We start from the raw sequence: 52,983 nt of genomic DNA, 5'->3' as shown, positions 1-52,983 counted from the left end.
AACACACTACACATTCCGAGATGTAAATCCTTATTCTGTCAGTCCGTGTCACCCGCTGCCCGGGGATGTCCACGCTCGAATATGTCCACATTTCAATATATTTATTTGTTGATCTGAAAAGAAGAATTAGTAATGAGTACTTTAAAATATAACATTTTCTAAAGCCTGTGTTAATAATTATTAGTCTTTCATTCACATTGCATTGGACTGTCTTTATTATATGATATTTATGTCTGATGATAGTAAGGAGGTTAGAATGGTCATAGGCTACGTTTTGGCTTGGTGATATTACTCCCTCCACTATGCGGACGAAGCCGCGGAACAAAAGCTAGTAGGTAATAATTAATTAAAAAGAAAGATAACTTATATCCTTTAGAGTATGTATTATATCATGGTCTTGAAAATTCTAACATAACAGCGAAAAAGATAATTAAGAAAGACGAATAACATCATATCATTAGAAAGACCTTGGGAGTTTACTTTCTTTTACGTCAGATGTAAGTTATTTTAACCGACGTAACGTGACATATGATAATGGTTAGTGCCAAACTAGCTCAGAAGTTGTAAGACTCGTTTCATGTTGAACCAGACTTCTATTGAGATTTCCACTTTATATTTGACTTTGAGTCGACTCATCTTAATAACATCCAAGTATTTGAAAAAGGATTCTTTCCGAATTTGATAAATGTGCCATAATGCAATATATGACAGAGATTAGTATATGTATATAAAGATTAAGTAATAGGTATTGTTTTGATACCTTCATACGTTTAAAATATTTTCAAGCAGAGTCGGTTATCAAACAAATTGTAGAGAACCAAGAAAATTTACAATGCAATTGCATTTGTGGTATTATGACAAATATTGAATAATTTTGATTTGTAAGAAACATTTGGATTCTAGTTGGAAATAAAAACTCGGTTTTGTTTGCTTTTGGTAAAGAATATATATAAAATTCACCAGTGATTAAAAAGTTTTCTAGGGAACAAAATATAAAATGTGATCATTTTCAAAATGTAATAATGGAGTAGGACTACTAGAATGTGTGTCAAACGATATTATTGTACAGTCCCCTTAAAATACGAAAGGCAAATAGAATTGTACTAAATTGTGAAGGGTTCTTCCCTCAGGATGATGACAATAGTACTTTTTTAAGGGCTCACTTTGTGGATAGCTTACGCAAACGATTATTTTAATGTGCTCTATGTTTTACCGCTATTATTAAAGTTTTATGCTGTCAATGTTTTTTTTTAATAAAAGAGAACATGCCTTTTAAACATGATAAATAATTGTGCTAAAACGTTTGCCATATTAGTAAGTATTAAAATTTTACTTACCACATGCAAACAATCCATAATAAATTCAAAAATATCACGGTTTTAGCAACATTTGTCGAATTATCACATTTTACAACACCACAATGAAACGTTTCGTGTTTATTTAACTCATTATTTTTCCAGTCACGAATTTTCCGCTATGAATTGCAACTACAGGCCTGCGCACACGCAGATCGCTTACTGATGTGTTGTGAACATACTATGTGCGGTCTTGAACCCTTTGATAAGAATTATGACATGAATTACACTATTTATTAATAAATAACGATGCACTCACTTTCTGCATAGTTTTAGTTTTGTCTATATTATATTTGTTTGTATTTTTTTTTCAATTCGTATGTACCCAGTATGTTTAAGGAAATAGTGTTTTAACTTCAATGATTATTATCTTTAATACTTAAAAAATGTGTTTATTTGCGTTTGAATAGACAATACTATCTACAGTAAATAAATCGCGATTAAAATCTGTTAATTGTTCGTCAGGCTCTAAATAAATGTTGGTTTTGAAATTGTTTCATCATCATTTTAAACAAGACTAGAATAATTATATATTTATGCACATCAATTCTTTGGAACGATTTATTGGAATTTCTATATTGCCTACAACGATTGTGCAATTGGCTTATTATGAAATCAAATAATTTATAAAAAAAAAGTCTTTGTATTTACACAGTCTTGAACGATTTGCGTTATGAAGCGTGCAAAAAGCTAGACAAAAGTACTTCGATAAAAAAAAATCAGATTTTATTGACATGACAAATTCTTGTATAGTTGTAAGTGATCATGTGATGAACAAAGGCAAAGTATAAAACCTTTTGTGAATGCTTTACAACATGTGAATTCATTTTATCATTCGGTACACAAAACCGCTTTCACCAGTTAAACTATAAAACAACGTTATATTATATAAGTAATAGACCTGAACGAAATACATTTAAATTAAATTCCTCGGCTTTCAAAGAACGCATTCAAAGTAATAGTACTTTATATTTATTACTTGAGAGTAAATACTGCTTTTCATTATATGTAAAGAATTTTAAAGAAATATTTTTCATAATATTTGAACATTTACTTTTCTCTCTATAGAGTTTTACTTAATATATAGAGAGGTACTTCATTTGAAAGAGAATTATAAATAAACATGGTCACAGAGCATTAATAATGTTTATTTATAAAGAGTGATATAATTGCAATCACGGGGCTCTTTTATTATTATCCATCGTCTGTCTATCCTTTTGTGTCTTCGGTCCAAGGTGACAAAAAAAAGTAGAGAAATATTATCTTTTGATTTGACTTATCAATGATTTCAAAAGAGTGAGAATGTTTATTGGACCGTTTTGTAATGTATCATCATCATTTTCATCAGCCCATTATGTCATCATCATCATAATCATCACCATCATCAGCCCATTATGTCCCCGCTGCTGGGACACGGGCATCTCATAAGGGAAAAATTTGCAATTTATGTTTTAATTTGTATTTATTTTAAAAAGTTTGTAATGTATGCTAGAACGTCATAATTTTTGTTTTATAAACGCTTACGATTTTCATTAATATTGAGTGTTCAAATCGTACTTCACTGCTTCGGCATCACTTTAGTTTATTTCATTGAATCGTAACATGATTTTATATAGCACAAAACTATCAACCTCAAGTTGGTCTTACACAGAAAACATGAATGAAATTTGGTGTCACGCGCGCCATTCGTCATGCAACCCGTATCCATACAAAAGATGTAAGCTCAAAAGGGATTTAGGATTAGAAAGGGATTTTGTGAAGAAACCACAACACTAAAGCGCTTGAGACTGGTCTTTTAGTGTGAGATTTCACCGATACTAATAGGAATGATTTGTATAATATTGTCTTTATATTGTGACACCGGACATTTAGGACAAGATATTTTGGCTACTACTATTAGGTGTGATATATAATATTATACTTAAATTGTGTAAAATGAATAGCCACCGGCAAAAATGTTCGGTTTAATAAACAACAAATATTATGTTTCCGAATAACAAAATGAATAACGCTCTGGATTCATATTTCGCATCAGATATTTAAGTTATTTGTTTGTTATCGGAAATTGAAAATTCACAGTTCATCGTAGTTTCATGTTAATCTTTTATTTCGGGTATAAAGTATATTTTATGAATAGGTATCATATTTCCCATTTCTGATGTGAATGATGAGTCTTTTTAACATGTTTTCAATGTAAGGTTTATTTCGGATGATAATAAACTAAGTATATTTTTATTTATACATACATTTACGTAAATTAATAAACTTTTGAAATAAAGCTAATCAACTGTGTAAAAATATATTATGTATCTCAATTTTGATTTTCTTACATGTGATTGAGTTTGATGGCCTAATACCGCGCACGATATTATACGCTCTTTATAACTGATAGCTAGTTACTCGTATCTGCTCCACACTGGGTCATTCATAGCTTAGTCTCTGAATTACTTTTTGCGAGAGGTTATTTTGGTAAGACTATAAGTCCGTCCTATTAATGAAAATGGGAAATTTATTTTGATTTAAGTGTACCTACCTAATTACACTTTCTTTCCAATAATTAAAGACTATCAAGTCAGAAGTCAGGGCCCAAGTCAAGTCAATCATAAAAATATAAAAATATTTTGATATTTATCAATCAGAAAATAATCCGAATATAATTATACTACTATTACAAACACATAAATATGCTGTCGGATGAAAGCTAATCGTTATTAATTTTCACTCAATGCAAGTTTATTTATAGGCATCAAATTTCCAATAGTTCATAAAATGTATGGAATTCCAGAAAGGTATTTTGCGTATTACGTCACAAATATCGTGCAATGGAAGCGGAATGATCTAAATTGGACTTTATTTTAAATATTAGTCTACTAAACTTGATAGTTTAGTTCTATGAACTTGGTAACTTGATTGATAAGTCAGCTTTAAGTCGCAGTTGTGTGCGTGTAATATTAATAAATATAGTTTGAAAAACTAAAAAACACGCTTTCAAGATAGATACAATTAAAAAGTAAAAAATAATTCTTAATCTAGGAATCAAACAATAACATAGTATATTTGTGAAAAAAGCGTGGGCGCTTTTCAAGGGCTGCATACACTGTCCTCGTGCGGCATACACTATTACACCCCACTCTTTTTTCACAAATATAGGTAGATACTATGTTTTGGTTATTGTTTGATTCCTAGATTAAGAATTATTTTTTACTTTTTAGTTGTATTGAAAGCGTGTTTTTTAGTTTTTCAAACTATATTTATTTCTAGTAAATTTAGTAATCGTATAGGAGCTACCAACGTTGACAAGAGAGCATTTTAGTATAGTTGGTTCTTTGATATACTGTTCCTCTTGCTATTTCGGTTAGAGTCCGGGCTGTCTGGCTGGTCGCAGTGGTTGCGTTTATTAGTGCGCATCTTATCTGCACAGGAAAATATCCTTAATTTAAAGTCATTTTTTAACGCGTAATTTTTAATTTTTCGCCTTTAGATAGATCCATGAGTAATAATTTTTTTATTGCAAGACGTTTTTTTCGTTTTTAAATAGGTGCCAGACGCAATTTTTTATTACAAATTCATTAAAATGTCATCGAAATAAGTAAAATTCCATCAACTCTGCGTTTTCTTGAAGTTTTTAAAATTTGCAATAATAACTCAAAGCGCAAGTGGTATTAACCGTTTTTTTACAACGTTTACATATAACTTTCAAGCATATTTCACATCATCACTATCATTACATACCTACTATGAAACAAAGGCGCTTCCCGCAGTCTTTCTGTCCCTATTTAATATATGCTTAGTCTAATAAAAGAGCGTGAATGCCGAGCACAAGTGTCAGAATTGAAACTTCTTTGGCAAGATTCATGGATACCAAAATAGTCGCCATGATGTGACGGTATTGCCATGACGCGACCCTAAAATTTACTCTCAACGCGCCTAAAGAAATTTCACTTCAAAAAATGTGTTTTAAAATAATACATAAAGAAAAACATAAAATATTTTTAATCGGACTGTTGCGAAACTTAAGTATTCTAAATTGCTTAATGATTGGACTGAGTTTCAAGGCTCATATAGTGCGTGTCCGAAATTATTTTGTTAATTATAGGAAACTAGAGGTCCGCCCCGGCTTCGCCCGTGGTACATATTTCGCAATAAAAGATAGCCTTTCCTTTCTCGGGTATCAAAATATCTCCATACCAAATTTCATGCAAATTTATTTAATTAATGCAAAATTAAATAGTTTAGGCGTGATTGAGTAACAGACAGATAGACAGAGTTACTTTCGCATTTATAATACATATTAGTATGGATTACTAGCTAGTCCGCGACTTCGTTCAAACTATCTTATACCTATATTTTATGATTATAGTGCTTACAGACATTAAGATTATTAAAATAAATCTAGTTCTAGAATTACAATCTAAGTAAATTTAAACGTAGTAAAAGTTACGTTTAAATTTACTTAGATTGTAATTCCTTAATAGGTTGTTTGAAATAGAGAGCTTTTTCACTTTGAATAGAAAGTTTATTCACAAATGTAAACACAGCAGTTATCTTGCGAGTAACAGTATCGTAGATAGATAAATAATGGATTTCAAAGGACCGTTTCAGTTTTTCCTCTCTCGAGCTATTATTCTCTCTTTTTATCGTTCTCTATCGTTGTAAAATCCGATATCATTCATTTTTGAGGCACGTTCGTGACGATTCGGACCCCACACCACATGTTGGGGTAAATCACACAAATACGGCCAGACGGCGCACAGATGCACCCCTATGCAAACCTAGTTAACTAACATTGAAGTGTAACCCAACGGGATAGGGATTAGAATCCTATTTTTAATGGTTAAACTTTAAAAAGGGCCGTGAATGAAAGTTTAGTCGTACGCTGGCATTTTGTCGACAGTTCTTCCGCGATTAATAGCTCGAAAGAGCATTTGAGTAGTATTTTTGTAATATAAGGTGCAATTGTAAGGTTTACGCAAGACGTCGAGGGGCGATATCAGCAGGTGGGATTTTTTTTTCTTTCGTGTGTCCGTAGGATATAAGTTGGCAGGTTTCTTCGACGAACTTGCTTGTTATTCATTGACTTCCGAACTGGGAGTTTCTAACTCAATCTTGCGTAAGAATTCGAAAACGGATCAATATTTGTTTGTTATAAGATATCTTCTTATTCGGAAGTTTTAATATCATTCAATAATTGTGTTTAAATATTTTGATCGATTTAACAATTTTAACTGTCATATTATTAGATATTCATTTAAATCAAGTATAGAAGTTAATTTATCTGTGACCCGTTATGCTTGTGTTGTGGGTGTTGGTTATTAGTATAATATATATTTTATTAGTATATGTATAAAGTTATTTATAGTTTGTTTGACGAGCCATTTTATTCCCGTGTCCATTTATCTATTCAGTATACCTACGTATTCGTTCAGTCTGTTTGCGCATACACGGTTGTTTGTTTATCGGGTTTACAGTCTAAAATAGCCATATTTTTCAAACTGAAAAACAGTTATTGATATCTCGTACAGCTAAATAAAAAAATTCAATTCACTGAGTCCAGATTTACTAGGTCGATAAGACTCATTTCCGCTCGAATAGAAACAATAACAACTCACGTTGGAAATCGCTGCCGAAAATATTATAACTCTTTTAAGAGTTGATGCTTCAATCAATTTTCGCCTTTATATGTTCTTTTTCGTTCAAAAGGAAAAACGTGTAGGAGTTATTACATTTATTGGACGGTTATTCAGATTATTGATGTAGGATGCCGAGTTGAATGCTCTATCAATTAAAAATGTGATTTTTATAGCCCCTATCACTTATATTCAAATATGTATTCAACAATAATTACTAAATATATTTAAAAGTAACATTCAGATTGAGACCGGTGACAATTACTGATTCTTATAACATTTAGTTATCATGATAAGTGAAAACATGATTTAGTTAACGCCTTATTTATAAACTTTTAAATTATTCGTGAAACTGATTATTATAATGTTCTTTTTTTTCATTTTTAGACTTAAGAGTATTCAAACCTGAGGTATACGCTTAAATTTAAAAATATTCGTCATTTTATTTGTAGTATGAGTAAAGGCATAGAGGCTAAAATGTCTAAAATTTATCTCGTTATAAAAATAGAGAATATCGATGACAAAAATGTAGAGTAATCTCATTGGCTGATGTAAATGAAAGTGCTTTTAATACAAAGTTTAAAGCCCCTATCGATTCGGGCATCACAAAAGCCAGATAAAATATGTGATTGCATAAAACTACGTCCAATGGACGTACAAAACATTGTATTGCGAATGTTAGGATGTCGCGTGTACGGAAAATTGAATTTTAAATACAAAAGTGCTGATTCGAAATCGCATTTCAATTTACGCTACGTATAATTAAGCGACTACTCATTATGGACGTAAATATATGAACGAGTTCGTTTGTTAACAGTCGGGCTCTATTTCTATGTACAAATTGTAATTGCAGTCATGTTATGTACTGTTGTATATAACGTGGCTAAAACAGAACCGAAAAGTGGGCAGATTTTAGGCAAAACTTTTTGATGAGATATTTTTGGTCGGTAAGATGCAATTTCTGACAATGGCATTTTGGCGACTGTAAAGATCCGTAATCAGTTATATTGTGACGACAGGGTAGTTGATTTGAACTGGCAAATTGTATTAATCTTCACATAATACACGGAGGGTTTGAATTTTCTAAGAACGTTATCTGCCATTCTGAGGATATCAATGAGGATAATTTTATTGAGATCATATTTTATTCGTCACGTATTCTTTCGACTTGATGTGGTGGTTTATGAATCTGATTTACGGGTGGATGTCGTAGAAATATTTGAGAAATATAATATGTGCTTATATAGTTATTGTACAATAATCTTGTTAATTCTCTAAAATTTTTAGGTAATGTAAATAAAGAAAAATACTTTTCCATAATACATATTATTAACCTTTCTTATTTATCGGAACAAGATTCTTTGCTTTGCAGAAGTGAAGCTAAGAATATTAATTAAACAATATCCAGACACTTATAACTACCAAACTATCATCGCAGGATTGGCTCGTCACTGTGAAAATCGTAATGAAAACAGTATTTTTTAAATTTCATTTATATACCTTCCCCAAAACCACTCTAGTTCTTAAATTATACAATTGAATGTAATTCTTTTCACTAATAATTTAATTCGTAACATGTCTATCCATACACCAATCAGTGATGCTATATTTATACTATAGTTAGTGTATTTAAATGGTATCTTGAACGGGGTATGTCACTTTTAATCACGGGAAGCGTTTAGTTCCTAAGGGAACGGCTATTGAAATCGGAAGACAGAGATTATACCGTGCTGCCTTGGTTTTTAAAGGTATTGGTAACATTGAAAGTTCTTGTATGAAAGAAAAAAAAAGTATATTTCTTGCGTGTGTGGCCTCTACCGTTTGACTTGATTTATATAAAAATTAATTTATTTAAAGTAAAGTTACATGTCTTGTGGAAGCCAACAGAGAGAGAGGTAGGTATACTTTAGAGAAAAATCGGAATTATTTGTCCTCTATGTCATGCAAAAATAGAGATTTATCAAATAATTAATTATCGTAACAAATTATTTCTTCATAGCATCATATGTCAAGTACGTTTGTTGTACTAATGTAATGAATTACAATTTAATCTCTACCTATCAAATATAATCACAATTTTTAGTAGAGCATTTGAAAAGCCATTTAATAAAAACAAAGTAAAATTCCAAGTTAATGTAATTTTCGCTTAATTAAATCAACATGCATAGAGCACTCGTATGAACCCATTCGAACAGGTTTATCCTAGAAATCCCCTGGATGCGTTATGATGAAATGCTACGAAAAAAAAATGAAAAGCCAGCCAGTAACAGTACATCCGATCGGAAAGTTGTGTTTCCAGGAATACACTTATTGATTATTGACGTAAATAGCTCTTAAAAAGGATGTGATTTTGAGCGAGATTTTCTCTCTGTTTTACTGCGAAACTCGGCAAGTCGACTACAGCTAATGCATGTTTCTGCGAACTGGCGATCTTTCTTTTTAGATACTAGAGTCTGCTAATCGTATTTTACGTTTTGTAAACTCAAATTAAGGTATTGATTATAGGTTTTATCACGCAATCGGAATTTGTGCATTGTTTATTTAAATATTGTGAATCTTTTTGGCGGAAGTATTAATCAATTAAAAGTTTTGATTTATCGCTATTGTCATTGATAACAACGTTATCTGTTCTTTTTGGCTCATTACTCATTTTTGGCAAATTATAATCGAGGTTTCTTTATTCCTCGTGATAAAATATATAAACAAAGTTAGTATAATCTCATAGCCGTGGTATATCTGAGTTTGTTCAATTTCAGCATGATACCGGAGCCATCGACAGCCGTTAACAAAGGGGAAGTTTTGAAGACAAAGATGTCGGCTCACGATCTTCACAAAGCATTGTCTGCTTTACTTCTTAGTAAAGTGCAGGCAGACAGCAAGCAAGACCTCGAACAAATGAATAGATTGCTCATGGAATATGCTTATAGAGGCAGCAATATAATGTATAGCGAACCGGCCAACTAATGCTGCAAAAGTTATAATTAGTTTCCTCCACTTTGATACGTGGCTATATGGTAATGATTTTGGCAGATAAACTTTGTAGATTCGCACGATTGAGGTATTTATATTACAGCGTATGTATTTGTGTAATTAATAGTTAGAGTAATTGGGTTTTGGGTGGTTGGGAGTTATAGTTTAATTTTCAGAATATGGATAAAATATTTAGATAAATTAAATTGCGATAATAGAGTTTGAAATATGTAATTTGACATAGGAAATGTTATCAAGTACCAAAGATTATTTAGTAAGAATGTATTTTATAGATTTTATTTATTTATAGTATGTAACATATAGTATTTACGATTCATAAAATTATGCAATTGATTATGTTTTGTGAACAAAGAGAGTAAATTAAAATGTCTCTGTAACGTTGAATTTGCTTTCAATGACACAAATAAGCCTCAGCGAAATGGTTTTATTGAATTTTCCTTAATGAAATATCAGTGAAATGGACATGTTTCTCCATTGTAAAAGGTTTAATGTTATTTTAATATCTTTTATGTGAAGCACTGACTAAATAATCAGGCAAATCAGATTGGGGGTTGAAGATGGTTCGCGAGTAGCGTATGGTACGCGGGATCGAATTCGCTTCCATTTTTTTTATTCTCATGTGATTAAATATAAAGTTTTTTTTTGTATGTCCTTATAACCTAGAAATAGTATCTGTATGTCTTTGTATTAAGGGATATTCCTTCTATGAGGAAAATAGATTTGTCATATTATGTTCCATAGTAGTAGCGTCGAATAGGATCATAGGCAGATCCCAGTGCAAAAGCACTGAAATTCTGTTGTAACGTGCAATTCGTGCCGAAAAAGCCACTAACTACTATACTGCCGAAAAAGCCAATAAAATAAAATAGAATAGATACTGTTTGTTAAATGAATAATTTGCTCTTTTGAAAAGAAGTATTAATACCTTATAATTAAAATGATTTTTGGATACAAAAATAGAAATTACAAGTTGCATTTGTAATAAGCTATAATTATGTAAAAAGAATAATGCTGTTAAGACTCATTGTATTATTTTTGCCTGCAATCCACAGGTTTAATAATGTAATTAAATAAGTTTTGTTTGTAGAGAAAATAAATTTTCAGCGGTCTGGAGATAACAGCTTTGTGCATCGGATCTAATTATGAAATGCAGTCTTGTCGACTTGTTTCCTTGGATAACACAATATTAGCTTTTACTCTCAGCTTTTCTGCAATTTCCCTCAAAGAACGTACGGATCGGTTGACTACGTAAATAATGGTTTTAATAAGATATGTGTAACGTGTATTCAAAGATAATCTAGTCTAGGAATGCCATCGATAAATTTAGGAAATGCAATATAATGCCTTGAGTTTTTGGTGGAATTACAAACCTATTATATATTATCTATATCATTGATATTTCTTAAATACAATTAATTGTATAAAGAATGAGTTAGTTAATCATATATAAAATTTTAAAATAACTAAAACTTATTGATTATACAAATAATTAAATATCATCTACTTGTAAGTTGTACTTATATGCGTATAAGAAAAGCTCGTGAAAAATAATTTTAAGCCTTTAAAAGCTCTGCATATCGATAGTCGCTAAAAGGAAAATTTAATCAAGTATGTAAGTCCACTGAAAATTCAGTATATATCTACGAATTAGTGTATAATGTAATTTATATGAATAACCAAAGAATTGTTAAGTAGCTTAAATATTAAACGAAATTTATGGAAGTGTTGTTTTATTGAAGTAGAACCCGAAATTATATGATAATTGACAAGTATGTAAAATTATACATTATTTTTTTTAATATACGATACTTACGTAAACCTCTCATGATACATCTACAATTTTTTTTATTAATTATTAGGGATGAAAAGGGGAAGTATTACGCAAAGCTATCCTGTCGATCAATGAAATCAAATTTGACGATTTCTTATTGTGTTTCAAGCAAGTGCTGTATAAGTTAATTCAATAATTATTTTTTTTACACAAAATACTTTCCACAATTATTTGACAAAAGTATTATTAAGTGCATGTTGACTATTTTACTTATGAAAATTGCCGTAGAAAATCCTCATAAGTCACAGTAACCATGCCGTTTTAATAGAGCCTACATTCCACTAAAATGGCTGTGACATTCGGAAAGAGGCATGATAGATGAAATTACGGTCCTGTGTTTGCGTTGCACAATGGCACCTTAAAAAGCGCAGTGATAGAAAAGAAAACTGCGAACTACACGTAATATCCTTAATAAACAGTACCAAGAATTTTTAATATCACTTTCTAAGTAACAAGCAATTAGTTTGCCTTTTCCACTCAAGAAAAGCTTTTCTTCTAACTACTCGATAGATTCAAGAGCCTTTAAGTTTGAAATTAGTATTTCTCTATGGAACTAAGTGATACTTGGAAGGAACTAGATTGCTTATATGCGAACAATTTTGTTCAAATTAGGTTAAATTATTTCTTTTCATAGATATTGATACCTGGAATCAGCTTTATTGTGATTGAGGTACATTCCTGTATCTATAAGCAATTGATTGGTATGCAATGTTTTTATCTCCAACAAATAAATAAATTAAATTCGTCTTGTAACTACTAAAAATAAATTTTAAGGTAGATATATTATAAATGTTTCATTTTCTCATCTAATTCAATTATTTTGCTCAGCCCTTTTTACCTACATACTACGACATTTTTATAAACTACTACCTGTAAAATATTATTATCAAAATCTAAATCATCGTCATGGGCCATACATTTCACATCTTAGTAAACTGTTTATAAAGCTTAATGGAAACAATAACACTGGAAAATACTTATTACATGTCACATTTCAAAAAAACTGTTTGGTTCAATATTCCGGTTACATCACGATGTTTTCCAAACCAAATAATGAGACCCAATTAACGACTCGCCGAAATACAATAGAAAGGAATCAACTGCAAAGCAATGCACTTCAGTTTGCGCAAACATAAATGAACTTTATTTTTCTTATGCTCCACTGTGACAGGGAAGATTTCTGCTGGAGGGTCGATTGCAATTCTCAGGCTTTACACGAAACATGATTGTTTACGACATTCAAACTGCTGATTATTTACGCAAGTATTTATTAACAAAATATTGTTTTTAGATAAAACTGGAGCCCTGAAACTATTATTATTTAAACAATGAGGATAGGATAACGCGACTAACAATAAAATAGTGTTACAATTGTACAGGTGCAGAGCTTTTTGAATTCCGGAAAAATTTACTTTTGTCATCGTCATCATAATAATATATATTCCCGCTAGGACACAAATCTCCTTTGAGGGTTCATCCATTCACCACTTTAGTGTGTCAATTCACAAGTTAAAAGATACATAAACCAAATAACAATAATGTGTCTACTGTCCATCCATCCTACACATATTCGTGTCTCCTCATACTATGAATACAATACATAAAATTGACAATAGCTGAGCAAGCTGGAGCTCTGAAATTGTAGGGTCAATGGAAATTCTCAAGCTTGATACAAAATCTCTAGACTCTAGAGTATTGATTATTTACGTCATTATAATTTCATTAACAAATTTATATTGGGGTTTATACATAAAACTCGAGTTTGGAAACTCAGGATAGTTAAGATAACAGAACCAACTATTCAAGTAATATATAACAATATTGTACAGGTGCAGAGCTTTTGCTCTACATATTTCGTTATTCAGAGAAAAGTAATTTATCTGTGCTAATGATTTATAATTCACAGAACGTGTCCATCTTAAACGGATTCATATATCCTCATACGAAATGGTGCAGAAAATATGTAAAACTGACAATATATGAGGAAGCTAGAGCTCTGTATAGTATAGGGTCAATGGCAATTCTGAAGCTTGATACAAAACACTGTGTTGATTATTTACGCCAGTAAAACATTAACATAATTTATATCGGGGTTTATATATAAAACTCGACTTTAGAAACTCAGGATAGTTAAGGTAACATAACCAACTATTTAAATAATTGTACAGATGCATTAAAATTTTTTAAAGGTTTTGCTCTATTACAGAGCTTTTGCTCTATTTCAATATTTTACATTCAAAGAAAATTGTCTTACATGTGCCAGTGGTTAATAATTAACAGCATCAAATCCTATATTAACCAAATTACAATAATGTCCATCCCACACGTGTCTTCTCATCAAATGAACACAATACGTAAAACTGACAATGGCTGAGGAAGCTGAAATTTCACTCGTTGCCTCACGTCAGGCTTTCAAATTGATTTCCGATCTCCTTGGGGTAGGATAACAGCTTCCTTCCTATAAGGCTTTTCCCAACTATGCAAATTAATAAGGAAAAGAGGAAATAAACTGGTGTTCACTTTGATTTTTTAGCTTTCTCACTAATTAATGTGCCTTTATGAGTTTATTTTTCATGGTTTCTTACCGTATGTTTCGTACAAATCATATTTTAGCTGGAACAACATCGTTTATTTCAAAATATTTGCTAGTTTAACAGGAGTACATTCGTAATGAACGTGATTTTCTTTGTTAATAACTACATAGTATAAAACAAAGTCGCTTTCTCTGCCCCTATGTCCCTATGTATGCTTAAATCTTTAAAACTAAGCAACGGATTTTGATGCGGTTTTTTTGATTGCGGTGATTCAAGAGCGAGGCAGTATATAATTTATTAGTTTTTAGTCAACGCGGAAATGTCTATTATTTACTTTTCAATGCAAGTAATAACTTCGCAGCTCCTAAATAAAGAATAATACAAGAAATAAAAAGAAATATGTACTGTATAGCTCAAAGTCAATGTACAAGGTATTGTAGGCTCATTTCACTAGACCTAAACTAGTCAAGAAACCAGACACTTATTTCCCAATTATTCATTCTGTTTACAATAATTATTGTTTTAATTATTGATCTATAATATGTATTAACCATAAAAATCCAGTTAACTATTTTCATATGGATAAGAAACTAAATCCTAGAATTTACTTATTCAATCATTGAGTAAATGTTTTTCATCGATGTCCGTTATATTATGTACTAAATTAATCTGACTCTAAGGGAGAGCTTTTTTCTCAAATTATAGTTATCATTTCCACCAGACAAAAATGTATGCTAATGAATTAATATATTATTTTTATTCATATTATATTAACGCGCAATTTTAAAACGACAATATCATGAACACGAGTTGGAAATGAATATGGTCCTTCTATTTCTCTTATTTTGGATTACAAGAAGACATGAATGAACTGATTTGTATAAAACTTGACATGAGTTCATTCAGTAACTCAATAAAATTTATACCCTTATTTATTAAAGTTTTCGTATAATAAACCACTTCGTAATTATTTTATATCGCTGTAAAGATATTAATTTGTAAGTTCTTTGATCAAAAGAAGAAGCTCATTGAAGAATATCTACATTTTTATACAGACTGGCGGAATGCAAGTAAGTAGTAGTGATAATAGGATAAATTTATGCAAATAAACTTTTTTTTAAACGTTATCAAGTCATGTTCCTATGCATAAAATGTTTCTGCAATTAATAGGAGATTAATTATTGTAATAGAGATAAAGATTACCTAATGATAAAGATTGCCTATAAAATACAACAACCCCGGAAAATCTGATAGACAGTATGAAAATACGAAATTAAGAGGAGAGATTGAGATGATTTACATTGCATTTACTTCGATAAGAATATGTGTAAAAAAGGCTCCGTGTTAGCTCTTATGATATCAAATATCTAATGTATTTCCTCAACTTGGTTCAAACATTTAATTATTGTTAGTAAATCTGAACTTTAAATGACTTGAATTCAAAATATGAAAATGAAGCAAACCGTTCTTCTGAAAGTATCTTTTATTTGTTATATTACAAGTTTAAAGTTGAGTGGCAGTAAATAAATTTAATATGTTAATCGAATTTTTTATATTTATGTATAATTTCTATGTCATAAATACCAAAAATATCAAATTCATGTTAATCGAATATCAAATTAAAATTGAGTTTGCTTGCATTGAATTTGCTTGTGTTAAAAAAATTGATTGTATAATATGTAATTGTATTTTCATAACTATTTCATTGAATTCTTTGTTGTCTTTCATCAGTCAAAATAAAATCATTTCGCATTGTTTAAAGAAAACTATAATTGTAATTTTTTATGCTATCTGATTTACATATTAAATTTTTCCATAATTTCTTTTCAGAAATCTAATAAATCTTTAAAACGCCTTATTGATAATAAATCATTTGCATGGCAGCATTTAAAATTATTTAGTATACAGGTCAACAAAGGAAGGATATGAAATAAAAACACATTCACAGTGGACGAATTTATTCGAATGATAATAAAGTTCTTTTTTAACAAATATAATTCGTAAACATTGACTAGATAGTGACTAGACGCCTTTTCAGGCCACCTGTTGCTTCGTTATACAATTATCAACCTTACATTGAAAACCTTAAGAACTAACCAGAGCCCGAAAGACAGAATGTAGACAGAGTTTGTTGTTTAGGAAGGGTACACCACACATCGACACTTGAATAAGCACTGAAGAGATCTGTTCCTGGGATTAGTTTCGGGTGGGCTCTGGGCCAAGTAATACTCAGGCGACCGCCATTTCGCCTATGCCGCGCAAGAGGCGCGAGCGCAGACGTGCAAACACCGGGTGCTCCGTCGGGATGCCGCGGCCGTGCAGGAAGCGAAGAGTCTCTTGAGCGCACACCAGAAATCCGAGTTGTTCAGGGTCCATGTTCACCGGCACCGAATCCAGAAGAGGGTCTTCGTTTTCATCACCAAATACTTCGCGGTCGTCAAAGTTGTCGTCAGCAGAATCATCAGATATGTGCTCGTTCTCTATCTCCACCGAGCAAATTCTTCCAAACAGGCGCTTAAGAGCCTGACGCTTCTCCGAACTTTGCGGGTCATTAATCAGCGGCTCGCTGCGGGAACGTTTGCGGCGCCGCTGCCTTTTCGCCTGCCGCTCGGTCTCATTGTCGCAATCGCGCTTTCGTTTACTAGTCATAATCGCTAACAGCCCGCCGGCGTCGGGATACGAACTGCGAATGGGCCGTGCACAGGGAATTGAAGGGTCTCGATGCGATCGCTGCGAGTAGCGTTTATCTCTATCTGGCGGGTTGCGCTCGAATGCGGTAGAGCGAGACGACGCAGCCAGCTGCAAGAGAAACAGCTGGGCGAGCAGATGCAGGGCGCGGGGTATGCACGCTTTGTTTGATAAAGTTCATTCGGGAAAATAAAACTGTTACGCGATTGCGCGGCCGGCGGGGGGCGGGCGCGCGGGGCGAGAGGACTGGCCCGGACGGCAGCTGCGACGCATCTGCCGCGCTCAGGTGAATTCCCCCTGTCTCAAGGTGCCGACAGAGTAATTAGATGCGAGATACCTGTTAGGCGATAGTATGTAAACAAAACAATCCCGCTCGGAATACGCATGCCCGAATATAAGGAGGATCAACAAATTAGCGTTAGGTATATAAAACCTGAACGTTTATAGTTCGTTGTTTTGTTGCCAGTTCGTATGGAAAGTAATAGGTATCTGCGTAAATTGTAAAAATCAATACTCAGGTTTATGTAGTACCGGGAAACGAGCTGTCAGTTTCATACCTTGGCTTATGTACTGTACACAGCAAGTACATAACTATCGAGTTGCGTCTATGTACTAGTAAGCCGCTTCGACTGTTACTGTTGACGTCTTCAAGTGGAAATAAACGTTCGAACAATGCAGTTCAACTACAAATTGGACTGTTATGTTTGCTTTGTTAAAACTTCAAGTAGGCCTATATTTCAAAGGTTTTAAAAAGTGGGAATAATTTTCTAATTATTTACTATGGTTTTCAAACAATTAACTTCATAAAACTCTTCCGTACGATTACTTTGAAAGTAACAAACAGAGTTTCAACAATTTCATTACAAAGGAAACGTTTCATGCTTTGAAACACTGAAACTTCCCTCTGTGGCTTGGGATTAGTGGAATTTAGACTCTATCCGGTTCGGTTAGAGTTCTTTGTTTTGGTAAACATGAAACCGTTCATTGAGAAAGCTAGCTAAGCCATTCCTAACATAATCGGAGTGGATGTTGCGTCAATCTCATAGTTACATACAAGTTGGCACATACGTTCGGTTTTGCAAGTTGCTGGCGAAGTGTTTTAGCCGAAATGGTATTATTTCCCCAAAGGTGCACGTTTCGTGTGGGTACTAGGTACTTAATGCTTGTTTAATTGCTTGCAACGTAACAACACGTTAGTGTTTCAACTAGTGGATTTAAAAAAAATAACCTGAAGAAAGATGCAAACCAAAAAGTTTGACATCATATTTTTAATCTGACTCTAAACAAAGGCTCTATGAAACATTTAATAAAAAACAAGTACCTAATTAAAGTAAGTGTAGTTTGTTCGTTTATAAGAAAAGTTGCGAATGTAAGGAATTTTATAAAGAATTACAGTTCAATCAATCATGTAATATATTATGTCAGGCAAAGCTTGGTTTCTAAACAATGACATCCTATCATAATCATCACCATTTTTAAACCTATTACATAAAGACAGACACAGATAGGCCTTAAAGCTTTTTTAAAAATCCTACATATTGCGTTTCATTTTGAGCACAAATTACAGCAATCGATACTTTGTAGCTTAAAATTGATCAGTAACGTGACCCATGATAACAAGCACGTGATTCTTTGTGATATTATGTAGGTGGTAGGTGGATAGATACGCAGCATTTTTTTAGCACACTTGTAGTTTTTCGGAAAAAACTTTTCCTGAAAGAAAGAAGCATATTTTGTCAAACGGGAATCCCATATTAAGAAAATATGAGCAACATTTTAATTTTAGCTTATCTTAAAGAAGATACTATGGACTGTTTTAACAACAATATTAATAAGAAATTCTCATGACATCGACGGAAAAGAAAACAAATGATATGTCAAGATAGTAGATACGTTAATCCCAAAAGTTTCAGAAGCACCTTATATTCCTTGTTTAAATAATATCGGGATAAGTTTGTTAGTAACTAATAACATAGAGGAAAGCTCTCTAAAATCATAATGAAATAAGGTAGTCTTTTAATTTTTCTCACCAATAATTTATTTGAGAAGTGATTAATTGAAAAAAAAAAAACATAAAATACCATTTATCAAAAGCTTTAACCGGAAGTGCGCTTATGAGATTAAAAATGAAATAGGTACTTAAGTATAACTTTTTAACAAGTAATAACTGAACCAAATATACATTTAACCAGCATAAACGAAGAAAGATTTATTTTTAATACGTGGGATAGATAGAAATAAGTCATCTAAGTAAAAGTCGACACTAAATTTATTTCAGCGCCATCTATCGAAATATTACGAAACGTTAGTAGAGGGAATTCTAAATGGTTTAGTTACAGTAGAGTTCCATATTATAAAACGCGGTAGAGCTTTTTAATTTTGTCAAGAGATGTGTTAATGTAGGATTTTTCTTTTTTAACCAGCGTTAGTGGACGAAGCGAAATCATATGCATAATACGAGGAGGATATATTTTGAAAGAGTAGCATTTGAAACGTAAGAGAAATGTGGTTTGTTATTTTTAATCTATTTTATTATACGACAATATAAAGAAAATCCAAAATTACTTCTACCTAGCGTATAATAACTTTCCACAGACTTTATCATAAAAAAGTATTTTACAAAATGGAATAAGGTAAAAAAAAATTCATCATTTTTCAGTGATTCGTTTTTTTTAATAGCAATTCTCGATCCTATTTAGGACTAATTCGCATTGTGAATCGTTACTTGAATATAATTTGTGCCTAAATATAAAAATTAAATCGCATGTACACGTAAATTCACATTTAAATTAACATATTTAAAGTATTTCGAAATCCGAATTGTACACATTCTGTTTTGCAAAATACAATGGAATCCTGTACAGAGGAATTCCAACACTGCTTTATTACGCATATTGGGTTTTCGATAAACGTGTTTTTCATATAATGTTTGTAACTGAAGCTCATTATTATACAGACGATCAATAACTCATTGGATGAACCTTTGTTTCCAATACTTGAAAGTTGCACTCGATGGAAAATTCTGTATGTTATACCTGTTTACTGTATTTGATAGGTTTATTTTGTGTTTTGATATAGCAAGGCTGGGATGCATGAAATTGGTTTATGATTAAAGTTGGGAAATCGAATTTCGTATGAATATTTGAAAAAATATATAGTAGAAGCACAGTATTACATAGGAAATATGGTAATACTGTGGTAGAAGCTTGCATGGAAACGTAATATAAAATATTTTGTTTAAAGACTTGATACGTTTTAAAGTAATGTCGATATAATTGAGAGGGTTAAAATAATGTAAATAACATTTTCGTGTATACCTATGATTTAAATATGTGTGTATAATAATTAATAAGTATAAAAATACTGTAAATAAAGCAGTGCGAAGTATTACCATTTTGTCATAACCTTACAAAGTTTTGTGGACAGACTTCAGCGAAACGTGATTTTATTCAGAAAAGTTTGAAAGGTTCAATGTTTGTAAGCAAAACTGGCTTGAGTTTTTGGTAGAAAAGCGAAAAAATACCACTTTATTTGAGACAACATGAATACTTTTGAATTAATTTCCTTGGAAGTGTTTTTGTTACATTGGTAGGTACTTACCTGACAATAGAAAAGCTTCTCAAAAGGGTATAAATTATAGTACTCATAATATTGGAATAAGAAACACGAATGTTTCACATGTAAACACAGCTTTGAATTAAAAGTAAATATTCTGTACCCATATTCAGAATGACACTCCACGTTAGATATCACATGTAAAAATAATAATAAAAAAGCATCTATGCAAACGATTAGATACATTATAGAAAAATGTAAAGTGATAGATGACTGCATTCTTTGTTTATTGGACATTGATAGAAGATGTTTTGATCTTAAGAGTAAAATTAAAAAAAATATAATAAAAAAGCCACATCGAAGCAGGCGATAGTTATAATTTGGTCGTCAACCATTAATATTTGTAATGTTATCCTTAAAACACATAAATCATTCTGAAACGAGTCCTATACTATACTGGTACTTCCCGCACATGAAAAGTTTTTACTCAAAATTTAAAGTAGGATCCGTTTCAATCTAACTTTTCGTATTTTACTTTTGACAGATAACTATTGCGGATTCACAAACCAATTTTTAAATAACCCTCGTTCAGGTGAACTTTGTTTTTAGTTTTTAAACCTATATTCACACCAGAGATTGCTATTTCCCTTCTCTGATGGCTGTATGACATTGGTTAGTGCGTGAAAAACGTAAATATCCATTTCTTGTTATTTATAATATTCCCTTATTCTAATTCAGTATTTTCATTTTTTTTCCATTTCCTGTGATTGAGGTAATATTCTAATTATTTATTTATATTCATAATATGAAGATGTTATTGATTGATTGCTTATTTACAAAATAAAGAAATTCAGAAAAAATATATTTACTGCAAAATTTGGTACTTCTCCTAATATCTATTTAACTCTTATGTTATACGAATTTTATTTTATAGAGCAATGTAGAACATAATTTTAAAATACATATTGTGAAATTGACGATGAGAGACATTGATACTAAAGCCCATACGACTGCCAGTTCGACTAATAGTCGCAGTTGAAACTAGGTGAGAAAGAATTTTTGATTGGTAACCATTTTCCTATGAAATTAATGTTTATATATTCACAATGCAGATTAATTTTTACGCTCAGATTACTTTTAAATTGTTGAATCAACAATCGTTTAAAAAGTTTAAATTGTTGTATTTGCAAAAATTTGCAACATTGTCCCAAACCTAATGAAAAATTTTGTATGTAGTTTTGGTTTTGCTATAATTTGGACACAACAATATGTAGAGTCGCTCTCATAGAGCGTAAAGGCTGACAACTGCCTGTGTTACATTGAATTTAATAAGAAATTCATTGGCAGAAAATTTGTCTATTAATGTGCCTTTGGTGTAAAAAAGTGAAGTGATACAACTGTTTCACTGATTGATCTTCTTTGGGGGCTAGTAGGTTATAAGCATTAAGTATCCTGCCAGACCAATCTATTATTTTCTTCGTCTCCACCTCAATACTACGCTCACAAGTTAACCACTATAGGAGCCTGAAGGCAGTTAGTCTATCGTGTCTAGGAAGCCTAAATCCACTCTAGCATCGGTAACATGCGGTATCAAACGCGTTGCCGATTGGATTGGACAGGCGTTATGAGGGTCGATGCGCACCCAGCGAATAATAAATTCTTAAAATATGTTATTGGCTGTTTTCGTATTATTTACCTTTATTTAATCCCGTACGATTTGCTTTAAAATTTATTGCAGTTCAATTCTGAGGTAAAGCTTAAAATCTGTATGAGATATGAAGCAGGTAAACTTTCCCGTTTGAGTTTGCAGTGACAATGGATGTGTTATAATAAGATTCCAATTGGAGAGTAAATATTATGTATCTATTAACTAAAAAAGCAGGATTAATTGCCATTTTACTTAGATAAAAAAAAAACAATGATTGAGTACTAATTCCCAACTAATAGATAAAAGCATAGGATGACCAATGTAATCTAAGAAAGTGTATTTTAGTTAGAAAAACCAAGCTTGTAGACTTCTTTGATGTTTCCTATCACTTAGCTTTCCACTGTAGTAAATAAACATTTTCACATTCCATGTATTTCTTGTTTTGTTATCTTTAAGTGCAATAAAGTATTTATAAATAAATATAAATAAATAAACTACAACTAGACTTGTCTAATACATTTTTTAACCCTTAATCGGCCATGACTTCAAACAAGTTTATTTTAATACATCAGTACGGGGTTATATCGAGATTAAACAGTAAAATATTAAAAAGTAAAATATTGGGTAGCTTATAGGTTTTTTTGGCGGTGGGATATTATTTCCCTATAACCATTAAAAGTTATGTTTTGTGGGAAATTATTTCCCTATATCCATGAACATACATGTGGGAAATAATCTCCCACTTTTGCCGCTTTTGCCCGCGCCTTTACTCGTCGATTTTAACACAGGGACAAAAAATAAAAATGCATCATTAAATTTATTATTTATTGAATATGTATGAATTTTTAAATTACTTTTTACTTTACTCAACTTTTTACTTTTTATACCTACTTGGTATCCTTACAGGATAAAGGGAAATATATTCCCACTTGAGATTTCATGCACGGCTACAGGGTATTAATTTCCCACCATTTTTTAAATTAGAAAAAATAACCCAAAGTAACAGCTTTCGTACGTTATTTTGTTAATATTTGATAAATAACACGTTCTTCTTTACGAATTATAAACAATTGCATATTTACAGGAATTTTTCTGGGCGTAGGCGTAGGGCGTAGATCCAAAAACTATCTTGAATTTCGGGAAAAAACGGTCGTTTTAATGAACTTTTTACTTCGATTGTCTACTGACATTCACAGTTGACGTTTAGAAAGAAGTGTTGCTAGAAAAAAAATAAAAAAACTAAGTATCTATCTTAAGGTGCGTTCCTTAAATTTTACCGTATCTTTAAAAATACAAAAAATAATAATTAATTTGTGGGCAATGCCGAGGTGGGAAAATAATATCCTCATGGCTTATTAAGGGTTAAAGCTCCAAATACGTCGAAAATATAAAACATGTCTTAGATATAAGAAGAAATATACAAATAATCCATGTTACTTCAATTTAAATAAACAAATAAATGTGATATTAAAAATCGGACTTGAATGTATGATTTTTTTTTCTTAAATATAGAATATATCCAGTTGTATAAAATGTAATTTCCTATAAGCGTTACATAACAGTTTTTATAATTGATGTATTAGCTTCCCTCTAGAAGTTTCTATAACTTTGGGGACTTATAAGTACAATAGAATGGAAAGTCGAGGAAATAAGAACAAAATTTACGAAATCTTTTGATATTTGTGCGTGATTGATGACATAAACGTTTCACAGGAGACGAAATACAATATTTTACATTTTTAAGGAATGTTTCTGATATTTTGTAGTTTCTAGTATATTCTGAGTTATACATTTATATAAGGTAGGATTTAGATTAATTTAGCCATTAGATTGATTATATTTTATAATAAAATAATGCATGTCTGAATTCTGAAATCGGAAAAAAATTCTTGTCGTTAAAGGTAAAAGGTAACAAAATGTAACAAGGGTGGAGAGAAATTTCATCAATAAAATTCTGCTTCACTGGACATTCAGGTAACTCGATGAAATCTCAAATTATCAATATTATACAATGTGAATCGAACATTATTTAGTAAGATTTCTTCTTCGCACATGTAAAAACGCACTTGGTACATAATAGTAATTAAATTTACATTATATCTAAAAATTCATAAGATGGTTATCTTCGTTCAGGATAACCCACGATAAAAAAATATAGCAATTTTCGTCAATAATATTGCATTTTATTAGTAAAGGAATATTCGAAATCTGTTCAGTATATCTGGAGATTACCATAAAACCACAAAAAACACACCTCTATAATCTATATAATATTAATAAAATACATAATATAGTACAGAGGTAATTTTAAGGTAAGATATCCAAGTAGAAACGGTTTATGTAAAAGGTTTCTTTGGGTCTCTGGATTAGCCGAATTTTCTCTCAATAGTTATAAATAGAAAGTGATTACAATCATTTCATCACACACGCAAATGAGTTATAGTTAGTATCATATTGTGTCTGTTTGTCGCATCATAGCACCTATACGTTTTTTTAAGCGAATATTTATAATCACGTCCTAATTAACTGTTAGGAGTTATCTAAGTTAATATTAAATATTGTAGTTTTAATAATAATTATAAAAAATATATTACATAGTTTACAATAGCGTTATTTAATGAATCACTTAAACTATGCTTAAACACATGAACTTTATGTATGTTTAGAAATTTAACTGTTTAACGGATTTTAAAACGCGGTTTATATAATTATATTAAATATTTCGTTTTAAAATCCGAAAAATTCTTTAATTTTTAAATTTATCTTTGGGTTGTTTGAGTGGAGACTCGAGAAATGCAAACTCTGATTAATAAGGGGTGCCAAATAAAGTGCCATCTCAGAAAGGTCTAAGTTTGATTTAACACGCTCGGCTATGAAGACCAAGTGGTGATGGGGAAAATTCATAAATCATTGGACATATTCTATGGTAAAATGTGGTCAAAATTATGTACATATAAAAAAAGCTTTCAATTTTAAACACTTTTAAGAATTCAAAGTAAATCAATGAATTATTATTAATGTATCTGAAAAGAATAAATCTATTGTCGGTTTTTAATTATAACGATAAAGCCTTAAGAAAAAATAATTTAAATAGAAACAGGTGAGGTAAATAAAAGCTTGTTAATAAGATGGTTATTCGTAGTTACACTTATTATATGCACTTGTGGTGCATGTTCTAATTAGATTTCGTTCATGAATATATTTCTATATAGGTTGTTATTTCAATTCGTTACACACATTTAAAGCAGATGTTTCTAGAGGATTATTATTAATTACTCGTATCAAACGTGCGTTGTGATTTAAATGTGTGTACTTATTTTTGTTTTATATTTATTTGCGTTTTTTTTTATTTCAAGTAATTAATTCCAATATTTTAAATAATTTTAAATAATGTTAATTATTTATATATCTATGCGAGATGGAGTTATGTATATATTAATACTTTGAAAAGAAAAAAAAATACAATATCTAATAAATCTTTCAAAACTTTTATTTAAATATCTACATAATCCCGAAACCCACCTCGTGATTGAACTTTATTTTGTACCTATCTATTATTCGTACTCTACTGTAATACGATATTATTAAAATCTAATCGGCCTACCTATTCGTCAAACTACTTATATCAAAATTCATTGGACCGTTCAGGCGTTATTGATTTATAGAGATATAAACATATTGAAAATCAATCTACCCTTATTATATAGGCAAGAAGGAAAATGTATCCCTCTTATGGAAAATATGTTTATATCTATATACCTCAATCTTCGTTAAAACGTAATAAGGGATATGATGTAGCGTCACGTATATTATATCGAGGAAGGGGTCGAATCATAGTGCCCATTTCGACCTAATCCTTACCCGAATTTTAATTAAATTGGTCCACTGATTTAGTTTTATTATCAGCGGTAAACGAGGTTTATGTTGCATTTCAATGAATAATATTAAGTTCAAAGTAATTTTATGCAACATTATAATATAACGTGAATTTATATTTTCCTGCATTTTCATCATGCAAATTCCACACGTAATTTTTAACTTATGGAAAAAATTACTTGTATAGGTACAACAATATACAATAATTGTAATTAGCCGTTATTATCTGGTATCTTGTCGATTTATAACCCACACTAAATACAATAGCTTCATAATAATATTATGCTCTTCAAGTGCTCTGCAAGATACGGAAATTTTATTTTTCGAGTTTGTATTGTACCTACAATAAAGACAAATACATGGTACATTATTCTTAGCTAAATCCACGAGATCCTTATATCCCTAAATCTGTATCAGAGAAACCAGTGATTGATTCAAAGTAATTCTAAATCAATGAAAGGTATTATAGGATGTATTATTAATGATTCTTACATTATCAAGTTACTCTTATAAGTTAAAAAGAATCGTAACTTTAACATTAGTTTACGATAAACTTTTGACATGTTATAAAAATGGAAACAAAAGAATAATTAACTTAATAGGAGTAAATGTGGTAAGGGATAAGACATATAGTAAATGGCATAAAATATATTGAGTAAGTTATATAAAACAGTTGAAGCGTGCAAGAAAAGTTGTGTATATTTTGAAGTGAAAGGAGTGTGTAGTGTGGAAATTGTAGGAAAATGTTATTCGATTCTCGATTAATTTTGCTAGCAATTTTCGTATCCGTGGACGGATTATTTTTATTAGAAGGTAATAAAATTATCATTAATAATTATTTACTAATATTTAGTAGTGATTAAAACTTAAATTAAAAACAAAGGAAGGTCAAAGTAAAACTATATTTTCATGTAGATATTCGAATCATTTACAACTTTCCATTTGAAAATAATTTTATAGTGTAAAAGTTGATGCCATTTATTGAATTAGTAACAAACTTAATATTAAAAGTAGAGCACTAAAAATTTATTTCATTAAATTTATCGACAACGACAGGTCAATCTATAAAGTTACGAGTTCGTTATAAGTTCACATAACATTTCATTTCACAGTTGTTTTCTATCACTCAAAATTTCTTCAAAACGCTTTCAATTAACACGAAGATTATTTGTAATTATATTATTCAAAACATGCACTACAATCGAAAAAAAATGTATCATATTTTTTTCAGATAAGGAGCCGTTTTTCTTTTGCTTGAAAATCTGCCCACTTTACTGTCCCACGAAGCGCAGTGACGAGGGTGAGTCGTGATGAATTACGCAACTTTTTAGGGTTCCGCTCCTCAAATGGAAAAATAATAATCCTTAGGATCACTACGAAGTGATGACAGATAGGTGACAACGATGTCCATCTGTCTGTCTGTCACGGCCCTTTTCTAAGGAACGCGTAGAGGTATCAAGCTAAAATTTATATTGAAAAAAATCAAACTTATAAGCCAACGCAATCAGACGATAGAGTCGCTTATGCTGCAAATTTTCGCAAATTTCGATGTTCACAAGGGAATCGAAACCTGTAGGGTATTTCCCGTGAACACAGAATATTGAGATTTTGTACGAATTAAGATAAGATATCGTATAGCCCAGATAAAGCAAAAGTTGAAAATTACAAAAACAACGCATTTTTATGCGTTTTTTTAAACAGGCTTGTAGGGAACCCTCGATGTGCGAGTCCGACTCGCACTTGCCCGGTTTTTATTTTGGAATTTATTTGCCTCCTGTCTCCACTTGTTATGATTGAATCACGGAAAGTGTTTTACTTTCTCTGTGTTCACAATAATATAGGATTATGGTGGTCGTTATTCACTTGGTGTTTTATTTTTGGCTCAAGCTGTAAACTGTAAGCTTTTAAAGAGCTGTCTTATGTCACTCGCATAAAATATTATATTTATGAAACTAATTGCCACTTGTAGAAAAATATTTCAATGTATTGTTAGTTCTAAGGTAATATTTTGAAAATAAAGTTATCTTATTATACATATCTTTGCATTTTATTAAAATGAACATAAGTTGGTTTATGCCCTCTGTGATCTGTGGTTTATGCTTAGTTCGTGTTGTATAGAATATCACTATACTTCCTTTACTTTACTTTATTACATTATGCTTTATTACTCTTTAATGAATAACTAGATAATTCGAGAGAGACTAGAGATTCGCACTTACAACATTATTTACTCTTTAACACAAAAGACTTTGTTTCCCTCCGACAAGTAAAAACTGTATTTTAAAGTAAAAACTATTTTAAAAGACATTTTAAACTAATGAATAGCAGATCCCAGTTAAAATAGTTAAATTGGCTTAGTCTGATAGGGCACTTAGAATTCTGATTAAGTGTCTGGGAAGTTGAACAACATTTACTGTAGATTATGATTAAAGTTCTTCTTAAAAAAGGAAGAAAAATAATAAAGAAAAGAGTAACTACATATTTTTCGTATATTTTGTGTATGTTAAATTGTTAATACAGCTATAGATGTAATAAATATGTACATTATAAAATAGAATAGAAAGTACATAATACTATAGGAAAAAATTCGTTCGGATAGTAATGATTGTATCTTAAATTTCGCAATTATTCCAGGCTAAATTTGGGGAATAGCTAATGCAAAATTAAATTAAATAAAACTGTTAGGGATATAGATGAAGTAGAGTGGTGTTAAATGCTTTATAGTGGAGCTTTTATTTAAAGAAATACTTCATAATTCAAATCAGTTATAATCAAGAAGCTTATATCTAATACACTGGAGATTTCAGTATGAACATTAACTTGTAACAAGAAAATATGACCATGAACAACGTCATATTTTCTTGTTACAATCAAAGGTTTAGTTTCTATTTATCTAAAGTTTAGTCCAAAAATTGTATATTCTTAAAAAGTGATTATGGTTTTAAATACAACTTTTTATACAAGTGAAAATTATATGTATCCAAAAAGGTGCGGGCACGGAAAAACTAGGTTTAGGTAATCATTTCATTCATTTTACAAAGGGTAATCAACTATATGTATTTCTATTATGTATATCTTTTTTGTTTAACATTATACATAATGTTTCAGATGCTTCATCTCTTATCTACGCGGACGATGAGTTGCCTCCTTTCATATACGACCACGAACCTGAAATATATTACCCATATCGTCACGGTCATTCTTACTTCTGCGAGTTGCCGCCAAAACCGACCACTACCACCACGACAACTGTAAAGCCTACCACTCAAGAACCGACGTTTATCTGTCAGTTGTGCATGAAGAAGTGTAATAAAAAGTCGAGTAAATAAGTCAGTGAATATGAAGCATGTAGTTATTTATGGAATTATTTTGAAGAGTGTGTTGCATTGAGTCGATACTTGATTTTCAAACTAGCTAGGTTTTTTATCAGCAAAATTTAAAGAGGTGTTAAATTAAACTGCACACAATAATAAATTCGATCGTGCCATACGCAAGTACATAGGTAAAAATATACGCAGTATTATAAAATCGTTGTACACGTCACTTTGAAAGTTCGAAAATTTTCCGGATTTTCCATTCACTTTCAGACAATTAAGGAAGTGAAAGGAACATTATTTTGCGGGATATTACAATGACGAACTGCGCATTGTTCCTATCTGAAGATTTAGGGCCTATTGTCATTGGGATGTAATAATTCTCTTTTCATACTTTTTAAACGCACTGTCCATCATTGTTTTAGCAAAATTGATTTTAATTTCTATTATATGACGCATTATTATTCTGTGATGTATTTTTTATATATTATACTGTTAAATAAGATACACTCCATTCTACCATTGGTGTTTTCGTTACAACTAACACTTTGAATGTTATGTATTTTAGTTTACTCGTTTCTTATCAAATGTGCGGCATAAAATACGTAATTCGTTTTATTTTGTCTGTATTTATGTTTGTTATTGGTTGTCTTAATAGACACTTATTTAATGAGGCTTTTATTCTACATTCATTTTACATTGTGAAAGATTTTGTTATTGCTTGCTTTAAAAATATTAAGTACCGTTAGGTAATATTATGAGTGATACTATATTATGTACCTACATGAGTTATAAGTGAAGCGCAGAATTACTGCTAGCTGCACGTATATTTAATATTATCTTGTCAGTATAAACTAAAATTGTCAAGTTTGTAATTAAATTAATGAAAATTTAATTAAAATTAAAAAAATAATTTGCGTTATTTCGCTTCTATATTATATTCTGTACACATACTGATACTAAATTAAAAAAGATCCTTAAATTGTATCCAGTTCTCAGAATTAATTTTCTTTTAAGTGTGTTCAATCCAGGATTATTAAGGTTACGTGAACAAAACTTTTACTTTCATAAGGAAACACAGTTATGTCACCAATCCTGTTTTTATCTTGTAAATAACCGCATTAGCATATCTGGGAAAACCACTTCAAATATTGTGATCATTAAAACGAGTTATAAATATTTGTTTATGTAATTGTGCTATACATAATAATTATTTCATAACCTAATCGTGGTACATATTTTCTTTTTTTTATTAAATAACTTGTCAGTAAATGTAAAAGGCAGAATGTGTAAATATGGAGAACAATTACAGGTTAAAATAATGTCATTTGTAACGACGACTTTTGTGAAATTTGCGGCACTAAAATATGACTTTAAAAGGATTTAATTTACTATAATAATTTTCAGCTTTTAAATTACTATAATTGAAGAATTACATAATATACGAACTTGTTTAATTTTTATTTTCAGACAGATTTTATGGCAGACGAATATAGGTCATAATTAAATTAGGTACCTACCTACCAAGATCCTTGTTTGTCTCATATTTAGGTGTATTGTTTGTATAGCAAAAGTTTATGTGAAAGTAATCCAGGGACGTATTCGGAGCGCAATTTAGCAGGGATCAAGATTTTACTACCCGTTGCTATGGCAACGGCATCGTTCGTTAAACCTATGATTACGAGCCTGGTAATGTTTACGTTCGTAGAAAAATGTAATCCAGATTTGAACCTTATGCAGAAAGCGTAAAGTTTAAAATAGAATCGAAAGAATTAAGGATTAACAATGGTTGAAATGAATTGTCTGGTTTGTAAGAGAAAATTAAGTTGATTGATTACGTTTTTGTTGAAGTGTCATCGTATAGTTTTCTTTTTAATTAAAATGGTAATAATATCGAATTATATTCACTGAGGGAGAAAGATTTATTAAATAATAGTTTATGTATGGTTATTTATTTGTATCATTTAAAATATATTATTTGAATGATTTATTTGTTACTCTATCACATAAATTGATGGGATTTGTGTAACATTTGGTACAAAGTAAGATTATAGTCTATATTACTACATAATATGCTAACACTGTAACACATAATATGTACGAGGTAAGATAATTAAACCTATGTATTCACACTTCATAGGCTAATATTACTAAAAAAATAATTGAAATAAAATTGACCTTTAAGTACATAAAGTATTTCTAGGCAAATTTGTGTTATTGGTTTGAAGTTTAGTTTCGCAAACATTTGCAAAATATTCTCGCATCGCGTAATTTGATTTAATATTGGACTATCTGAGGAATATTATACTTCGTAAATATTGTTATTGCTTTCATTTTCTTTACTTTATTTTCTTTTTTATTCGTGAATAAGGTCAAAATAAATAAATTATCTTGAGGAAGAAATTTTGTACTCAAGCTTATTAAAATTATTTTATAACAAGCTTTTTGATGATCAACGACACAATCGATTCATTGAATAATATATAAGCTAAGAAGCCCGCAGGTTAACTAAAAATAAAATAAAAAATAACTAGATCATTAAGAACCAAAAACACGATTATAATTTAATGAAAAGTGCCAATTCTAACTTAGCTGCAAAATCTGTTATCTACAGTATTTGTTTATTGGAAAAAATACTATTTTTCCTCAAAAATATTGAAAACATTTTCTTAGCTTTTTGTACAGTTCATCTCTCTAGTAGGTACGCTATCTTACTAAGAAACAAAACTATGTCTCTTTCTGAATTTTATCCCTTATTATTTGTATTTGAACAATTAATAGTATAATCCAGTTCTAGTACACTTGTAACACGCCGTCTTCTCCAACTAACCTCAGGATACAAATGATCCGAGATTAAACTGTAACTGATAGCAACTATCTATCAACGTTCTGGACCACGTTTCATTTATTAACTGTCTTTATTTATTTCTATTTAATATTTTCTTCTATTTGATATGATACGTATGTAAGGAAAATTCATTCGTAATTTGTAAGGAAAAACCCTGATGGTGTAATAATTTATTTTAACGACTTGTATCAATGATTCCAAAGATCAAAGAAAGGGTGAAGAATATCGACTAATGGTAGAAATGAAAAAATATTCCTTTACACAATAATATCGTAAAGGAATATAAATAGAAATTCTTAATGAAGGAAAAATAAAAATAAATATTTATCCTCTTTACGGCGAGGGTTATAAACTGATTGGAAGTGGGCGTGTTTCATAATTTTTCTCAAATCTAACAAGACACCTTCACTTGACAATACCTAAAAATCTCCTCTCCTTGCAAAAAATGAATCCTATCAAATAAATGGCGAAACTTAGAGATAAGCATTATCTCCAGAATTTTCCGTAACACTTACTGTGTCAACGATACATATACAATAAGTGATACACATGAATGTACATACAAGAATACATCCATGAATAAATGTAGAGTCTCATAACCGTAAACTACGCATATGTTATTTTTCTTTACGTTATGGGGTGTAAAATTCTGACGCATTACTTTATGTTAAGCGACATAGGGGATGTGTTAGTTTTGATCTAATGTGATATGGAATTTAATAGGATATACAAATAAATAAAATTAGAGTGTCAGTTTGTGCCGGCTAAGATCTGAAACATCTGAAACGATTTAGACGGGATTTTCACTGACAACTAGCTGATTCAATAGGAGCAACTTAGGCTACTTTTACAATGCCGATGATGTCGCGGGCACAGCTGCTATACCTAATATAAATGATTGATTAAAAGCATGAGAAGTTATATAACTCCTCAGCAAATGTTGATTTAACTAAGAACAAACATAATAAACCATACAGCATTCCATAAGTTATTCATGAACATTCTGGAGTCAGCCTATCAACAAAATAAACATGACCTTGTTGAATATAAAGGCCCTAAATCACTTACTTTAAATGATCAAACATTATCGCGAGGGGACTGATTACACAATCGTAAAAGGCGACAATGATTCACCTTTTTTACAGCAAATAAAATTGTTGAATGTAATCCATTTTGTACAGGGACGTATTGAACACTTTTTATGATTTATTTATTTATATTTTGAAATGATGGGTATTCTACAAAGGGAATTAAATCGTAATGATACTGAAAAACTGTTTACGTCTCCTCAAAAATTTTAGCTCTTTGCACGAACATATCGAATAAACATGTTAAAAGAATCTCTAAGAATCTACAAAAATTAAGTATAGGGTTACATTGAGTTGTACCAAGAGGATTGGAAATTAACAAATATTTTTTCTAAAATCAGCGTCTTTTTGGTGTTTTTCCAATTCCCTTTTTGCACGCCCTAACTAAACATGGTCCTTTACCCAATAGACCCTTTTAAATAAACTCTAAGCGATATATAAATAGTTAATAATATTTGATCCAATTACAACATAAATTTCCGGGAATACGACTTGAAGTCATGAAATTAATTGTACCACGTACCCTCTAGCAACAAAAACATATATAAACTTAGTAAACACCATTATCCTTTGCCCAAAAACCTCATATTTACACATCATTAGTTCAAAGGCAACGTGTGACAGTGCAAACAATAAACACCTTTAAGGAAACTAGTCGTTTGTCGTTGTTTAGTTACTAGTTGCTACACTACGTTTCTTTATTATAAATCATTTTGCACATTGAAGTGTCGATTTCGAATATTTGGGTGAATACATAAAAGACTTCTTTCTTTCTTGGAATAAAATTTGATCGTTCGTTAGAAGGTTCTTGTTTAAATTTACAGATCGCTGACAATTTCCAGATTTTTCATTTCAATAGAACTTTTAGCTTTGTAACAAATGCTAAAAAAACATTTATATTTTTACTTCAATATTTATATAAAAAAATATCAGTCAAGTGTGTAATAATGGCATTAATGTTCATAAAGCTTAAAAAGTACTTATTAAGCCGTGCAATTTCTAATTTTTGAACTCGCCCTTTGAGGGCCAATCACATTATCGAATTATTATGGCCAGTCCCGCATTATAGGTACTATTAATTTTGCAGCTATTAATTTGTAAGCAAACATTTTTATTGTTTTATCCATTGTCTTAAACACGCTTTTTCATACATTTTCTGTATTTTTTAAGGACTATGTTTACTATTACGTTTTTTGACTATTCGAGTATTTAAAAACCTTTTGGTAATCTACTTTATATGGGTTTTCCTGCCTTTTTTAATGTTCTACATATTATTCTATTTAAAATAGAACCAAAGCGTGTAAAATGTTGTGTAATTATTGAGAAATTATGGGTATTTTTCTTATCTTTAAGATGGTATCCGGTATAGGTGTATATAAAACGGTTGAATTTTATGTACAAAGTAAAAGAAAAAAGGAAAATGAAGGTGCTAGTGGCTTCACTCGTGTGTTTATTAATTATTTCTGTGCAATCAGGTACGTTTAATTGAAGCTTTGTAGATATATATACTTATTTTGTGATTTTCTCTTTATCTTTGCAAATATTTTAAAATGCTGATAACAAAAAAAATATTTATGAAGGACCCACAATGAAGTTCATAGATTTTTTAATGCAGGGTGCATCAGTATCTTTTTCGTGAGAGGAACTGGTGGTCTACTAAACGTGTAAAAATAGGAATAAAATAGTTTGTCGTTTTGCCACTGTTAGATTTTTCTTTAGTTATACTTTTCATTTTACGCAAATATATTTTGTACCAAAATTTAGTTGAATTGTACGAATCATTAGAACATTTATTTATTAGAAACAAGATAAACAAATTAGAGTTTATATGAATAAAATATGGTTGTTAATAAGCTATTCTTGTAGCTCGGCGTCTTGTCATTCTTTAGTAAAACATTATTTCAGAAATTGGGTTTTCATTAAATGGAACATTTGATCCTGGATTTTCTATTGGTAAGAAGTTACTAAATTAAATTTATGTTTTGTAATAAAAAATAATTGTTTGTAATTACAAACTACTATTTACTCTGTGTTTTGTCCTATGTGTAAATGTGTAAATTATTTTTGTGGTATCTAATCACAGTAGATATAATTATAAAGCCTACCATGATTTGTTCTTTCTTTTAGTCTAAGATAAAATAATATTTTCATTTAGCTAAATTATTAAGGTAATGTTTTAACCTACAAATACAATTATCTTACAATGATGATAAATAAGTATTAAAATAATCATTGGCTTTCATGGAACCTGATGTACATTTTTATTTTTAACATGGACAATGGATATTCTTTAAATATAAAGAATCTTAGTAATATTTCCTATTCAGGCATATTAAATCATCATAATTTCTCTTTTAAACATCGTTGACATACACATAGCTGTTTAAACAATGATGCTTTGTATCTATGATTGTTACCTAAAACTTAATTAAGAAGACAATGTGAAGATATTGTGCCTGGCATACGATACCTTAATGAAATCTTGGAGATATCTAACTATATTATCTATGTATGAAGTATTTGTATAGGGTAAATGATGTCAAGATGTCCGCGTGAATGGTAAAAGAGCGAAAAAGTACGTAGTAACTACTAAGTATAAGAATAATAGTTTTGTGTCTTAATGAGAATCTAGGTCTCTTGAATCAATATTTTTGTGTGTGCTATTGATTCACGAAAGTTTAGTCTAGTTGCAATCAAGTTATTAACACACCCAAAACTCTAAAATGATCTTCAAAAGTTTGCGTATTGCGTAACTACAAGCTTGAGAAAATATTTCTGATGATCAGTTTCATACACTATAACTACATAATATAAACTTGTAGAGTGGTGCATAATCTACACTAAAATGTAAAAGCGGACGAGTTTGTTTGTTTATTTTCTTTTTGATTTGGATATTCCACGTAACGAGATCGCGCTACAATAAGAGCGGAGCAGCAGTGAAAAATTGTTGCTTAAGCAGGAAAAATACTTTATATTAACTACATACTAGGAATTATCTTCTTGTGCAGTTTAAAATACAATACACTTTATTAATACAGAAAATACGGGAAAAACAGTGTATACTGTATATAATAATAAAACTCTATCAATTACCAGTACTTTAACCTCAACAAACGATTTTGACGTGTTGGTTTCCTTTTTGTGTCTATAATAATAGTTAAAAATGTTAAAAACAAATAAGTTATTCTAGTTGATACGAGCGAAATAATATTCACATTTTTTAAATATTATAATCTTAAGATTATAATTTGGTAATAATTTGATATTATTAATAATACTCTCATATTTAATTATAATGTCTTAATTCTTATGAATTGTAAGATGTAAGATGATAGGTTTATATGAAATATTTTTTTATTAATTTCGTAAAATATCTCATTAAAGATCGTTGAAATAAATTAATATTATGTTGTTAGTAGGCTGAACTGTTCTAGGAAGTTTAAAGTGACCGTGTATTACCTTAATTATTTGAAACTTTTTTCTTTCTTTCTATAGGTATAAAGAGAGAGGTACAACTCTAGATCACTAGATAATGTAATATTTGTAGATCCTTTGTTGTTAGGAAGTGAAATCTAATGCTAGCTAGACCACTTTATTAAAAGCTAGAGAGCGTCTAGTCTACTAACACCAATATATAAGCTCTTTTGAGTTATAACTAAATGAATAGATAGTCAGAGAGCTCATTATGCTCGAGACATTATTAGGTAGATTTTGTTTAATTAATTTTTAGCAAATGTAGACACGTAGGTACATTATAAGAGACTGATTGTGTTCATTTTTTTAATTTTGACCTATTTCTATAGCTGGAATATAGAGTCAAAACAGAAATATTATTAACGTTTATGAATGTGTAAAAATTTGCTGTTAAATAATATTATCTATCATAAAGAGCAGATTTTAATGATACGTTTTATTTTACAATTTGAATAGATTACACAGACATTCTTATCCACTTATATTTCAATATTATAGTACACACTTACGCCTGTCTCTTGAATCTTCAATATCATTCTGGCGAATTCAGAAATCAATTCTGCTATAAAATTCTCAATTAATTAACCCAGAATTTTGTTGTCAAGTATTTCGTTTCAACATCATTCCTCGTAACATTAAAATTTATATTATAATAAAATCTACGTAGTCTCTTAAACTATAATTGCGAACGACGCAAGACGGAGCCATCTCAGCTGTGTTGATGATACTTGAAACGGAATTAAATTGCTATTACACTCATGCCAGCTACATGAACCAATATATATTTTGAAAATGAACATATTCTTATATTGCGAATGTTATTTACGTTATTCATTACATTTATTAGGTATTAACAATGTATTTACATGCCGAAGTTGTAAAAGCTAATTTTGACATCATTTTCGGTTAGGAAAAGACAGGGCCACAGAAGGAAGAAACACGTTATTCATATTTTAGGTATTTACATATCAAAGTTAAATAGTAGATAAATACAAAGCTAATTTTGTCATCATTTTCGGTCAGTAAAACAATAGGAATAATCACAAGAAGCATGACAAATCTCCAGTAATGAAGTGCCACTATAAGAAGAATTTTGTCACGTATTCCCTTATATGCTATCCATCCATCTTTTTATGCTATAATCAGGGACAAATTAAAAACCAATATTGGCTTGCGCAACATTAGTACAATTTTGGAGAACAAGAGGCGTATTCCCGACATTATTGAGATCTAATTCAATTGAATTCGATTCGATTGAACATTGAATTGGTACGTACTGTTGAAAACTAAGACAGCGCACGATCGTGCTGTGGTTCAAAATGAAATTAATCTTAATCGGAAATTTCTATCAACTTCGTTAATACCCTTCGGTTGGGATATTTGTTATACTTATTATAAAACTCAAAATGTTGGCAACTACTACTCCAATAAATATCCTATTTAACATTCTTTATGAAATTTCCCTGTGGTAAGCTTATCTATTTCTGTACTACTCGTCGAAATAAGTTTTACAAAGGAACAATTTAAGTGTTTCATGATTATTGAGGGTCGCAAAACACACACACACCGTTAAAACGATCTAAACATTTAAAGTAAATACCTAATGTCGTTTATTACAAACACGGAACTCGATATTTTGCGTGCCAATACCCACTTGACCCCTTTTTAAATTTTTACTTTTTGCTGCGACAAATACAATTAGTCCGTTTTCTTATGGGCATGCTTGTATGGAAAGGTATACATTTTTGAGTAAAGCAATGAAATTTGGTTCGAATGTTGTACTCGTCCACCTAAGCCAAAATCGCCTGGTAGCCAGTGTCTACTCCCCGGCAGAAGGGAGGGAGGGGGGGTTATAGAACAGAGCGCCCGGCGCTCGGAAAAAAAATTCTGGCGGATTCATTTGGCCCTTTGAGTCGAGTTTGGTGTCGTTATCAGGTAACTAGATGATGCCCGATTCATTCCCCATACCAGTTTTTTAGGGTTCCGTAGCAAAATATGTCACAATCTTTAAAATAATAAACTTTTGGCAGTGGCAAAATCCAAACAAACCAGTATATTTTTATATTTTTGTATGAAACTTGGTTTATAAAAAAATATTGTCTGAAAGGCCATTTCATGCAGATTATAAAAACATTAACATGTTACATATATCTTACCATTTTCAATGTGAAATAAATTATAGAAAGTACAGGAACGTTCGTCAGCGCAGCGTAGGGGACGGCTAATAGACCCGAAAAATAAGCAATAACATAAAACAAAAACCAGTCAAGTGCGAGTCTGACTCGCACATCGAGTGTTTCGTACTTATTTGTCCTATACCATGTTATCTTGTCTGGTAGGACCTGGTTAACTGATACACACACACTTTCTTCTTTATAATATTAGTGTGATTTTTAATCATCTTTAAATTATAAATGAAGTCAGGTAACATTGTTAAAAATAAAGATATATAATAATAGAACGTTTTTGTATTAATAATAATGACAACCACCACCACAATTACATAATTCGGTACATTTGAGCTGGCGTATAAAACACTTCAATCTGGAATTGCAAGATTTCACGCACCGACATCTTATCAATTCAAAGCTTCTCTTTTCTTTTTATTTCAGATGGGCAAGGAATATTTTGATTTTTTTAGGTCCCTAAATATATACAGCCTGTAAAACTACCCTTAAGGTGTGTTGTTTAAGGGCAGCTTCTGTGGGAGGCAAATTTTAGATTTGCCTGTCCGTTTTTGTTAAAAATTTGTTTGCGACCCTCATTTACTGTCAGCTTTGGAACACACGATATAGTAGTAGTAGCCAAAATAATGTTAAGAACAGTCGACAGATATGGCTAGTACAGAATATCATGTATTCCAAGCTAGAAGGTCTAAAAGAACTATAGGTACACCTGCATTTAAGGTATAGAAGGCATATCCGAATGTCACACGAGGATTTGAAGCACTTTACAGTGGCAAATATGCAGACACTGAAATTGAAAGGTTTGTGATTACAATGCATGATAGGTAAGAACGGTCAGGATATTTTAAGGATACTCTTATCCAGAACTTATATTTTTTTATAATTATTATAAGTACATGTTTGTTTTTCACATTGTACCCCGCTGTGACAGTAAATGAGGGTCGCAAACAAATTTTTAACAAAAACGGACAGGCAAATCTAAAATTTGCCTTCCACAGAAGCTGCCCTTAAACAACACACCTTAAGGGTAGTTTTACAGGCTGTATATATTTAGGGACCTAAAAAAATCAAAATATTCCTTGCCCATCTGAAATAAAAAGAAAAGAGAAGCTTTGAATTGATAAGATGTCGGTGCGTGAAATCTTGCAATTCCAGATTGAAGTGTTTTATACGCCAGCTCAAATGTACCGAATTATGTAATTGTGGTGGTGGTTGTCATTATTATTAATACAAAAACGTTCTATTATTATAATAATAATAATAATAAGGGCGTAGGGATGTGACGACCCCATCGCCCGCGGTTGGAATATCTGTTGTCTACGTGACAACAGATATTCCACCCGTGCAATCAGTCAACCCGCAGGACACCTTGTGGCGAGGTGTCGGGGAGTAGCGACCCCGCGGGAACCGAGTGCTCCCGGGGGAGGCCCCTGTCTTCATCTCCGGCTCGCCTTCACCGGCCGGTCGGAGTGAAGCCTGACGAGGACAGGACCCCCACCTCTGGCTTGCCTTAACAGGCCGGCCAGAGTGGAGTCGCGAGAGCTTTTAGCTTTTAGCTCGAAGGGTGGATGCGAATCATAAGTGGCGAGTGGGCACGTGATGCTGGACCCTCAGGGAGCGCGTGATCGTAGTTTAAAGTCCAGGGACGCCTCTCCACCCTTAGCTGCTCACAATATGTTGCCCCCTTGTCGCACTATTGCAGCGACTTATTTCGGGGGCCCATACAGTGAGAGGGCGAGTCACCACCTGCCAACATATTTTTACTTTCTTTTAGTAGAAAGGCAGGTGCCATAGTTTCCCATAGTCCCCAATACCAGTCCATTTAGCATCCCAATCCATAGCCCAGTTATTAAATTTCCATACCCTGCAATAGTCCTACATCGGCCGCGGACTGCCTGGGGCTGTATCTCTATAGTGCAGTCATGGGCAGGCTGCGGCTGGTGTCCCACAACACATTAAAAATCTCGAAAGGGCCTCTGCGTGTTGGATCCGTGTCCCCACGTAAGCCTTCCAAAGATCCGGGTACCGTCCTTCTGGTGGTACCCGAGTATTATGGAAATGAGAAACATAATAATAATAATAAATTCTTTATTTACTGATCTATTATCAGTCATCAGCTGATCGCGAAAGCGAAAGGTCGTTGACACACGGTGCGCGCGCGAGGGCAATGGCCTCTACGGTCTTAAAATGTTCTGCGTGTAACATAGTAATAAATGAAGTGCTGGCTTTCATGCACAACAAAATGAACGTCATGGATGAAGAAGGTTTGGTGCAGATCTGCCGAACGGCTTTCTCCACCGATGATATTTTCGAAGCAAAAAAGTTGTTGTTTGACGCTGTTCCAATAAGAAAAATTAAGAGACGAAAGAAAGAATCTAAATCTACAAGGGACTTGGAGGATGTCATTGAACTACTAAAGCATATAGATGCAACTGATCCAGAACGTCTACCAATCTTCGTGGCTAGAGACTTACATAAGTTACCACCTGTGACTTTCGATCACGTAGACGTAACCAGATTACTGCGTGATATTAACTTACTGAAGGACGAATTAAAAACAATTAAATCTACTTATGTCACGAAAAAACAATTAAAGGATACATTTGAATGTTCGCGAGAAAAATCGTTGAACTACATAAACACAAAGCGGGGCGCATACGCATTGAATAGCTATAGCTGTGATAGCGGACCGATGGGTCTTCAACCGCTCTGTGACGAGTCAACGGCCACTGTTGCTAAGTGTAGTGCGAGTGAAGAGTGCGCTTATATATCATCTATCTCGCCCTCACGCTCAACGTTCGAACCGGCCTTTCAAGGACATTCGCCGAGACAAAGAAATGAGGCCACTGCGGTTTCGACACACGCAACTGTTGATAAATGTGTTGTCTCATCTCTTCCCGAACCTGAGAAAGAGACCGCGATAGGCTCGCGCGTGGAGGCCAACACCGCGGTTTCGTGCATTACTAAACCGGTTGAATGCAGCGCGCGCGCTTCTGTGGAACGTGCGATGAATTATACTTATAATAACATAAATGGCTGTAATACTACGGAGCGAACTATGGCTGACATTGTTCGTGAAAGTTTATTGCATGAACGAGTAAATGAGGATGAAAAATGGCAAACGGTTCAACGAAAAAAGAATGTAATATCTAAAAATAGATTTATTAGTGAGACAGGGCGAGCGAATTTTGACAATAAATTTAGAGCTGCGCCGAACAAAGTACCGTTGTATATATCTAACGTGTGTAAAGAAACAAGTGAAAGTGACATAGTGGAATATATTAAAAACAAAACTAGTGAATTAGTTACTTTAGAAAAAATTCAATGTAAAAAGGAAAAAAGCTATAACTCATTTAAATTATTTGTCGCTAGAAATAAATTACACATATTTTTGAATACAGAAACATGGCCCGAAGGTATCTGTTTTAGGCGTTTTATTACACTTAAAAAATCTACCAAATCGGGAAAATCACGTGAAGTTGTCACTGTAAAGTAGTTGTTAATAATAGTTAAAAATTAATAATGGCTAAAACATGTAAAATGATAAGTTTTAATTGTAAATCACTAAAGCGATCGTTGGATAATGTGAGCGATATGTGTAGATATGCAGATATTCTTGCTCTTCAAGAAACTTGGCTACTGCCGTATGATCTGCCTTTGCTTGGGTCGATAAGCAAAGACTTTGAATACACAGGTAAATCAGCTGTAGACTTAACTAAGGGCCTACTTAAGGGCAGACCATACGGTGGGGTTGCAATCCTGTGGAGAAAAGGCTTGTTTAAAAGTGTAGAAATTATTGATTGCAATAGTAATAGAATATGTGCGTTTAAAGCTGTTTTAAGTAATAATACACATATTATAATATTTAGTGTATATATGCCAACTGATAATTCTGAAAATATGTTTGAATTTACGAGTTGTTTATGTGAAATTAAGACCATAGTTGATAGCTATAACATAGAAAATATTTTCATGTTAGGTGACTTTAACGCACATCCTATGCAGCCTTTCTGGAATGAGTTAGACACTTTTTGCTCTGATGAATTGTGGATATGTGCGGACACAAATAAATTGGGTATTAATTCTAATACATACACCTACAGAAGTGACATCAATGGCAGTCTTCGATGGTTAGATCACTGCATAGTGACTAAATCTGCTTGGCGGACTGTAATTGATGTAAGTTTAGGTCATGATGTCTACTGGTCTGACCACTTTCCTCTTATTATAGAATGTGACCTCAATTGTATTATGACAAAAATGCCTCAATCAGGATATGTCATTGATAAAATAAAATGGGGTCACAGGAATGAGCGCCAGACTAGTGAGTATCATGAAATATGTAACAGCAAACTCAGAGAGATTGATTTTGCTGAATTTCATAAAAGTTGTGGAAAAATATGCAGAGACACATATCATAAAGTTTGCCTTGATAAAGTGTACAATGAGATTATAGGAATTCTGTCCCATGCTGCCTCATTGTCTCATACAGTAACTGAGAAGAAAAAAGGTCAAGTTGTTGGATGGAATAAACATGTACGTGAGGCTCACTATGAGGCTCGGTCGAAATACCACATATGGCTGTCATATAATAAACCAAAAACTGGCAAGATCTGGGAAGATATGTGTGTAAGTCGTAAAATATTTAAAAGTAGGCTGAGATGGTGTCAGAATCATCAAGATGAAATAAAAATGGACATGATTGCTTCTTACAGGTCAACGAAAAACTTTTCCAGATTTTGGAAAGCGACCAATAATCTCAATGTTCGACCGAGCTTACCAGTGAGTGTCGCGGGCTGCAATACTCCGAAAGAAATTGCAAATATGTTTAGGGATCACTTTAAGGTATCATCACCTTTGGGACCTTCCAAGCAAATGTTTAGCCTTGATAAAGATCTAAACAATGATCTTATTACTTTTTCAGCTAAACAGGTGGCGAGTGTCATAAATAAGATGACGAGAGGTAAATCACCGGGCTATGATAGCCTCAGTGTGGAGCATTTGAGATATGCAGGTGTGCACTTGCCCCGAGTGCTTGCTAAGTTTTACTCTCTTTGTGTAAGTCATTCTTATATTCCCGCTGAGATGATGAGAACTATTGTGGTCCCTATTGTCAAAAACAAAACTGGCAATATTTCGGATAGGTCAAATTACAGACCAATATCACTGGCCACCATAGCAGCTAAGGTTTTGGATAGTTTGTTTGATAAATGTCTTGGCGAAGCGCTGAACCTGGATGATGCCCAATTCGGCTTTCAACCAGGTCTATCAACAGAAAGTGCGATACTCTGCCTAAAACAAACTATTCAATACTATACTAGCAGAAGAACCCCAGTGTACGCCTGCTTTCTCGATCTTTCTAAGGCTTTTGACCTTGTATCTTATGATATACTGTGGGAAAAGATGGAGAAGGCAGGAGTACAAAGGGAGTTGATAAGTGTACTGCAATTTTGGTATGCAAATCAAGTGAACAATGTCAGGTGGGGGACAGAGTTATCCGATTCATATAGGTTGGAGTGTGGCGTGAGGCAGGGAGGTTTAACCTCGCCGAAGCTTTTCAACCTGTATGTAAATGAACTCATATTAGAGCTCAGGAAAAAGGCAGGCTGTTGGATAGATGGTGTATGCGTTAATAACATCAGCTACGCAGATGATATGGTCCTGTTAGGACCCACTGCAGGTTCCATTAGAGAACTACTGAATTCCTGCCAGGAGTATGCTGCCAAGCATGGCTTATCATATAATGTCGCAAAAAGCGTTTATATGATCTTTGGAGTCCCCCGAAAGCACATTGGTTACGAACCCGTAGTCAACCTAAACCAAATAGCATTAAAGAGGGTAAAACAGTTTAAGTATCTAGGACACTGTGTTTCGGAGGACTTGAATGATCAAGTTGACATTGAGCGTGAGAGGAGATCCCTGGCGGCGAAATGTAATATGCTGGCCCACAGGTTCGCCCGATGTAGCAAAGAGGCAAAAATAACTTTATTCAAAGCCTATTGCCAAAACTTCTACACGGGAAGCCTGTGGTTCAAGTACTCAAAAAAGAGTATGAATGCATTACGGGTGCAATATAATAATGGGTTTAGGATGCTGATGGGCTTGCCGAGGCATTGTTCAGCGTCTGAAATGTTTGCGCAGGCTCACACTAATGATTTTCATGCCATTTTGCGAAAAAAGACAGCTGCAATACTCCAACGGTTACGTGCAAGTCCCAACGAAATACTAAATGCATTATCGCAAAAAATAGACTCACCAATGCACGAACATTTTATTAATGTGTTGGTGAGACGTGAAGTTTTTTAAATTGTAGACCTAATAATTTGTATTTTTAGATTAATTATTTATTGCGTATTTTAATTTTTTTTGTTTAATTTTTCTGTGATTTTATGTATGTTTCATTGATTATTAATATTTGTGACATGTCAATTTTATAATTTGTATTTTTAGATTAATTATTTATTGCGTAGTTTAATTTTAATTTTCATTTTTATTTAATTTTTCTGTGACTTTATGTATTGATTATTATTATATTTTGTGACATGTCAATTTTTATATTTTATGATTGTGAGCTTAATTTTATATGTGTATTAGTGATTTTTGTGTATTGTATGTAAAATGAGTCTCTGTTACTCTTAAATAAAGAATTTATTATTATTATTATTATAAAGACGAAAGTGTGTGTGTACCAGTTAACCAGGTACTACCAGACAAGATAACATGGTATAGGACAAATAAGTACGAAACACTCGATGTGCAAGTCAGACTCGCACTTGACTGGTTTTTGTTTTATGTTATTGCTTATTTTTCGGGTCTATTAGCCGTCCCCTACGCTGCGCTGACGAACGTTCCTGTACTTTCTATAATTTATTTCACATTGAAAATGGTAAGATATATGTTACATGTTAATGTTTTTATAATCTGCATGAAATGGCCTTTCAGACAGTATTTTTTTATAAACCAAGTTTCATAAAAAAATATAAAAATATACTGGTTTGTTTGGATTTTGCCACTGCCAAAAGTTTATTATTTTCATTACATTTACACTGCCAAAAGTTTATTATTTTCATTATATTTTCATTACAATTACATTCGTAATTCTGTAACTATTGAGAGTGGACGTGTTAATTGTTGCAAATAAAATCACAACTCAATATACAAAGTATTCTGACCCATATAGTAATAACCATTTTGATCATTTTTCTATCGCCATAATACATTAAATATATGAACGCATCACGGCGACAGCCTCCCGCTCCACCTCGAGTAAAGAAGAAGTCCGATATTTTTTGACTCGCTCTCTGCTACAACGGCCGTTTCTGCGTGTCACCGGTGAGTCGTTATCTCATGCCTATAACATCAACCATAGATTGTCAACCTTTTTCACGATGAATAACATAACATGCAAACGCTGCGATAATAAAGTCACAGAAGGTGCACGTTGCTCCATTTGCCGTACACATTTCCATTATAACTGTGTCTCATTAACGGAAATCGGTTGGCGTAGACTTGGAGCCGACAGGCAAGCGTCGTGGACATGCGCGGAATGTAAACCTAAATTACACATAGCCTCCCCAAGACCTACTCCATCTGAAGATCTCGACACAGAGAAAATCACGGAATCGTCGGTCGACCAGCCCGCCCTTGAAAGGATTGAAACGCTTTTACAAACCTTGGCACATCTACCGCAACAAGTGAATCAGTTACGCTCGGAGCTAGGTGACCTAAAAACAAGCATTGATTTTCAAAGAATCGAAGAGCTGAGTACAAAACTGGATAATATAGACTCTAAATTAATAATAATAGACAATTTGACGAAGGAAGTAGATACATTCAAATTAAAAATTGGAGTATGTGAAAATCGTATTATAAACCTAGAAAAAAATTTAGCATTGCGTGACGACTTAATAAAAGACCTGCAAAAAAAATCAAATAATATTGAAAAAGAACACAGATATTCACAGCAGCAATGTCGTTTCCTAAATATTGAAGTTGTTGGTGTGCCGGAAAAATCGAAAGAAGATCTTCCACAACTTCTACTACAAATTGCAACTTCAATAAATGTCAACATACAAAAAGACGACATCGAATTTATCACCAGGGTCCAGCCGCTTCACTCAAACCCCAATAAGCCAAGAAGAATCATAGCCAAACTAAAATCAAGGAATATTAAAAATAATATAATAGCCAACTTTCGCAAAGCAAATAAAAATAAGGGTTTAACATCTAGCGACCTCGGATTTGAAGGTAATTCATCAAAGATATTTATAAATGAACACTTAACAATTGCGAATAAAATTCTTTTTAACAAATGTCGACTTCGTGCGAAAGATAATAACATCAAATATATATGGATAAAAAACTGTACCATTTATATGCGCATGAACGAAAAATCGCCCCCAATAGCTATAAGCACCGAAGAAGAATTAGAAAAATATTTATCAAAAAACTATTGATGTACTTAATTTTGCGTATTTGTAGTGTTCATTTTGTTATTTTATATTATTACTATATCAATGTAAAATCTCAAATTTGTATAAAATTAATAATATTCTTGTATAACATACCGACACATCACACATACACATACATCATTTATAAACACATATATATTATAATATTACATTTAATTATATTGCAGATAATTTTCAATAAAAGGTTGCGAGCAGCTGCACTCCAATCACACATACCCGCTTCGCTTAACTTGCTTCGAGTCCTCAGCGTTTTAATTTCAATTCACCCTCATAACAATTTTATTTTTTTTCTACTTGTGATTACACTTTTATACATTCTTAAAAATGAAATTTCTAAACATTTACTATCAGAACACTCGTGGACTCAGAACTAAATTATCAAACTTTTACAAAAATATCGAAGCGAACAATTATGATATCATAATTATAACTGAAACTTGGTTGTGTGAGGGAGTGTTAGACTCAGAAATATGTGATAGCCGTTACGACGTATTTAGGCATGATCGTAGACGTAATAATATGAAGGGAGGCGGAGTTATGATTTGTATAAAAAGATGTTATTCCGCATTTCTAACAAACGAGACCCACGTTGGTAACGTTGAATGTATTTGGATTACGATTCCCGGTCATGTTCTAAGTAGTACGCTATTAAATCTATATTCAAAAAACGCGGATATTCACGTGGGAGCAATATATATTCCACCGAATTCCAATGCGGCCAGTATATTGGTCGACTTCAACGAATCCTTCGTTAACTTTCATTCGAGTAGGTCGAATGACTCATTTTTATTAATCGGAGATTTTAATTTACCTTTTCTCGCGTGGACGCCTGACGGACATTTGAATAAAAATAGTTCTAATACACTCTTAATGCGAACCGCCGACGATTTTATGAATTCTATGTATTTATCCGGACTCTCACAGTATAACTTCACTAATAATTGTTGCGGAAATATTCTTGACCTTGTTTTTTCAAATCTTTCATTAATTTGCGAACAATGCGACCCAGCTTTAGTGAATATCGATAAATTTCATCCCCCATTACTTATAAACATCAAAAACTATAAAATAAAACCCCTGCGTAATAATCCACGGATCATAAAAAAATTTTTTAAAGCTGATTATATGTCAATTAACTCGGCACTCGGGAAGATCGAATGGCACCGAATTCTTACTAACGGGACCGTTGATGATGCAGTTAATGGTTTTTACAAAGAGCTTAACTCAATCATAGAAAAATACGTACCCTCTGCGCGGGTTTCAGGACGTTTTAAGTACCCTCAATGGTACACCCCATCATTAATTAATATCATTAAAGAAAAGTCTAAACTTCATAAAAATTGGAAAAAATTTAAAAACCCGAATGATTACGCAGCATTTGCTTTACTACGAAATAGGATTAAAGTTTTACAAGAAGAATGTTTTAAAAATTATATTAATAGGTGCGAAAAAGAAATAATTCATAATCCTAAAGAGTTTTGGAGTTTTGTAAATAACAAACGCAAAAACAACAGCTTGCCATGTCGTATGGTATATAATGGAGTGACTTATTCTTGTGGTGCAGATATATGTAACGCTTTTAATAGCTTTTTCCAAAGCGTATTCATACAATCTTCTTCCTACGATCCCAAACCATACGCAGAGGAGCCCCATTCTAACGTAATTAATTCAATTAAAATTTCAGATAAACTGATAACAAATGCGGTTAAAAAACTAGATAGTAAAAAGGGCGCAGGCTTAGACGGGATTCCTGCTATATTTGTTAAAAAATGCGTAAACGGGCTTGCTGTTCCCTTAAAATTGATTTTTCAACGATCTTTGGATGAAGGTATCTACCCCAAACAATGGAAAGATGCACGTGTAATCCCCATTTTTAAAAAAGGTTCAAAAAATGAAATTACTAACTACAGGGGTATATCAATTTTAAATATTTTCGGTAAAATTATGGACAGTATAGTTAATGATTTTATGTATAGCTATTGTAAGCAATGTCTTCCTTCATCTCAGCATGGATTTTTTAAGTCTCGGAGTGTTAACACAAACCTTTCAGAATTGACTAACTATTTACTAACTAACATAAGTGACGGCGCTCAGATTGACGTCATTTATACCGATCTCGAAAAGGCTTTCGATAGAGTAGACCATAATGTTCTCGCCGGGAAACTAAATGCTGTAGGTATTAAGGGTAATCTTCATAGATGGGTAATATCTTATATTAGAAACCGTCGTCAGGCAGTAGTCATAGGAAGTCATAAATCTAACTTCATAAACGTCACCTCCGGAGTTCCACAAGGATCCCATATATCACCTTTACTCTTTAACATTTTCCTTTTCGATATAACACATTGTATTAAGAACTCAAATTGCTTACTGTATGCCGATGATAACAAAATTTTCCGTAAAGTATCTTGTACCGCCGATTGTAATCTACTCCAATCTGATCTAGATAATCTCGGAGAATATTTTAAAATTAATAACATCGGTGTAAACATTCAAAAATGCCAAACCATAAGCTTTTCTCGTAAACGTAACATTATTTTATTCGAATATAGTATCAATAATCAGTTAATTAATAGAACAACTTCAGTAAAGGATCTCGGCATCCTTCTGGACGATAAATGTTTCTTCGACGCCCATATTGAGTACATGTCCAGTAAAGCATACAAATCCCTTGGTTTCATCCTAAGAACAAGTCAACCTTTTAAAAACCCTCAGTGTTTAAAAATGCTTTATCATAGTTACGTCAGAAGCATATTAGAATATGGAAGTATAATATGGCGACCATTTTTTAAAAAATATATAGACAAAATTGAAAAAATACAAAAGATATTTATGAAGCATCTTAGTTTTAAAGCAAAACATAACTTTAAGGACTACAAAGAATCCTGCATTTTCTTTAAAATGAATACTCTCGAAGACAGACGTACTCTTTCAGATATTATGTTTCTTTATGATCTCCTAAACAACAAACTAGACTGCCCCCAATTAACAGAAAATATATATTTTAACACCCCTCTAACTCGAACACGTAATACTCCTTTATTCTTTATACCACGTACAAAAAACCAATATATGAAGAACTCACTCTTTAATCGCCTGCCTTCGATATACAATCAAAAATTTTCTACTCTTGACATGTTTAACAGCCCTCGCAATCGTTTTAAAACCAATGTAATTAAAATATTATCTAACGTACCTAACACATTTTAATCATACACACACACACATATATACACACAAACATACTCAAACGCACGCACGCACTCACCCACACACACTACTCACCACTCTTTAATAAGTTACTGTTTTAAATATACATGTAATTGATAATAACTGTAAAACTCGTAATTGGCGTATTGTATCATAGATATAAGTAGAGTAAGTCAAACTGTAAGCTGTGTAGTTTTCAAAATAAATAAATAAATAAATAAATAAATAAATTTTAAAGATTGTGACATATTTTGCTACGGAACCCTAAAAAACTGGTATGGGGAATGAATCGGGCATCATCTAGTTACCTGATAACGACACCAAACTCGACTCAAAGGGCCAAATGAATCCGCCAGAATTTTTTTTCCGAGCGCCGGGCGCTCTGTTCTATAACCCCCCCTCCCTCCATTCTGCCGGGGAGTAGACACTGGCTACCAGGCGATTTGGGCTTAGGTGGACGAGTACAACATTCGTACCAAATGGCATTGCTTTACTCAAAAATGTACACCTTTTCCCATAAGAAAACGGACTAAATGTTTATAGGTACATATCAAAGTAAATAATATTTAATCCTATTGATTTTTTAAAATTTGGAAATAAAATATACCTACATTTTGTAATAGAATATTGTTAAGAAACTGCGTCAAAAATTGAAAACAATATTATTAGTTTCACCTAGCTACTAGTTTCAAAACCAAATCATAGATGGCGCTAAAATCAAATTTTAGGAGGCGCCAGGAAACACGATTCCCGCGTTAAGGAAAAGGAACAAACTGGTGAGGTGGACTGGCCGAACCCGGACAACATAAATAATTTCTCCGTGCCTGACAGTTTCACAAATGGTACTGATGCAGATGACGTACAAAATGACGTCACTGATCATGCAGTAAGTAAGGCGTGTAGGTGTTCTGGGGTAGGTTTGAATGTTACTAACTTTTTTTAATATACTGCAATTTTGTTGTGACTAAGACTACTTTGATAAAATAAAATAAAATATATTAACTTCAGTCCATTTAATATTTGCGTGGAACATTTCTAAAATTCAGTAAATAACAGTTTCATTAAAAATATTTTCACTTGTGATTCACCACTAAAACAACATTTTTCTATTTATCTAACAATAATTAATAACATATTTTTGTATAAAAAATAAGGGAAAATCAAACTTTTTTGTTAAACATTAGACCATAGTCATAATATTGCTACAAAATTAACTTTCTTCAATTTCAGGGCAAATCAGCGCACGGACGAAACTCGAAAAGTCACAACAAACACAGTCATCACTAAATGGCTAATATTAATGTAAATTTTTATTCAACTCACATAATTATAAAGTAAACAGTGCCTATTTTTGTTTGTTTTATTTATAGAATTGCCTGTACCGATAGTAACAGGTGGTAACAGTATAGGTTCCAAGTATCTTAAGTTTGAATATTGTAGTTAGAACTTCTGAGATTTAACAGGGAGATTGTGTTTGCAATTCTCGGAAGGAGCTAATTGATTTGATAGATAATTCAAGAAAGCTACTGGATAAAAATAGAAAAGAAAAACCTCTCAGCTAAATAAATGTGTTATAATTTCATGGGGTTTATCACCAGTAAAAGCAGTGAGAAATTTCGAATACGAATACCTAAAGCCTAAAAGTGATATTTTAATTAATTTAAAGAGAGGAAATATCTTAATTATGTCGTAACAAAGAATGCAAATATAGAAACAAGAACTAATTTACAAAGGCCAAAGACTTTGGTAGAAACAATTGTTGTTAGATGATTTCTTTTAATTTAAAATATACAAAGAGTTAGTATGCCCTCTTTCACACCTTTACGTCTCCAAGGAATTAAAGCGTGTCGGTTAAAGAATATACAAAATAGTAAAGGTAGTAACTACGACAATATGGATTTAAGTTGTAAAAGGTTTTGGCGCCAAAAGCTCTTAGACAAGAAAAGGCGCCAGGATTTAGGATGCTGGCGACAGATTGCTGTATGAATTATCCTTCTCTATGTATAAATCTACTTTTGAGCACTTTAGCTGAATAAAAGGAATATTACGGTAAGTGGATGAGAAGCGTTGCTTTAATTTAGGAAATTGAATTTGCATATAACTTCATTAGGATGACACGCGGGGCAACCAATATTTTTTCTTAATTTAATAATTCAATACAGATAATATTGTCCTTCTATAACAGCTAGAATATATTTATAACAAAGTCTCATAAATAATCCATTTCTTCTATCTTTTCTCACTGCTTCAAAATAACTTTTCCATTACCTTATTTTCCCACGTA

At 32.0% G+C, this 52,983-nt stretch overlaps 3 protein-coding genes and 2 long non-coding RNA genes across 8 annotated transcripts in view; 3 read left to right on the top strand and 2 right to left on the bottom strand.

Annotated features, from left to right (window-relative positions):
• The window catches only part of LOC149901306 (uncharacterized), a 3,230-nt gene extending 1,682 nt beyond the window's left edge, over positions 1-1,548 (bottom strand). Inside the window, exons 1-2 of the long non-coding RNA XR_016457692.1 lie at positions 1,338-1,548; positions 1-113 (exon numbers count right to left, since the gene is read on the bottom strand). The exon at positions 1-113 is cut by the window's left edge and continues 1,682 nt beyond it. This is a non-coding gene — a long non-coding RNA (uncharacterized LOC149901306). The remainder of the gene's footprint in view (positions 114-1,337) is intronic.
• A 14,731-nt stretch (positions 1,549-16,279) lies between these two features.
• On the bottom strand, positions 16,280-17,340 carry insb (insensible). The gene has a single exon (XM_090111855.1). The coding sequence runs from the start codon at positions 16,985-16,987 to the stop codon at positions 16,568-16,570; it is 420 nt and encodes a 139-aa protein (XP_089967981.1). The 5' UTR covers positions 16,988-17,340; the 3' UTR covers positions 16,280-16,567.
• A 9,438-nt stretch (positions 17,341-26,778) lies between these two features.
• Positions 26,779-29,815, top strand: LOC149901304 (uncharacterized). Its single transcript, XM_090111606.1, has 3 exons — positions 26,779-26,918; positions 27,337-27,405; positions 29,214-29,815. Exons 1-3 carry the CDS (start codon positions 26,849-26,851, stop codon positions 29,432-29,434), a joined length of 360 nt encoding a protein of 119 aa, XP_089967732.1. The 5' UTR covers positions 26,779-26,848; the 3' UTR covers positions 29,435-29,815.
• A 4,954-nt stretch (positions 29,816-34,769) lies between these two features.
• On the top strand, positions 34,770-52,048 carry LOC149901302 (uncharacterized). Of its 4 annotated transcripts, XR_016457662.1 has the most exons (4): positions 34,771-34,830; positions 35,261-35,308; positions 51,428-51,612; positions 51,930-52,048. It is a non-coding gene; the product is annotated as an uncharacterized LOC149901302 (long non-coding RNA). The 4 variants fall into 4 exon arrangements; XR_016457661.1 differs by lacking the exon at positions 35,261-35,308 and having other exon boundaries at positions 34,770-34,830; positions 51,428-51,585; XR_016457660.1 differs by lacking the exon at positions 35,261-35,308 and having other exon boundaries at positions 34,770-34,830; positions 51,428-51,598.
• On the top strand, positions 41,158-43,324 carry LOC149901303 (uncharacterized). Its single transcript, XM_090111877.1, has one exon. The coding sequence runs from the start codon at positions 41,183-41,185 to the stop codon at positions 42,509-42,511; it is 1,329 nt and encodes a 442-aa protein (XP_089968003.1). The 5' UTR covers positions 41,158-41,182; the 3' UTR covers positions 42,512-43,324.
• Positions 52,049-52,983: the final 935 nt, after the last annotated feature.

Source organism: Colias eurytheme, chromosome 17 (genome assembly GCF_061535395.1).
Source record: "Colias eurytheme isolate Ceu_HAF_F1 chromosome 17, ilColEury1 Martin Lab GWU primary, whole genome shotgun sequence".
Classification (NCBI taxonomy): domain Eukaryota; kingdom Metazoa; phylum Arthropoda; class Insecta; order Lepidoptera; family Pieridae; genus Colias; species Colias eurytheme.
This window is presented reverse-complemented; position numbering and strand designations above follow the sequence as displayed.

Coding starts and splice junctions, on each gene's coding strand:
- insb (XM_090111855.1), bottom strand. CDS start 16,987: ATGACTAGTAAACGAAAGCGCGATTGCGACAATGAGACCGAGCGGCAG.
- LOC149901304 (XM_090111606.1), top strand. CDS start 26,849: ATGTTATTCGATTCTCGATTAATTTTGCTAGCAATTTTCGTATCCGTG. Junction 26,919..27,336: donor CGGATTATTTTTATTAGAAG/GTAATAAAATTA, acceptor TATTTTTTTCAG/ATAAGGAGCCGTTTTTCTTT. Junction 27,406..29,213: donor CACGAAGCGCAGTGACGAGG/GTGAGTCGTGAT, acceptor ATAATGTTTCAG/ATGCTTCATCTCTTATCTAC.
- LOC149901303 (XM_090111877.1), top strand. CDS start 41,183: ATGGCCTCTACGGTCTTAAAATGTTCTGCGTGTAACATAGTAATAAAT.